This window comes from Octopus bimaculoides, chromosome 4 (genome assembly GCF_046866305.1).
Source record: "Octopus bimaculoides isolate indiv1 chromosome 4, ASM4686630v1, whole genome shotgun sequence".
Lineage (NCBI taxonomy): Eukaryota > Metazoa > Mollusca > Cephalopoda > Octopoda > Octopodidae > Octopus > Octopus bimaculoides.
In genome coordinates, this window is record NC_142931.1 from 24462152 (window position 1) to 24534240 (window position 72089).

A 72089-nucleotide genomic window follows, 5' to 3' on the forward strand; every position below is an offset into this window, starting at 1 on the left:
TCTGGGGAGAATTTATCCACCATTAGCAGAAACGAAGTTGGCTTGCTAAGCATTATGCCAGCAGTCCATACACCCAGTCATTGGTACTGTACTTGGTGGCAAAGAGCACTAACACCTAAAAGCCAGTCACTTTAAATATATATCATGTAGTATAGTGTCTCTACTGCAGACAACAGTATAGGAAATACATATCCAACAAGTGTATTTTTTAGCTTATAGTGCTAGATTCAAATCTCTCTCTTGGGCAAAATCTTCAATAGACTGACATTCAAATCTGATGAAAGAAGTATCTTACTCCCTCTTTCTCTCTCTAGATTGCAATGCAATTCAAAATTCAAAATATCTCCTTACTATGTAGGGTACCTCACAGAGGCAGACAAAATATTTTAGAATCTCTTGTAATAGATTCCTCTCAAATTATGCTCAATCAACTTTCGCTCCTTCCAATATCTCAGAGACATCTCTGTCCCTTCCATAACCTTAAATAAATATCGACTGAAGCATTAAAAGTGAAAGATGACTACACAAACATCAAGTTATTAGTTGGTCACAAGAGTTAGATCTTAATTATTTCCTAAGCATCTACCTTTACTTCATGTAATGAGATAGAATTCACTGCTGAACAACCAAGAGATGTTCTCTTTCTCTCTCAGAGTGGTGACATCTAAATTCGGCAGTGTTATAGCAAAGGTGACATTGGAAGTTGTGATGTTCATACTTCCCACACTGTCCTGAAGTAGTAAATGAAAGCATTCCCTGAAAATCTACCACCATATCGTTAGTTGGTTAACAATTTCTTACATGAAGGAAACGAGATGTTGTGATACTGAAACACCTCTCAAAGGACATTAAGAAATAAATAACTTCAATTTGTAAACAGGTTAAGAGAAAAAGTTGCTGGGAACTTGCCAACATCATCACCACAATAATGATACAGCATACAGAGAAAAGGAAAAGGGGATCTGTGGCATTCATGCCTATTCTAAAGATAATGTAAGATAAGCAGTTCTAAATGGGAATAAGAGCAGATTAGTTTAATTAATACAATAATACTATAATACCTAACACAATGGCTTCTTTCCACTAAGCAAAAGGTTACAAATTGAACATTAAATATATTCATTATCTTTTATTTAATGACCTTAGAAATATGACAGATAAAGTGGATCCTAATGGACTGAAAGCAAAAAAGAACCCCATCTACATTAAAAATTAAATTCTAAAAAATTAGAATAAAAAGCTAAAAATTTAGATTTAAAAAAATTAAATTCTAAAAATGATGTTTAACAGTAAGCAAAATTATATTATCAAGTGTTCTAATTTAATAAATAATACTTTTGTTGTTACAGTATTAAGTTTAAGATCTATATTTGATAAAAACTACAACAGCATATCTCTTTTTAACTGAGATTTCTTAGTGTAGGTTTTATCAAAAATAGTCAATGAATTTAATACCAAAAGATACTTCATATTTATTCCCATTTTATGATTATTGGCACCTAAACATGAAATTAATTATATCTTTTTTTTATTTAAAATAAAAAAAAAAAGCTAACAGTAGCTAACAATATCTTAGTTGAGACTATCATCCTTTTCAATTTACCTCTTTAACAAATTATCTGCTATACTAACAGATAGTGAAATCTTGATTAAGCAGCAGTTAATATAGTTGAGAACAAGTGAAATGTTAAATATAAAGATGATAAAATGAAAATAAGCATGTAAAGATTATTATCCCTCATTAATTGGAAGAGAAAAAGACTATATATATATATATATTATATATATATATATATATATATATATATATATATATATATATATATATATATACATATATATAAATGAGAGAGAGAGAGAGAGCACACAGAAGACAATGTTATTAAAGATGGCACTATTCTGACAGCAGACTATTTCCCTTACTAATCATTTATAAAATCATTATTCCAGAATATATAAAAACAGAAGTGCCCTAATAACTCAATTTACCATATACTGAAAAAGAACATTCCGCATACTTAATAATCACATGTATATTTTTTTTACACTCTGTAAAACATCTCATTCATACTACAAAGACATTTACAGAATACAAAAAAAAAAAAATTGGCAAGAACAAAATAAAAAAATATATGTTGTTTTTCAAGGTAATATATATATATATATATATATATATATATGTATATATATGTATATATATATATATATATATATATATATATATATATATGTATATATATATATATGTTGCCATCCGGTTTCACCAGTCCTCAGTCAAATCGTCCAACCCATGCTAGCATGGAAAGCGGACGTTAAACGATGATGATGATATATATATATATATATATATATATATATATATGTATATATATATATATATATATATATATATATATATATATATATGTATATATATGTATATATATGTATATATATATATATATATATATATATGTATATATATATATATATATTTATATATATATTTATATATATATATATATATATATATATATATATATATATATATATATTTATATATATATATATATATATATATACTTATGTTAAAAACCAATGGTTTTAAAAAAAAATTTTTGAAACTTTTTTTTATATTTTTAATTATTTTTTTTTGTGGGTCATTTTTTTTTTTGTATAATCAGGCAGGGAATTTACAGTCAATGTTAAATTTGATTAATCCATTAACATGATAAGGATAAACCCCACCCTTCTCTTCAGTTCAATATTGGAATTTCCTCTCAAATTAGATTCCAAAACAGATGGGATATGACTTGCCATTCTTTAGTGGGGGTGAAAAGAACAAAAATAAAAGAGAAAGAAGAGAAGAGGGGTGGAAAGAAAAAAAAAAGATAAATTATTTATGAATTTTTATCTTCATCATATCCTTTTCCAATAGTGTTATGCAACATTTATAAAAGACAGCAACAGCTGTGTTTTATCCAAGCAGTGTGATAGAAAGAAAGAAAAAAAAAAAAACAGAGCAATGTATAAGCCTGGAAGAATAAAATAAAAACAAAAAAAAATAAAAAGCAGAGAGGAAAAAAAAAAGAGAGAGAAAAAAAAAAAGAGGGGTTGGAAAGAGATAGGGGCAACAGAAAAAGGAAAAGTACACCACATTATTGCTCGGGCCTTGTTGCAAAGTGATTATCAGCATGAACATTTCAGCTGTGGTTTATCTTATCCAAGATCTTTCAGCAATACCTTGTAAATGTCGTTATTGTTGTCAGCAAATACTGCAATAGATCAAAGAGAAAGTAATAAACAACAGAAACAATAGGGTAGTGGTGATGGTAATAACAATAAAGATGATGACGATGAGAATGGTAGTAACAATGTTGGTGGGGGGGGGGGTAGTAAGACAAGTTTTGTGTGTGCATTATAAGAGATAAAAAGAAGTAATGATGACTGCTTTATATAAAATAATATAATATATTATATTATATTGTATTATGTTATATTAATCAATGGGTTGAAGCAGCAGGTCTTATTTATTTTGTTCTTGCACATCAAGCAAGACACTGGCAAGGAGAGAAAGAAAGAGATAAGATTAGAGGGGGTGGGGGAAAAGGGAGACACAGTGATAGAGAGAAGGTCCCAGGTAAAAAGAAAGAGGAAACGAGCAGAAAGAGAAATGGAGAGAAATGAGCAATGGACAGCAGAACATTACTTAATATAATTGATATGGGAGAATAAAAAGGGAAGATATAGAAGTAAAAATCTTGTGTTACCTTTAATAGCAGATATAAGAAATCTTGACTGGTCTTGGAAATTTCGAACAACCTGAAAATTATAAAATTTTTTTTTAAAACCATGGGTGAATTTCATTTTTACTCTTGAAGCTTCATCAGCCAACATCAATCAATGGATGCCTTTTTCTTTTCTTACAAATACCTTCTATCTTTTCTTTTCCCTCAATACTCATCTCTTTTTTATTTCTTCTTTTTAAGATAATGTTTTTTTGTTCTTTACATTCTATATTTAACTCCATATTCTCCCTACTGTTATCTCCACATCTCACTATTTTTTTTTTTACTATATTCAATATTACTTCTTTTCACATTCCAGCTTGACCTCTCTTTTCCTATTCAAAGGTCAATTCAAAGAGGATATAAAATGTATAAGCTGGATGTAATGAAATAGAAACAACAGAGCACTTAATGTGTAAAAAAAAAAAAAGATCAAGAAAATGGTGGAGCATAACATCACAGAAGAAAGAATACAAAAGGATATTAAAGATCTAGAATGGCGCAGGAGTGGCTGTATGGTAAGTAGCTTGCTTACCAACCGCATGGTTCCGGGTTCAGTCCCACTGCGTGGCACCTTGGGCAAGTGTCTTCTACTATGGCCTCGGGCCAACCAAAGCCTTGTGAGTGGATTTGGTAGACGGAAACTGAAAGAAGCCTGTCGTATATATGTGTATGTATATATGTATTTATGTGTGTTTGTGTCTGTGTTTGTCCCCCCACCATCGCTTGACAACCGATGCTGGTGTGTTTACATCCCCATAACTTAGCAGTTCGGCAAAAAGAGGCCGATAGAATAAGTACTAGGCTTACAAAGAATAAGTCCTGGGGTCGATTTGTTCGACTAAAGGCGGTGCTCCAGCATGGCCGCAGTCAAATGACTGAAACAAGTAAAAGAGTAAAGAGTAAAGAGTAATGGCCTAGAAGAATAGCAAAAATCAAATGAATTGATAAAAAATATATGTAAAATTGAAGGGGAGTAAAAAAAAGCAGTGTCAAAATGTCTTGCATTCGCATAATGTGCTCACCAAAGATAGTAAAGTAAGCAATGACAGAACCATTATTCTTCTCCCTTCTCTCTATTTGCTATTTCCTTCCACTTTTATGTCCCTTTCTAGATCTACTCCCTTATATTAACACATGCTATTTTACTTCGTTTTACAGATCACTACTTTTCATTCCCAGAAATGTTAGGATTTTCTTCTTCACTTGGCATGTAAATTCATTCCATTTTGTGAATTTGGAAGAATGCAACTTGCCTCAGTCAACCTGATTACAGTAGGAAATCACGATAGAAATTCAGAATGTTTACCTCATCATTTAAAACTATATGGATTCCTGAAGGTCCTTGCCAAAGTATTTCTGAAATTTTATGGAATTCTAAAGTGAAGAGATCAGCTAACTTCTGTTTGATTTCCCTTGAAGTTAGATTATCAAGGAATACTGCATGATAAACTGAAAAAGATTAAAAAATTTTATACAAGAGTTATTTCTACATTTCTGTATACTGCATGATACAGAGTTAGCTATTATGAAAAGATGGCTGGAGATATATATATATATATATATATATATATATATATGGCAAATGAAAGACAGAAGATGGAATATACGAGAATTTATTATTAATCACGACAATTGTTTCAACACATCTAGCATCGATCCCTCATGGGTGGGACACTCAGCAACTGGTTCAGGAGCATCTGGTGGTGCAGATGTATCTCATCCAGAGATAAATAGACACAACTCGTTAAAATAACAGCTCCATTTTACAGAGCACACTGGGTGCTTTTTACATGGGACCAGCACTGAAAGAGGTCACCAAGTACCTTCTAAGACAAAATCCCCTTAACTGGGAGTGGTGAGTAATACTGAGTGGGTGTGGCTTTGCACCAGTTGAGACATTTAAAGTATAGAGTGACGATATAGGTATCTTACTATAAAGTAGTTCCAGTTGGCAAAGAAAGGAGAGTGAGTTAGTAAGATAAAGAGGGTGTTAGTGAGAGAGACATCTTGCTATTGCCCTCAATGCCTTCACATAAACACAACAAACCCCATCACCAAACCTCCCCTATATTTCTCTCCATCATTTGCTAGTCACTTCATCCTGCCTATTCATCCAGCCCAAGTGTCTATATCACCTCACTTTTTCTCGCCACTCCCAATGTCTCTCGAGGGCATGTCCCAACACACGTTCACCATTATCTCTCTCTATCTCTCTTTATCCTACTAACTCACTCTTTCTTTTCCAACTGGGGTATCCATGTAACTACTCTACAACAAGACAGCTATATCGTCCCTCTATACTTCAAATGTCTCAACTGGTGCAAAAGCCACACCCACTCAATACTACTCACCACTCCCAGTTAAGGGGATTTTGTCTTAGAAGGTACTTGGTGACTCCTGTCGGTGCTGGTGCCATGTAGAAAACACTGGTGCTGGTGCCACATAAAAAGTACTGGAATTGGTGCCATATAAAAAGCATCCAGCGCACTCTATAAAATAGTTAGCATTAGGAAAGGTATCGAACTGTAAAAGAAAAAAAAAAAACAGACTATGAAAACTGATATGGCCCCTGACCTTACCAGCTCCTGTCAAAACATCCAATCCATGCTAGCATGGAAAGTAGACATTAAATAATGATGATCATCATCATTATCATCATGGGAGATACAGACATCATTAAAAACAAAGCATGCTTTTTGAGAAACTCTGAGAAACTTGTTCTGCATTGAGTTAGATACTCCTTTGTTACTCTTACCATGAGGAATGCAATAAACTAGGGACTGACCTCGTGGAAACCTATAAACCAATGACACAACTGCCACAAAGCATGATACGAAATAAATAAATAAGCCACAATCTAGCACCATAAAAATTAGGACACTCATTGGCTTATGTAATTAATCTGAGGTTTACTAGGCTAGGAATATATAGTGTGACCATAGCTGGAATGCATCTGATCATAGGTCTACTAAGGTCAGTACTGATACCAGGTTAAACAACAAAATATACTTACCATGGTCCCCCTCCTGACAAACATATATCGTTAATCTAGGCCTGACACATCTGAAAGAGAAAGAACAACAAGGACAATTATTCAATAAAAAGATGAATGAAACTGAAATAAGCAGAACTTATATTAGTTTACAGATCATACAGAATTAAGTACTCTTCTGTACTATATTGCTTTTTCATAGCAATCAATACATTGAGAATGATAAACCAAAAAAGGAGCCACTACATCAGAGCTGGGCCAACCTGAGGTCATGGGCCACATGCGGCCCACAGACTTTTATCTTGCAGCCCTCTTGATACTTTCTTGAAGTGGGTTTATTTAAACAAACATTTAAAAAATTTAATCAAAAATTAAAGATTGTAATGAAAAGTAAAAAAGAAAGATAATACTGTTTTTGCAACAATAATATTTCATGTCTCCTCCATCGGACACAAAACTCAGCTTGCGAAGACCTGTTGGGGCAAGCGAAAGCGAAATCGTGATGGCACCTGTGCCCAGCGTCGCCTTCCTGGCACTTGTGCCGGTGGTACATGTAAAGACATTCGAGCGAGATCGTTGCCAGTGCCACTGGACTGGCTCCTGTGCAGGTGGCATGTAACATACACCATTTTGAGCATGGCCGTTGCCAGTACCGCCTGACTGGCCTTTGTGCCGGTGGCACGTAAAAGCACCCACTACACTCTCGGAGTGGTTGGTATTAGGAAGGGCATCCAGCTGTAGAAACTCTGCCAAATCAGATTGGAGCCTGGTGTAGACATCTGGTTCACCAGTCCTCAGTCAAATCGTCCAACCCACGCTAGCATGGAAAGCGGACGTTAAATGATGATGATGATGTTGAATCAACAATCATTCATTCATTATTATAATGATAGCATGAGAAAGCAAAATGTTTTTAATTCTGTCAGTATACAAGCGGCCCTCAAAAAACTTTGTGATTAAAGTAGCTTGCAATGTAATTCAAGTTGACCAAGACTGCTCTACATGACCACTTTACCTGCTAGAAATAATAGTTAAATCTCATACAAATCATATTCTATCACTTTAAAAAAGGAAGATCTGGTTAATTAGGACTAAGCTAGAGGTAATCAATATCTGAAATCATTTTAGTCAAACTTTGCGATACCTAGAAATCTATGTAAGTGCTTATAAGAACAGGGCTCAGGGAAAAGGAAACTGACATCCAAAATGATAGTATATTACAAAGGGACCTTTCATTACTAAAACAACAGAACTATTTATTCATTAATGAAGCACTGCCATTCCTGAACAGAGATTTTTCTGTTGTTACAAAAGATATTGTATGACTGATTATGTAGCAGACATAAGTTCAGAAATGAAAGTTAGAGTTTGTGTTACTTAGAAGAAGAAAATGTATAATGTGAAGACAAGCCAAGCACTAAGTAAAAAGAACTGCTGCAACTGTTATAGTTAGACAGTTGGGGAAATATCTAAATCAAGGAATGTCTAGGTAGAGTAATGAAAACAAAATTACAAGGGAAGATATAGTTGATTACACTGATCATGGTATTTCATTCAGATTCTGGAAACTGTGTAATAACATCGCTTATGACAATAGTAGTAATGATGGAGGTGATGTTGAGATAAATAAATATGCAAAATTAAACAAAATCTTGTCATACTTGGCTTGTAATGCATTATTCAATCTAATGCCATCTGCCAGGCCACATATCTGTATAAGATCGTCCCTTGATAAGCGAAGAAGATCAGCACCTGTAAAATAAAACAGAAAAGGATCTTTGAGGTACTTTAATACACAATTGTCTTTTGTTATTCAGAAGTAAAATACAATAAACACCCACAAGTAACTATTACATAATTTTAAAAAAAGTAAAAAATTAAGATACTGAGTCTCTTGATGATCTCACTAGTACCAACATGATGTACAAAGCATAGGTTGGACGGTTTAACTGAGGACTGGCGAGCCAGATGGCTGCACCAAGCTCCAATCTGATCTGGCATAGTTTCTACAGCTGGATGCCCTTCCTAACGCCAACCACTCCGAGAGTGTAGTGGGTGCTTTTACATGCCCCTGGCACGAAGGCCAGTCAGGCGGTACTGGCAACAGCCACACTCAAGTGGTGCTTTTTACGTGCCACCTGCACAGGAGCCAGTCCAGCAGCACTAGCAACGACCTTGCTCGAATGTTGTTTTTCACGTGCCACCAGCACAAGTGCCGGATGCATGCATAGTTGTGTAGTTACAAGGAAACAGTCCATGATGGTGAATTGTAGATGTAACTTTTTGATATTGTCTTGTGTGTGTATGGCTTACTAAACATAATCATAAAGAAAGTTCAAGAATAAAAGCCTTTTTTTTTTACCTGAAAAATTTTGGAATAAGCGCACATAACTGACAAATCTATTCTGATGTAACCATGTCGTGACATCTTGAGCAGTTGCTTCCCCTGTAAGAGCCTATGGAAGAAAGGAAATTGATCAAGTAAGAAATATTTAGCATATATACAACTTGCTTTTAATGACAAACTACAAATCAACTCTTAAAAAACACAGTCAAAATAGTGAAAATTATCAAACTGGTAATGGTATTTTACTCAGACGTGGAAGCAAGTTCTGAAAGAGCCTTTAAGTAAACTTAACCAAGAGTTAACCCTCTCAGACCTGAGCCCCTGTGTCTAACTTTACCCTCCGTCTGGATTCCTGAGCAAAAAAAAAATAATAAATTGCTGCATTTACAACACAAGAGTAACAATTACAGGCAAACTAATGGACAGAATTAGTTACATCTGTTTCTATGCATGTTGTTCATTACTGCTTTATCAGGAATCTGGCAGAGATAATGTTTAACCTATTCCCACTATAGCAGGAATATGGCATGAATATGGGTTAAGTTATGCTAAATGGGAAAGAAGATAAGAATTTGCTGCCATTGAAGAAACGATTGTGCTCAATAGGCTGAGAAAGAAAAGGCAGAAATACCAGTGTGCATAGTGTAAACAGTGGACATACAAGAGATGTAGAGGAATCATTGGTAGGTTAGCAGCAAAAGGTTGCCTACATATGGGACAGGTCTACAGTATGAAAAGCAAATAGGAAATAGATTCTTTCAACAGCTTAGAAGGCTTCCTAGAAGAAGTCAATAATTTCTGCTATGTAGGTGGTCTGATTCGTATTGGGAGTTGTTGCTCTAGAAGCAGAACAGGTTGGAAAATGTTCAGAGCGTTATGACTTCTGCTGGCAATAAAGGGCTTTTCCATCAAGGTGAAGAGCACTGATGATGGTTGTAGGTGAAATGAAATGCTACATGTGAGTGAGACATGGCCCTTAAGTACAAAGGGTTTACAAAGACTAGAATAATACTATGGGCAGGGAGAAGGGAAAAAATTGACAGTAAATTTCATGAATATATATATATATATAAAAGAAGTACAAACTAACTTGAAATACAGGTTCAGATGTTTCTGACGGTGGTTTCTGGTTAATGGATGGTGAAGGAACAGTCACAGATGTAGGAGAATTGAGACTGCTAGCAGATGACCTGAAAGAAAACAACTCTTAAATAGAAAAGGCTACCCCAAGCATATATTTATGGTTGTAGCTTAAGAACAAGACAGATTCGGTTTCTTTTAATATGACGAAAGTTAGCTTTTAGTAAATTACATAGGCTAGGAAGGTAGGAATATTGAACATTCACTGTACCACTACAATATCTAATCAATTTATATATAAAAAAAAAACTCTTTGCAGTCATGTGACTTGTTTGAAATAGGAGCCACAACTCCAAATAGTGTGAACCCTGCTTACATAAAAAGAATGGGTGGTCACAGTTTGAATGCTTTTGATCAAAACATTCAATTGTTTGGACAACTGATGACGTTAGTAAAGCTGTGTTGTTTTGTGAAAGATAAACCATGTTCACAATAACTCTCCAACGGTCAGCTATAATGATTGACTATATGATTATCTTTCCTAATAGGATATTGGACATGTAGCCCCAGCTTAGCCCTAGTAACCAACCTATCTTTTTAAGAATGTGTCAAGAAGTACATTATCCAACATGTCTTTTCCATATTTAAGATGGTAGAGTGTGATTCATGAGATTTGGTTGCTATTTCTAGTAAGTCATGCAACCCTGTAAAGGCTCTCATGTTGTAATATAGTGAACAATACCACTGAGAATGTGATGTTTCTGCCACATATACTCTAGTGTTAGCAATGGAATATAAAACATTTACTCTATGAACATTAGACTAATCTATTGTAGACTTCAACAGCTGTAGATATCATAACATGTTTCTTTCTATATCCAGTTTTTTTTTTTATGGATAAAATTAGATTGAAAGATTGGAAATATTGTTGGACTTGGTCTAATCAAGGACACCAAAGTGAAACGGAATAAAATATTGAATCCACTTTCTGTGACTGTGGAACTGTCCAAACCACAGATCATCTGCTGGTTTACCCATTATTGGAATCTCCTTTTTTTTGCCAGATGTGACTGATAGAGAAAGATAGTTGAAATAGAGGTTGCATTGTATACACAATTTGGGATGGAACATCACACACACACATACAAACAAACATATTGGAAAACATAACCGTGTTCTTACACTGAGGTATTTGAAGTTCCAATTTTAGGAGTACTAGTTTGAATGATGGCTGAATCTACTGTACATACTTGTGGTTGGCCCATGCCAAGTGGAGTCCTAGAAATACAAAGAGAAACAACAACATTAGTAACAGTCGTAGTATAAGTTACAATTGTAAAAATATTTTCCTAACTTAAGGTTTTCTTTTTTTCAATGAATTGTTTGCAAATAAGGAAATGAACACTGCAAAAAGGATCTTGCTGGTTAAGTCCATCAAAAGATAATTTCCTACATGCAGGCATGGCCATGTGGTTAAGAAGTTCAGTCCCACTGTGTGAGTGGCATTAGGTACTGATGGCCAGTACTTCATGAGTGAAATTGGTAGGCAGAAACTGAAGAAGCCTATCAGATACAAATACACCTAATATCATCAGTTAACATCCACGTTTCATGCTGGCACAGGCAGTGCATGTTTGTAGGAGTGAGTTTCTCCTAAACAAAAACAACAGCTTCACTATCCAATAAAGGTGGTGTTGTACGCTTCCAGTCAACCACAAAAGCATATCTGAGTTTCTTGATATATCTTGAAATATTGTGCAATCTTTGTAAGCAAAAAGGCTTCTAAATATGTCCAGGCTGTTTGTTGTTTGACAGACAAGGGGATTATGACTTTGCTTGGAATGGAAACAGGAAGGGCATCTGGCCATACAAAATCTACCTTCAATCTGACCCAAACAAGTATGGAAATGTGGATGATGATGATAGTGATGATAAAGATTCTCAGTAAATATTTCCTAGACAGTTGTATGTGTGGAATTCATGTTAAAACCAAAGGCAGATGTAATAAAGTAAGCAATGGTGGATGTTTTATGCTTTTAGCATGAGTCAACTTGGCATTTCATCCAAAGTTTGACTATAAAATACATACTAGTATATTAAGATTAACTCAACCAACTATGTTTCCTCCCACATGAGTTTAACATGTATCAAATGAAAAACAAAAATCATTAGTGCTAATATTAATCTCCACATTTCACTTTTTCTTAATATATATATATATATATATTCTCAATAGATTTTGTTAATATATTTTTACTTTCACAAACATATATCACTTACATATATTACTAAACTAGAGATGAATGATGAAAACTTTGCCTTTGGCAACCTATTTATATCTTCAGTTAAACTGTTTTCATTGCTCCAGCTTGGCTAGAAAATAGATATACTTCTCACCTTGCCATGAAGTGAAGTGTTGGAGTTAAGAATGGAGTCTAATCATGAAGAATAAGCTATAAAATTCATGAAAATATCTGAATCTTTAGAAACCTCTAACCCATGCCTGCACGTTAAAATATATCGTATTTACTCATGTCACCATCATCATCATTTAACATTCATTTTCTATGCTCACATGGGTTGAACAGTTTAACAAAAGTTGGCAAGCCGGAGGGCTACACCAAGCTCCAATTGTCTGATTTGGCACAGTTTCTATGGCTAGATGCCCTTCCTAATGCCAACCACTTTATAGAGTATACTGGTTACTTTTTACATGGCATCAGCAGGTGTGTATACCATATATGCTCTGTAATTACTCATATAAATTGCTCTCCTAATTTGGTGTTAGATCTTGGAACAAAACTTTTTCCTTTCATATTTAAAAAAAAAAAAATAAATTCATTATCTTCAATTTGGTTTTTGTGCCTATCCTCACCTATGATGGTCATGAATGTAGAGTAATGAACAAAAGAGTACAATTGCGAATACAAGCGGCCAAATGAGATTCCTCTCAAGGGTCACAGGAGTAACATTAAGTCAATGAGGTGTGTAGCTTGGAGACCAGGGAGTCTTTCCAAGTCAAGCCACAACTTCTTCACACTGAGAGGTCACAGCTCCAATACTACAGGCATGTGATTAGAAAGTCACAGGAAAAAAACTGCAAGACAGATTCTTCAAATCAAGCAGGAAATCTAAGAGCAGACAAAAAACAAGACAGTTGGACTATATATATATATATATATATATATATATATATAAATATATATATATACATATATATATATATATAGTCTCGGTTGGTCATGTTTGGAAATCCAGCTGAGAGGACTCTGTGGAGGAGGTACCTTAAGACTCTCCCAGGAATAATGGATGGAGAAGATGAATGGATTCACAGTTTCAGTTTTGTTCCATGTATAAGTTGCACCCCAGTCTTTTCAGTTAAAATCAAGTATAAAATAGTGTGATATGGTAGAAATTATCCAGAGCTGAATATACTATAAGATATTGGTATAGCCAAAAACATTAATTACATAACATATTTGAAAACACTGTGCTTTAAAATATATTTACCAACAGAATCAATGGAAGTTAGTACAATGTGCAGAAGTTAAAAAACAATGCCAGGCTTACAGCAATTATACCAAATGACTAACCTCACTTCTGACAAGGTGCTACTGTTGGCTAGACTACTGAATGAAGCATCAGGACTTAAGGCAAAACTGCTGAGTTGGGCATTGATGATTTGCTCCAAAGAAATCTGTTAAGAGATAGAAAAAATTTGAAAGGTTAGTAAAGACAAGCATCAACGGATTAATGCAATACATATAAATACGTTAATGAAGATTCCTTACTGAGGCACAAGGCCTTAATATTATCAAAGAAGAAAATAAAAATCTGATGTTCATGATTTTCCACATGATATTAGCAATGTAAGGTAAGGGAAACAGCTATAACTGGAAACTAAAACCAGATTGTAAACTTGGCTTGCCAAACTTTATGTCTAATCAAACACATATGCATGCACATTAAATATTCTCTCATGTACCAGATACTAAAGCAACACAAAGAACTAGCCTTTGAGATATTAATAAGAGATTGTAACTGAATAAATTCATATATTATCATGTTATCTTGTGAATGAAATTTTAGTATTCAATAAAACAGACTATATTCATATATATTGGCTGAAATTTTGAATGATAAATCCTTTGTAAATGGAAATTTAGTTTCCAATAAAACAGAATACCTAGAACCTCTTAATTGCATTATGAATAATCAAGAAGAATGGCTACAATATATCCTGTTACAATATAGATTGAAATTAGATAGAAACTGAAGCATCTTCACTTTTTGATAGTATTTCTCAGTATTACCAAAGATTGGATGACTTTACTTCCCTATGATATAGGCCACATTATCATAATGTGGAAATGGTAATTAATTTCCAGTTATGAAAACAAAGAACATAAGTAGGAGAGAGACTAAATTTGTTGAACACAATTTAACACACAGCTGTATATAGACTAAATGCTTATCTGAAAACTTTTCAACAATTATTCAATACAAAATTATTATTCCACAGCAACACAATATAACCATGTCTTCATTTAAAGTCTGATTAGTAGAGCAGATTGATTAGCTTGGTATCAGATATTATAGCAACTGATTAGAGGTTTAATATCATTTCTAAAACAGGATACGTAATTGGAGCAAAGACTCTTAGAGCAGGTCTGCTTCTCTAATGTCAGTCACATTATATGCTAATAGATCTGATTTCAAATTTAAACCAGCCCATTAAACAAAAATTAATCTGGCATATGAAAGATTTTAACATGCCTTAGTATCTTATTTTTCTGATTTTCATTCTTTATTTCACCATTTTTCAAATATTTCATACACTATACTACTCATCAAAATTAATAGTACATGTAGAGTGGTAAATTAAATTGAATAAATTTGTATTCAATTAGTGAATTAAAAGTTAATGAGAAAAGTGGCTGTGTGCCAAAAAAAATAAGTCAAAATAAGTAGAAGACTTATCAAAGGCTGGTTAAAATCGACAGTGTGTAAAGTTCTAAAAATGGAAAGGGTGCTAACAGGTTTAATTTTTATTAGCTGAAGATTTTAAATGTCAATATATAAATATCACAAAGCTAAAATATTTGTTTTACTCTATAGCTTCAAGTTCTAGAAGTTGAATATATAAAGTGAAATCTAAATCAGAACTATTATTGACATTTTTAATGTCTCTTTACAGTCTTAGAGCTGGTGCTGCAATAAAATACTGCCAGAACATTGTACAGAGGTTGGCAAATGAATGGAGATGACACCGGGTTGAGAGGACCCTTTAGTCTTGTCGAAGACATGGCAACTTCTGTAGCACTAGTGCTACAATAAAATGCACTCAGTAGACACTGTAAAGTGGATGGTGATAAGAAGGGCATCCAGCTATAGAAAATAAGCTAAAAATGAAACACGAGCAAGATGTGATCATTTAACCTATCTAGGAAAGCAGAAACTCTAAATAAGAACTGACTTGGAACATGACAACACACCCAGCTCATGACAGCATGGAAAGTAGACATAAATTGGTCATGATAATGATTAAAGAAGGAGTTGCAAATCTTTTCATATTGTTTACTCTCTCTAAATCTTGTCTACTTCTTGTAAATCCATCTCTCTAAAGTGACCCTAGAATTTTTTTCCAGCAAGCTCTTATTTACAAGCAAGATCTCATCACATCTCCATTGCACTTATGAACATTTTAACCAGCTACTTTAGCTCAATTTAAATTAGCATCTTTAATTCATATAACATATTTGATGGATATCACCATTCTCTTGTTGTACAGTATAATATATAAAAGATAATTCCTGGATTGGCAATATAGCAAACATTCAATAAAAGACATTGTCATCATCAAATTTTTCATGCTGGAATGGTTAAACGTACACTTCAAATAAAGCCATCACACTTTAAATACAGCCATTTCACGATCAATCACACCCTTTCATCCATCAGCCTTGAGTAAATATTTAAATAAAAGATGATGCTGATCAATCTCCCAGCCCCAACAAAAGACATGTTACTGCTAATGCCAGCCCCAGATATTTTATATAAGATTTGATCCCAATAGAGGACAGCTAGCTAACATGTTAAGAAAATAATCCAGGAGTGGACTTAATAACATTTACATAACTATGAAACATTTAAAATGAATGAAGGTAAACTGATTACAATAAAGTTGAAGAGTTAACAGGAAATTTATTTTAAAGATTTTAAAAGAAAAAGACATGTCTAAAATGGTATCTTCAATGCAAAATAAAGGAACTAATTTCAACCATTTTGGAAATAAAGTTTTGTTCTTAGAAACAAAATAATTTGCTTCAATTTCCAACTTTCAATGACTAAAATGACAAACATTTATCAAAATATCATTAAAATCAACAAAATCTTCATCGTTCTAATAATGTTCCAAGATAATGTCAGGAAACACAAATACCCTATCCAACCTACATTATTAATTTTATTTATTTATAAATACACTGATTTTTTAATTTAAAAAAAACTGCACATCTAGCAAGATCCTCTCAGGAATAGAATGCTTTTATAGTGCTTCCATTGGAATTTCATGATATGTAACAAACAACCAAAATGATATAGATGTATGCTTTAATGAAAGCTTTCAAAATAAATCTACAATGTATTAATAAACAGAATAAAGCCATATATGTTTCTTTGATCTTTTATATTTATACAATAATGCAAATATATTCTTTGAGAAATCTATACTTCAATTAAGAATTAGACCGTGAAACTAATATCATCAGTACAATTTTGTTGGCATACAGATTTTTCTAGAGATTATAAAAATGCATAGTAATTAAAGTTTTTCATGGGTGAGAATAAATTATATATGGGTCAGAAAACATAATCCACACAAAGTTGTACATTGCATCAAGTTCATTGTGAGACAGTTAAATGATGACAGCAAATTGTAAGGTCTTTAATCTTCTGAATCACAAATATCTATAAATTACTATTCTATGTAATGCAAGTATTAAAAAAAAATGGAACTATTTTATTTTTCCATAATCATAAATATTTGCTAATTATTGATTAGTAATATAGAGATAAAGGAGCTGTTTTTTTCCTCAAACATTAGTGACATGAGTGAATTAGTTTCAATCAAGAATGGAGATTAGGCTGTAAACCTGACTGCTCATTATCTGCTATGTAAGGATTCATCATATGAAATACAAATGACAAAGCCATGTTTAAATAGTGACAAAATAGGAAAGTGTTGGTTGAAGGAGAGAGGAACAGCAAAAAAAATTTAAAAAAAAAAAAAAAAAAAAAAAACTCAAGTGAGGCCAGACCCATTTGGATTTTAGTATTCTCTAAGTAGATTTTAAACTGAATGAACCCTTCTTGGCTGATATATGCAATATATAATAATGGGAAATAGAGGAAAACAGCTAGTTAGGTTGGAAATACAATTGATGAATGTGTAATGCATGAAAGGAAAGGAAACAGAGGTAAGCTAACTCATTCAAAAAGAAATATCTCAAATAAATTTGATGGTCATTATAATAATTATATATTATAGTGAGTTACAAAATTTGCTTACCTCCCCCCCATTCTCAGAGCTGTTCATATCTGTATACAAATATTCTTTTTTGACGTGAACCCTCCGAGAGGGGACCTACAAGAAATTTCCAAAGTTCAACTTTGACGCATATTTAAAAAAAGCAAACAAACAAACAAACATATTTTGAAGTAGACTGTGTATGTGCATGTGTATATAGATATAAATATATATTATATAAAATATATTGGATTAAACATATTATATAAAAATATATATTATATTCTATGTTACACAAAATATTTGTTATATAATATGCAATGTAAATTATATTATTAAATTATCAATGAATTTTAACTTTTTAATATGTATTTCCACATTCAAGGTAATCTAATAATATGTATTAAGATTAAAATAAAATATCACAACGGAAAGGACAAAAAGTACTAAGGCTGCCTAAAGAAAAAAACCCGTTTTGTAAGGGATATAGAAGTGATATGGGTGCTTATATCAAAATCAATAGATTTCTGGTATGTATCTTATTAACCCCAGGAAGACAAAAGCCAGTCAAACCTAACAGTGCTTAAACACAGAACAATAAACAACTAAAATACAACAAAACATGCTTGGATTAGGTATAGTCATTGCAATCGCTCATGTCCAAAATATTATAGTCCAATATAATTACTGTATAACAGTGCTTATTAACCTTGTAAGGATGAGAGGAAGAGTCAGTTCCAGTAAGGTTTTAATTCAGAACCATATAGTACCACATAAGGACACTAAATTAACAATTTCAACAATCAACTGAACTGATTTTTTTGACCATTAATATTTAAAAAAGAAAAATCTTTCTTGAATCGACATGGCACAAAGATTGATGCTTTTAGGCAGAGGCGCACAACTGAGAAAACAGTATCCCAGTCTTCCATAAGGATATATATATATTACTCCATCTTTGAATTGAGAAGATATAGGCACTTACCACATGTTCAAAGACTATAACATTATTCTGCTCTTGAATTAAAACTGTAAACTACTGATGATGAGGGCATTCTGAGAGCTTCTAATTTCAACCTAGGCCCCCTCAACAATTTTCAGAAACACAAACAAATACACCATAAACTAGTTAGATCAGTACTAATGCTCAGCACCAAAGTTTTTAGAAGTAATAATTATTAAAATTATAATTAATTCTTAATGTATATTTTATGAACACAAAACAAAGTTTATATACAAAGTTTATATACAAAATATTTTATTGTAAGCTACAATATAATTTCATTGTATGACTTGGTGGACTTAGCTCCAATATTGGTTCTATTTTTAGTCACATGGAAAACTGTTCACTTGCTAAAATACATATTCCAAAAGAAAAAAAATTCATCTAATTCTACTAATATTAAGCAAAAAGAAAAGATAAGAAAACAGCAGTATGTGCAGGAAGGACAAAAGAGTGTTTGTGTGTGTAATGTTTTCCTCAAAGGAAATAAGATTACCCCAAGGAAATAGTCAAGTTTCCTCAAAAGATTTTGTTTGACACACAACCATACAGAAACTATGTAAAACATATCTATTACACATTATACAAATTCATACAAGTTTAATGTATTGTTAACTAAGTTAATAAAGTTCTTAGAATCTTATTTTTAAAGGCTTTAAGAACCTTTATAAAACATTAGGATTATATAGGATAATCATTAAAGGATTATATAGTCAGGCTTCAATGAATTCTATCATTAATAATTAATTACATAGACACAAGATGTATAAAGTATTCTATATTGTATCTTATGATGCACATTCTTTTGCCAAGAATATTCTAATTTTGGCAGAAGGCACACAACTGGGGGTGGGAGTTTATATTAACCCCAGAGCTCAACCAGTATTTCTTTTATTGACCCCAAAAGGATGAAAGGCAAAGTCAACCTCAACAGCATATGAACATAAAGAACCAGATGAAATGCCAGTAAGGATTTTGTCTGGCATGGTAATGGTTCTGCCAGCTTGCCATCTTTCATCTGAGATGAATATTAGCAAATGGAATGGCTCCAATGAGAAACCTAAAGTGGATAACCATTTTGGTATACTAATATTTTTATGCCAATGTCATTATTGAATATTTTAATAATGTTACAGAGGAGCCTTTAGCTTCCATTGCTATAAAATTTCTAGTAATTCCATTCATTACCCAATGAAGAGAAAATTTATTATCAGAAAAACCATTATATATATATATATATATATATATTGATAATAAAACAAGCCACTCATGGGATTTACAATTGTAATTTTGGACTGAAATGAGAATAATAAAAGGGCTGTGTCTCTGTTGTATGATTAACTGTCAATTTAAACTTTATCAACAGCAGAAAAATACAAAATAGTGTTGGCAAAAACTTGAGAAAAGTTGCCTCACTAGAAACAAAACCTGTCAAAAATGTATTAAAATACAAACCAATAATGGAATAATTTCAAGTCTATTACTAAACACCTTTGAAGTAGTTGTCTTGCATTATATCAGAATAAATTGAAATATATAACAAAGAAAGAAGATAGGACAGCAAGAATATTACATGTAAAATTTCTTCACAAATTCTAGAATTTTTATGAACCAAATATGCAAGGAAAAAAAAACATCTATTTTATACTTATTAGGTATCAAAAACAGGCACGGAAATTAAATAAAGAAATGATGCCCAAGTACCTTTCTTTCTTGAAAACTTTTTTTTTTTTTAATTAAAGACATAACAATTGGCTTGTAACACAAACAGCTATGCACCCAATTCAATAATTGCTAAATTAAAATATTATGGAGTAAACATTAAAAGAAAAGAACTTTATTTATAGAAAAAATTAATTTTATCCCAAATAGAGTCAAGGTGAATTATGTTGCATTCAAAGTAGATTTTATAAAAAAGGACATTTTTAGAGACTGGTTAAAAAAAATATTTAATGCTAACCTCTGTGAGTACTGTACATTCATAGGAAGGCTGGTATTTTTCCTGCAATCAAATCAAAAGAAACAATTAACTTTGAAATATATTAGTTGCCAATTAAGTGAAAATACTATTGAAGAAAACCATAAAGATTTCCATATCCCCTCACACTCACATACAACTACCCACCTTCTCTCCACCCCCAATCCATTATCTGGATCCCTTCTTATGCTCACCTTGTACTGACAGTTTACTCTGGTACCTTAGTAGAAGATAGTACCCTCTAGTACCATCATCTTCCAAACTACTCCCATCCACCCCTAGTGATGTGAAGTGGTCATGTATCTCTATAGCAAGACACCTGTGCTGGTCCTTATATCATATTTTAACCTTTCAAAACCTGGCATAAGACCACTTCCTCCTATCAAATACTCCTCTCCACTTAGTAGCAGGAGTTTTCTTTCTTTTCCCTTTATCCCCATTCTTCCATCTTGCAAGTTACTCAGCAATGTCTCTAGAGCTAGTGGTACCCAGTACACACTAAATTGGTTAACATTATGAAGGGCATCAAGTTATAGAAAACTTGCCAAAGCTGACACAGAAGCTCAGCACAGCTCTGCAGTTTACCAGATCTTGTCAGTCCAACCCATACCAGCATGGAAAACAAACATTAAAAAGAGATTTTAAAAAAGATATTACACAATGGAACACAAGTAAATGTGGAGTTTTATGTGGTTGCCCAAACTGCCTAGAAATAGAAAGCTAAATCACGCAAACATCATAGCCAACCAACTTAAAAAGGGAAGGACAAGTTAGATAATGTCAGTCTAGATATTCCTAAAAGAGACAATATCATCATAACTACAATGCTTTTAATCATAAGTCTAACCAATCAGGCCTTAGCTGGGATTAAACAACAATGTGATAAAATCTTGACATTGCAACAACTACTGGTACTTAATGAATAACAAAAACAAAGCTTTAATGATTGTAATATATTGATCTTAAATTTTGGCACAAGGCCAGCAATTTAGGGGAGAGTATAAGTCACTTAAATCAAACCTAGCGCTCAACTGGTATGTATTTTATTGACCTCAAAAGGATGAAAGACAAAATCAACCTCAGCAGAATCTGAACTCAGAACACAAATTCAGGTGAAATGTCACTAAGCATTTTGCCCGGTGAGCTAATGATTCTGCCAGTTCATTACCTTTTTATTGATTGTAAGCATCATCATCATCATCATCATTGTTTAACGTCCACTTTCCATGCTAGCATGGGGTGGACGGTTTAACATGGATCTGGCCAGCTGGAAGCTGTCCAGACTCCAGTTGTTTGTTGTGGCATGGTTTCTATGGTTGGATGCCCTTCCAAATGCCAACAACTTAAAAGAATGCCACTGTAAATATATTCTTTTCTACTCTAGGCACAAGGCCTGAAATTTTTGGGGGGGTGGGGGGTGGCAGTCGATTGGATCAACCCCAGTGGGCAACTGGTACTTAATTTACCGACTGAAAGGATGAAAGGCAAAGTCGACCCCAGCTGTATTTGAACTCAGAACATAAAGACAGACAAAATACCACAAAGTATTTCGCCCGACATGCTAACGTGTCTGCCAGATCACTACCTTGCCACTGTAAACATATTAGCATATTAATATATTAGTCTAATGAAGTCATACTAGACTTCTTAAAATCTACACACGTTAATTCCTTTCTACAGGTGGTAGTATACCATCGGCTATAAGAAAGTCAGTCACATATTCATTAAGATATGATTTATATCTAATATATACACATGAAACCTTTATACCATTTTTTACACAAATGAATCACAAATGACTGTCCAACCCATGTCAGCATGGAAAACTGGACATTAAAGGATGATGATGATGATGATGATGAATCACAATAAAATAAAATTGTTATTAGTAACAATCTACATTTAAAATTTGCAAAAGTTAAAAGAAACTAAAAACTAATCAAATACTTCACTCACATTTAAATGTTATATCACAAACATATTGCTACTAAAGTAACTATTAATTAAAATAAGGTAAATACAAAGCAAACTAGTAAAGTTTAAGAATGAAAATAACAAAAGAATCTTACTTTTTCTGCTTCTGATCGTTTCTCCATTTTCTCTCGGTCTGTTTTGTGTTTTCTGTCAGCACCTTTGGGCTAAAGATAACAACAATAACAATAATAATAACAATCCTGTCTACTATAGGCACAAGGCCTGAAATTTGGGGGAGGGGCTTGTAGATTATGTCAACCCCAGTGTTCCACTGGTATTTATTTCATTGACCCCCGAAAGGATAAAAATGCAAAGTTGACCTCAGCGGAATTTGAACTCAGAACGTTAGCGACAGACGAAATACCGCTGAGCATTTCACCCGGTATGCTAATGATTCTGCCAGCTCACTGCCTTAATAATAATAATAATAATAATAATAATCCTCTCTACTAAAGACACAAGGCCTGAAATTTGGGGGCAAGGACTAGTCGATTACATTGACCCCAATGTTTCACTGGTACTTAATTTATTAACCCCAAAAGGATGAAAGGCAAAGTTGACCTCTGAATAATAATAATAATAATAATGATTTCAAATTCTAGCACAAGGCCAGCAATTTCAGGGAAGTGGGTAAGTTGATCACATCAACTCCAGTACTCAACTGGTATATACCTTATCAACTCCAAAAGGATAAAAAGCAAAGTAGACCTAAGTAGAATTTCAATTAAGAATATAATGCCACTAATCATTTCACTCAGAGTGCTAATGATTCTGCCAGCTCAACACTTTCTATAATAGTAATAATAATTATTATATATATATATACTGTTGAGTATCTATGCGTTGAATAAAATTTATCTTTCTACTTGTTCTACAATACATTTCAACGCTTCGAAAACAAATTTATTTGTTTACATACGGCGTAACCTATACGACATCTAGCGTAATTGGATGATTCTATAACTTCTTAAATTGCAGAAGAATTTGGCGGTCAGGCAGTTTAGCTTAAATGGTAAAGCATTGCAACTGGATATTGGAGGGATGTGTGTTCAATGCCGACAAATTTTCTGCTTTTAAAAAAGAGAAAAGGATTTTATCCTTTATATGTATACTGTTCAGTATCTATGCGTTGAATAAAATTTATCTTTCTACTTGTTCTACAGTAATAATAATAATAATAATAATAATAAAACAACTATTTTAATCAAATGTGTCAATAAATTACACATTTACTTTAAAGAACTTTAAATTCTTGGATTTACAAATTCCATCATACCCATGCGAGCATGGAAAAGTAGATGCTAATGCAGTGATGATGAGGAAGAAGATGATAAATAAAGTCAGTAAATACAATATTGTGTATATAAACTAACAAACCTATTAGCTGGTATCAAGTCTTGATATTCTGAATAACACTAACTTCTACATATGAAAAGACTTATCATAACCATACAAAAATAGCAACATAAGTTATGTTTGTATTCGAGGTTAGAAAAAAAATTTCTATTAAGAAAATTATTTAACTCTTACCTTAAACACTTTAACTTGACATGAAGCAGTATGAAGTAATTTGCTTTCACCATCCTCTGATGTATGAGATTCCACTTGAATTCGAAATGGAACCCCCTTTTCACCACCATGCTTTTTGGGGGTGAATTCTGTGCTAATACAATGAACTCTGATATATATTCCAGTTTCTTTTGTAGGATCCCAAATAAACTCAGCTGCATTTAACTTATTAGGATCTAAGCGAACATCTATTAAACCATATGATAAGGGGATATCTAGAAATAAAACAGAAAAAAGATATTTTTAAAAATATGGTCCCATATTTTCATTTCTTTTTTTTAATGTTGGCATGGGTGATATAGTTCTGCAAATTCAAATATTTGAAAATGAACTGTTGGAGCATGGTGGGGTTAGAGTTGGTTACAATAAAAAAATTGAACTATCAACCAAAATGGTGATTCGCACCTTGTTCAAAAACCAAGGTACTACTGTAATTTCAAGCAATAGGTCTCAAGGAAGTAAAATAATGTCCTTTGCCAAATAATTGTGACAATAACAGTATAGCAAAATAACTTACATGTCTTTAAGATCAGAAACAAATAAAAATTAAAAAGTTAATTTTATGTATTTGTCTAGCAAAAGTCTTATTTCTTTATTGCCCACAAGGGGCTAAACGTTCAGGACAAACAAGGACAGACAAAGGGATTAAGTCAATTACATCGACCCCAATGCGTAACTAGTACTTAATTTATTAACCCTGAAAGTTTGAAAGGCAAAGTCGACCTCGGTGGAATTTGAACTCAGAACATAATGGCAAACGAAATACTGCTAAGCATTTCGCCCGGCACACTAATGTTTCTAGCAAAAGTCTTGGTTTAAGACTGTATGTAGAAACTGAAGTTAAAATAACATAGAAGAGCTATTAAATGAAACTTAAAACTTGAGTTCACTTAAAATTTATTTCATGGTGTTTCAAATTTTCCTTATACAACTGCTACTTGATCACTGACACTGTGTTGCATTATGTCAGTTGTGCAATAAAATTTTGACACCTCATGAAATAAATTTAAATTTCAAGTGAATTTTCACAGCTTTGTGTGTTAGCAAATGGTTCCTCCAAAATGTGACAAATATGGAAGTGTTGAAGAAGATGAAAGTGAAGAGACAGTTGATGGATACTATCAGAGAGAGACAGTGAAGATTTGTTGGTCATTTTCTCAGATAGAATGACAGAATGGAGTGTTACATGGTGGGAAGGAGAGCGAGAGGAAGACAGAGAATGAAGATGTTTGACTGGATGAAGAAGAGATTGGACATACAGAGCAAGAAAGACCTGTGTGATGTTGTGAGAGATAGAAATAAATGGAGGAGGAACAAGCCATGATTCGTCAAAGGCATGAATATGGCATGACACAAGCGAGAGAGAGAGACAATGTAGTCATTTGTACAAAATTTGTAATAAATGAACTCACCAATATCTAATAAACGTTCACCTGGTCGGGTTAAGCGCCATAATTCTAATTGTTCTTTTTCCATGTACTGTAAACGACGTTCATGGAAGCAGACTTTTACAACGCTCTGCCAAAAAAAAAATCATCCAATTATTGGAAAAATATTTCAACAAAAGAACTATTTAGTCAACTTAGTTAATCTTGTGATGAAACAAAACTTATTGCAAAGACTTTGATAAAAGATAAAAATAAAACAATCAAAATCAAAAAACCAATGCAAAACTAAGATGCAGTTTTGAAATCATAACTTTTGGATTGATAGTTCAGCACCTTAATTGCAATTATAATTTTAAATGGCTTAGAAAAAGAAAGCAATTATAATTTTAGATGGCTTAGAAAAAGGCTGAAACAAATGATTTCATTTGTTTCAGACTTGAAGAATCTTAGTCAAATGAATCAACTCCAGGATTCTTTTTTTTAAGAGCTTGGTACTTATTCTATCAAACTCGTTTGATGAACTGCTAAGTTACAGGGATATAAATACACCACACCAACAGTTGTCAAGCAGTGGTGGGAGACAAACACAGACACAAAGCGCTTCTTTCAGTTTCCATCTCCCAAATCCACTTACAAGGCTTTGGTCAGCCCAAGACTAGAACAGAAGAGACTTGCCCAAGATGCCACACAGTGGGACTGAACCCAGACCCATGTGGTTACGAAGCAAATTTCTTATCTACACAACCACATCTATTCAACTCTAAAAGCAATGCCAACAAATCTAAACAACAAATATAATAAAAAGTCTAAGTATCTTCACACACAATACTGGCTCATAAAGCAAGTGATTAGACAGGATTCAGTAGTATTAACTCAGTTTAGTTTACAACAACAAAATATAAATAAACTATAGCTTAAGTTTTGATAACAGTTAATGCACATCAAATAACAAAAATAACATACACAAGATCATAAATAAATTAGAGGCTTTTAATGATTTAAGAATAAATATGACACAAACATGTCCATACATATCTAAAGTATAATCAACATGAGAGCACAGCATTCAATAGTGCATAAAACCTTAACCACTGCTTTAATTTTTGTTTCCCTAACAGTCAACCCTGTGAATCTCCTCCTCCTCCTACCACTGGAACATGATTTTCATGCAGGTGCTAACCTTACATGAAAAACTGAACATCTGTAATATCAATCCTAAAAGTCTTGGAAACTCTACAAAGATCATGGGTACTGATCTATCCTCTGGATTAAGTCTGGATTAATAACTACAACATAACTGAAACCTGAAGGGCAGGGGACTCTCTGGTCAAAGTAAGTGAAAACAGATTTCAATTCCAGTTTGTTGTCTACTATAATGTGTGTGTGTGTATATCTTTTAGTCAAGAGGAAAGGCAATGCCCAGGACCATCTACATGGCCTCCACAACTGGGGAAAGAGAGAGAAGTTATTTTCAGACTAGAGATATAGTCCAAATGTTTGCAACAGTAAGTGGGTTTGCTAAAGCTACCCAATGTGAAAGAAGGAGGTGTTAGAGTAAGTGACAGATTCCATCTCCCACTCAAGAAGGTCATCGCAAGATTTGAACTCAGAATGCAAAGAGTTGGAACAAATACTGCAAGTCATATTGTTTTCTTACAGTTCCATGGCTCCAGGAGTACCTTTTTTTTATCAAGCTTAAAATAACAAAAGACAAGTTGACCCTGGCAACATTTGAATTCAGAGCATATAGAAATGGAACAAACATCAGGAGATGTTTTACCCAATGTTTTAATAACTCAACCAATTCATATATATATATATATATATATATATATATATATATATATATATATATATATATATATATATATATATATATATATATATATATATATATATATATATATATATATATATATATATATATATAAGTGGAGGCGCAATGGCCCAGTAGTTAGGGCAGTGGACTCGCGGTCATAGGATTGCGGTTTCGATTCCCAGACCTGGCGTTGTGAATGTTTATTGAGCGAAAACACCTAAAGCTCCACGAGGCTCCGGCAGGGGATGGTGGCGAACCCTGCTGTACTCTTCCACCACAACTTTCTCTCACTCTTACTTCCTGTTTCTGTTGTGCCTGTAATTCAAAGGGTCAGACTGTCACACTGTGTCACGCTGAATATCCCTGAGAACTACGTTAAGGGTACACGTTTCTGTGGTGTGCTCAGCCACTTGTACATTAATTTCACGAGCAGGCTGTTCCGTTGATCAGATCAACTGGAACCCTCGACGTCGTAAGCGACGGAGTGCCAACAACATATCATATATATATATATAATAAATAAAAAGAGTACAATGAACTTGCCATGAGGAGTGGGAAATCCAATGTTTTGGACAGTGTCCATTTTCTGGGAAAATTTGAAAGGAGAGAAGTTAATAATAGCCAGCAGAGTTTTACATCCTCTGAGTAAAAAAGACGGGCTGCAACTGAGAAGTAATGCAGGATTATGCGAGTTTCATACATGAACAAGAAGTGGTAGGAGAATCAATATAAAAAAGGAAAAAGTAATGGAATGAGGAGAAGCAGGCTATGTAGAGAGTGAGATGAAGGGAAAATGATGAGGAGGGAGAGGAGTTGAAGGATAGGAAAAGGTTTAATGAACTAAGAAGTGAAAGAGTAGAAGGGAAAATAAATGTTCATTTAAACCTGTTGGTAATATGGTGTCAAGTTCAAATATGAAATGTTCTCACCATTTCTTTGGTAATGTGGATATATGGTGTGTGACAATGTTGCATACTAATAAGTGAGTGATGGAATGGGCTATATAGTGTCGAAGTAAGTACAACTGGTTGGCCGTATATAATAATGTGCTTCAAATACACTCCCAAATGCGGTTAGCAAAGCATTGGCCTATTTCCCCAATATCAAGAACACTGCAAAGTTTGCATATGATATGCAAGAGTAGATGCGTAATATGATATTGTTTCTAAGGCCCAGTGAGGGTAGTAGTATTGTTAATGTAGGTACAGGTATTACATAATCAGCAAGTGCATTTAAATTGCCCGGTTGTGTGGGGCTGGGGGGCTGTGGCGCTTCTTACTAGATTTCCATGGTTTTTATCATGACTAATGAATAAAAATTGACACCTAGTATCATTGTTTCTTGATATATATTCCTGTATGCAAATGTCTCAATCTGAAAGAGGTATTATTTTTTTAATATGAAACTGATAACAGATAAATCTTCCCGAGAAGTAACAACTAAATCTTCTTTAAATCACACCACAGCATCTTAAATAGGAAAGGATATATAAGATAATACCTAAAAACAGATGGGATGTTCAGTTAAAATACCTTCAATCATAAATCTGCTTGGGGAGCAGGGTTAAACAAATATATTTTTGTAGTGAAATATGAGTTCTCAACCTGAGAGCTGTTATTTCAATACTTCACTCAATTGGCTATTACAAAAATTATAAATCAGACACCAAATTGTGAGAGTAAATATTGAAGACAAGGCAAGGTAGTATAATTCCATAAGAAATAATATCAAACTTTATATATACATACCTGGAGATATTTGCCTTTCAAATTTGATAAATCTCCAAGCTTTTTCAATTTAATTTCATATGACTGACCTAGAAAAACACAAGAAGCAAATATCAAAATATTTCTTTCAAATCTTTTAATCTCTAAGACTTACTTCACACATTTGTTTGTTGCAGGATATTTTGAGATTAGGAGTTTTGAGCTACTTTTGGGGTTACAAAAAAATTGTTATTTCAGTGTCAAATATTTCAACAATTTGCAAATCCAACCAATGAGAAAACCTTCATGTGGTTGCCTGAACTGCTATAAATAGCAACTAAATCTCCCTTAAATCATAATAAAGGAAGGACACAATGAGTAATATGACCCTAGATAAATAAATACATCTGAGAAGAAAGATGGCCAAAATGCCTTCACCCACAAGTCTGCTTAACAGAGCTGACTTGGAACTAATCGACATCAACAATCCCCAATTACAAAAATGTGTATTTGGTTTTCTTCATTTCTTTCATCACCACTGTTTTCCATATTGGCATACGAAAAACAGGGATGTTAAATTTACAGCACAAACCCTTTTTTCTTGTACAAATATTTCTTTTAGTGAAAAGTTAAATTATTTAAATCATGCATTGTTGTCTCTCAAATATTTAAAATCTACAATTAAGAGCCCTCTCTACTCGCTGGCGGTAACCCGCCCTCCCACCCCCTCCACCGGAAGTTCATTCCTCTGTCATCCCACCCCCTCCACCGGAAGTTCATTCCTCTGTCATCCCACCCCCTCCACCGGAAGTTCATTCCTCTGCCATCCCACCCCCTCCACCGGAAGTTCATTTCTCTGTCATCCCGCCCCCTCCACCGGAAGTCCATTCCTCTGTCATCCCACCCCCTCCACCGGAAGTTCATTCCTCTGTCATCCCACCCCTCCACCGGAAGTACATTCCTCTGTCATCCCACCCCCTCCACCGGAAGTTCATTCCTCTGTCATCCCACCCCTCCACCGGAAGTTCATTCCTCTGTCATCCCACCCCTCCACCAGAAGTTCATTCCTCTGTCATCCCACCCCCTCCACCGGAAGTTCATTCCTCTGTCATCCCACCCCCTCCACCGGAAGTTCATTCCTCTGTCATCCCGCCCCCTCCACCGGAAGTTCATCCCTTTGTCATCCTGTCAACCTCGGCTGTCTCCCGGAACCCATCTAGTGGCCTTGGCCATCCTCTCCCCTACCTTTGGGTAGCGCATTAAGGTTGAGAAATGTTTGCAGGTTGTAGGTAATGTTTTGCTTATGAATTCTTCCAATTGCAAGTTTTCTTTTCAGGTACACGACACTGCTTTTCCTCTTCCCAGGCTACAGGCCCACACCCCCAACACCCATACTGTTAGGATTGGCACTCTCAACGTCGGCACGCTGAAAGGTAGATCTGGTGAAATTGTTGAGATGCTTGAACGGAGATGCGTAGATATGTGCTGCATCCAGGAAGTAAGATGGAGAGGAGGTTCTGCAAGGTTCCTCACAGGCAAAGAACACAGGTACAAGATTTTCTGGGCAGGGAACACTGACGGGGTCGGGGGCATAGGAATACTTCTAGCGGAGAAATGGGTGGATAAGGTAATCGAGGTCGTTAGAGTAAGTGACAGAGTACTTAAGATCAGACTAGTGCTTCATCATAGATTAGCTACTGTCATCTCAGCCTATGCACCTCAACCTGGGCTACCAGATGGTCTGAAAGACCAATTCTATGACACCCTCTTGCAAACTACCTCGTCGACGAGTGACAGGGACCTTCTCTTTGTGGCTGGAGACTTCAACGGTCATGTCGGACGTCGTGCTGGGGGCTTCCATGGCATACATGGAGGCTATGGCTTCGGTTCCCGCAACGAGGAGGGAACCAGACTGCTGGAGTTCTGTGATGCAACCAATCTTATGGTCTGCAATACCAACTTCAGGAAACCTGCCAGTCACCTAGTCACCTACCGCTCCGGCAGACACTCTAGCCAAATCGACTACATCCTCGCCAGAAATAGGGAAAGAGGGCGGCTTATAAATGCCAAAACCTACCCTGGCGAAGAATGTACCCCACAACATAGATTAGTAGTTAGCGACTTTGGGATCAAGGCAAAATGGGTGCCCAGAATTAGACAGGCTTGGAGAAGAAGGGTGTGGAAGCTTAAAGACCCTGCAAACGGACAGAGACTTAGAGACAAGTTACTTGAAGCATTTAACGAAATAGAAGGGGATATAGCATCATACAACGTGGAAGACAATTGGAGATTTCTGCGGGACAACCTGTTGAAAGCCACCGACCAGATTTGTGGGTGGTGTAAGGTCCCCTCCCAACCCAGAGTAACGTGGTGGTGGAACAAGGAGGTAGACAGGGCTATTAGACAAAAGAAACAAGCTTGGAAGGACTGGAAGAACGGTGGTAGCAGGGAATTGTACCAATGTGCCAGAAGGGAGGCTAGGCGACAGGTTTATTTAGCCAGAGGGGAAGCAGATAAGGAAAGATTTGCCAATGTTCTGCGCCGTGAGGACCAAAGACTCGAGGTATTTCGGGTTGCAAGACAGTGTAGGAGAGAGAATAGTGATGTTGTAGGAGAGAAATGTGTTCGCATGGATGATGGTACGCTTGCATTAAATGAGGATGCAAAGAAAGAGGTCTGGAGATGCCACTACGATAGATTGCTTAATAAAGAGAATGAATGGGAGAAAGAGAGCCTGCCTTATGTCGACCCAATAGAGGGACCAGCTATCCGAGTTGATAGTACCAGGGTAGATAAAGCAATTAAGAGTATGAAGACCGGGAAAGCCCCCGGCCCATCAGGAATCACTGCAGAGATGCTCAAAATATCTGGCAGTGTTGGCTATAGCCTAGTCACCCGTATTACGAACCAGGTGATACACGAAGGAGTCATACCCTATGACTGGTGTAGCAGCATCATAGTCAACTGCTACAAAGGTAAAGGGGACACTTTAGATACAAATAATTACAGAGGCATCAAGCTGTTAGATCAGGTTATGAAAGTTACAGAGAGGGTCATAGCCCAACTAATTAGGGAGCGAATCAATTTAGATGAGATGCAGTTTGGGTTCGTGCCAGGTAAAAGCACTACTGATGCCTTATTTCTAGTGAGACAGTTGCAAGAGAAATACCTAGCCAAGGATAAACCTCTGTACCTGGCTTTCGTTGACATGGAGAAAGCTTTTGACAGGGTCCCCCGATCCCTTATCTGGTGGTCAATGAGGAAACTTAGGATAGAAGAATGGCTAGTGAGAGCTGTGCGAGCCATGTACAGAGATGCGGCCAGTAAGGTGAGGGTTGGAAATGAGTACAGCAATGAATTCCGGGTAGAGGTAGGGGTCCACCAAGGTTCCGTCCTCAGCCCCCTATTATTTACCATAGTCCTCCAGGCAATCACAGAGGAGTTCAAGACAGGTTGCCCCTGGGAGCTCCTCTATGCTGATGACCTTGCCCTAATTGCGGAGTCACTATCAGAACTAGAGGAGAAGTTTCAGGTGTGGAAGCAAGGTCTAGAATTGAAGGGCCTTAGAGTCAACCTAGCTAAAACCAAAATCCTAATAAGTAGGAAGGTAGATAAAACACAAACCCCTTCAGGTAGATGGCCCTGCTCAGTATGTAGAAAAGGAGTAGGTAGTAACTCTATAAGATGTACCCGGTGCAAGCTATGGACACATAAGAGGTGCAGCAACATCAAAGGCAGGTTAACTAGCAAGTTAGTTTTTGTTTGTGGCAGATGTTCAGGTGCAATAAAGACTGCAAACAAACAGGAAACAACTTCTATCTCATTCCAGGGTGAAAAACTAGAGGTAGTCGATAGCTTCCGCTATCTGGGCGACCAAGTTAGTAGTGGGGGTGGGTGCACTGAAAGTGTAGCTGCTAGAATAAGAATAGCCTGGGCAAAGTTTAGAGAGCTCTTACCCCTGCTGGCGACAAAGGGACTCTCACTCAGAGTAAAAGGCAGACTGTATGACGCATGCGTACGAACAACCATGCTACATGGCAGTGAAACATGGGCTGTAACTGCTGAGGACATACGTAAGCTCGCAAGGAATGAAGCCAGTATGCTCCGTTGGATGTGTAATGTCAATGTGAATACCCGTCAGAGTGTAAGTATCTTGAGAGAAAAGCTGAACATTAGAAGCATCAGTTGTGGCGTGCAAGAGAGACGATTGCGCTGGTATGGACATGTGGTGAGAATGGAGGAGGATAGCTGCGTGAAAAAGTGCCACACCCTAACAGTTGAGGGAACCCGTGGAAGAGGTAGGCCCAGGAAGACCTGGGCTGAGGTGGTGAGGCAAGACCTTCGTACATTGGGCCTCACCGAGGCGATGACTACGGACCGAGACCTTTGGAAATGGGCTGTGCGTGAGAAGACCCGGCAAGCCAAGTAAGATCGTTGCCAGTGCCCCTGGACTGGTTCTTGTGCGGGTGGCACATGAGATGCACCATTTTGAGCGTGGCCGTTGCCAGTACCGCCTGACTGGCTCCTGTAGGATTTTCGAGCGAGATCGTTGCCAGTGCCCCTGGACTGGCTTGTGCGGGTGGCACATAAAAGACACCATTTCGAGCGTGGCCGTTTTCGTGCGTGTGACACGTAAAAGCACCCACTACACTCTCTGAGTGGTTGGCGTTAGGAAGGGCATCCAGCTGTAGAAACTCTGCCAAATCAGACTGGAGCCTGGTGTTGCCATCCGGTTTCACCAGTCCTCAGTCAAATCGTCCAACCCATGCTAGCATGGAAAGCGGACGTTAAACGATGATGATGATGATGATGATGATGAAGTACTTTGGTCTACTTTCATTTTTGATTTCTCAAGAAATGAGTATATCATCTTTTCAGTTCATTGCTATATTTCTAATTAAATACATGCATTTCTTTATATTTAAAATATTATCAAGATTTCATACTGATTTCATAAAATGGTTTATTTATCGATATATTGAACTGGTGTTTCATCATGCACAGGAGAAAGTTCTTCCATAAACTTATTATGGAATTAATCTCAAAATTACTTTAGTTACAGTTAAGTACAAGTAAAATGTGAAATACAAAATTATGTGTATGAAATACAAAATTATGTGTATGAAATAAAAATGTAACCATGGGTGGTCTCAGTTGGGTTTGTATAAAAAGGGTAAAACTAATGTAATGTATATCAGGTGAAGCTAAATGGTTTTTTGACTGGTAAACATGTAAACTAGCACAACATATTTATAAGCAGGTTGTTTGTTAGTGGAAACCTGCAAAACTGGAAACAAGAAGGCAAAGGTCAGGCAAATTGCTTGTGGGCTAATGGCCAGCTGTAAACATTAATATGCTATAGGCCAACATGGCATGATTTTGAGTCATTTTAATCTATACAAATTACTACCAATCTAGAAATAGAAATACAAGCATCGTCCCACCCATGCTAGCAGGGAACAGGGACGTTAAATGATGATGATGATGAAACAAAATATGCTAAAGACCTATGTTCTGAAAGTAGATAAATAATCAAATTTGTCATTGCAAGATGATGAAATTCTCAAAATATGCTTTGTCGAAGAACATGATATAAATAAAACCAGTAAAAAGGGACCTCAATATGGTTGTTTGGTCTGTTATAAATATCCAAGACTCTTTCATCTCCCTCAAGTCACATTCTCCTGTTTTAAAAAAAATGAAGAACACCTTGGATAAAAAAAAAAAATGAAGAACATCTTGGAGGGTCATGGCTGGAATGTTTCTGATTTGTAGGTCTGCTTGGTGCTAAACAACTGCAACCACATAATCTTACTAACCAATGAACTACTCCCTAGTAGTCAGGAAACATTATATATCAATATTATATTTTAATCAATTAAACATTTTACAGTGCGTCACTTAAAAGCATCCAGTCCACACTGTAAAGTGGTTGGCATTTGGAAGGGCATCCAGCTGTAAAAACCTTGCCAAAACAGTCACAGAAGTCTGGTGCAGGTTTCTGCCTGGCCAGCTCCTGCCAAACCATCCTTTGGGTACAAAGGCTCAATCAAAAAGCCTCATTTGGTATGTATACAGGGTAAATCAGACTGGTAGCTTCCAACTCCAATCAGGTTGGAACTTCCCAGTCTCATTAATTCTACATATACATCTAATGTTATGAGTAGTAAATGGTGTTAGATCAGCTAGAAATAGATCTTGCATAGCTGGCTTAGCTTGCAAAGAAGAAATAGTAGAAAATGACTGAGGCAATATAGAGCCATACAGCATTCAGAAAGAGACGGATGGTTACAGTTTCAATACTTTTGGCCACCAGTTTTCTTGATCAGAGTTGACTTGGACCTGAATGACAACAACAACTTTTGAGCTTGCTATCAATTGAAATATAATAATAGTGTTGATAGTTTATCAACCCCACCCATCTTTCATGGCTGCAATTCCACTAAACTAGTCTGCTTAGTATGTCACTTGACCCTAAAAATCTTAATCACTACAACCTACATAGCTGTGTTTCCTAGGAGATACTAAAAAATATCAATTATTCAAAATCCATAACTTATCAAGGTCATTCTGTACTCCTTTTTACCATATTTGATAGACAGACATACAGTATCATGATATTGGATTACATGATGAAGCACCCCATATTCTACCTTCTGACAATTAAGAGAAGTGTGTAGTAGTTTGCAACTGTCCAAATAGCTTCTTTCCTAATGCTTGCTAGTTTGTTCTGTATATGGAAAACAAAATACCTTTCTATGACATTTCATGATCTCTTTCTCACATTCAGCATCCAACATCCATAATTTTCACCCATAAAGTACAATTGGAATTGTTAAGAAAATTCCAAACTATAATTTTCTTTTGTTCTTGTTATCAATGATGATGTAAATATTCTTCTTTATATTTACCTTGATTCAAATAAGTAAGGGTTTCCTCGTTTCTTTTAACAGCAGGTGAGGTTGCAGCTCCAAGAACATACTGGAAACTGAAAAAATAAATAAATAAATAACTTTAAAACTATTTGTTTATCCACAATGTTTGTCATTTACATCATTACCAGTAAAATGAGTTTTTCCTCTTGGAATTTTCAAGAAAAATATTTTTAATATATTAAACAGTTAGCCCAGAATTAGACAGGCTTGGAGAAGAAGGGTGTGGAAGCTTAAAGACCCTGCAAACGGACAGAGACTTAGAGACAAGTTACTTGAAGCATTTAACGAAATAGAAGGGGATATAGCATCATACAACGTGGAAGACAATTGGAGATTTCTGCGGGACAACCTGTTGAAAGCCACCGACCAGATTTGTGGGTGGTGTAAGGTCCCCTCCCAACCCAGAGTAACGTGGTGGTGGAACAAGGAGGTAGACAGGGCTATTAGACAAAAGAAACAGGCTTGGAAGGACTGGAAGAACGGTGGTAGCAGGGAATTGTACCAATGTGCCAGAAGGGAGGCTAGGCGACAGGTTTATTTAGCCAGAGGGGAAGCAGATAAGGAAAGATTTGCCAATGTTCTGCGCCGTGAGGACCAAAGACTCGAGGTATTTCGTGTTGCAAGACAGTGTTGGAGAGAGAATAGTGATGTTGTAGGAGAGAAATGTGTTCGCATGGATGATGGTACGCTTGCATTAAATGAGGATGCAAAGAAAGAGGTCTGGAGATGCCACTACGATAGATTGCTTAATAAAGAGAATGAATGGGAGAAAGAGAGCCTGCCTTATGTCGACCCAATAGAGGGACCAGCTATCCGAGTTGATAGTACCAGGGTAGATAAAGCAATTAAGAGTATGAAGACCGGGAAAGCCCCCGGCCCATCAGGAATCACTGCAGAGATGCTCAAAATATCTGGCAGTGTTGGCTATAGCCTAGTCACCCGTATTACGAACCAGGTGATACACGAAGGAGTCATACCCTATGACTGGTGTAGCAGCATCATAGTCAACTGCTACAAAGGTAAAGGGGACGCTTTAGATACAAATAATTACAGAGGCATCAAGCTGTTAGATCAGGTTATGAAAGTTACAGAGAGGGTCATAGCCCAACTAATTAGGGAGCGAATCAATTTAGATGAGATGCAGTTTGGGTTCGTGCCAGGTAAAAGCACTACTGATGCCTTATTTCTAGTGAGACAGTTGCAGGAGAAATACCTAGCTAAGGATAAACCTCTGTACCTGGCTTTCGTTGACATGGAGAAAGCCTTTGACAGGGTCCCCCGATCCCTTATCTGGTGGTCAATGAGGAAACTTGGGATAGAAGAATGGTTAGTGAGAGCTGTGCGAGCCATGTACAGAGATGCTGCCAGTAAGGTGAGGGTTGGAAATGAGTACAGCAATGAATTCCGGGTAGAGGTAGGGGTCCACCAAGGTTCCGTCCTCAGCCCCCTATTATTTACCATAGTCCTCCAGGCAATCACAGAGGAGTTCAAGACAGGTTGCCCCTGGGAGCTCCTCTATGCTGATGACCTTGCCCTAATTGCGGAGTCACTATCAGAACTAGAGGAGAAGTTTCAGGTGTGGAAGCAAGGTCTAGAATTGAAGGGCCTTAGAGTCAACCTAGCTAAAACCAAAATCCTAATAAGTAGGAAGGTAGATAAAACACAAACCCCTTCAGGTAGATGGCCCTGCTCAGTATGTAGAAAAGGAGTAGGTAGTAACTCTATAAGATGTACCCGGTGCAAGCTATGGACACATAAGAGGTGCAGCAACATCAAAGGCAGGTTAACTAGCAAGTTAGTTTTTGTTTGTGGCAGATGTTCAGGTGCAATAAAGACTGCAAACAAACAGGAAACAACTTCTATCTCATTCCAGGGTGAAAAACTAGAGGTAGTCGATAGCTTCCGCTATCTGGGCGACCAAGTTAGTAGTGGGGGTGGGTGCGCTGAAAGTGTAGCTGCTAGAATAAGAATAGCCTGGGCAAAGTTTAGAGAGCTCTTACCCCTGCTGGCGACAAAGGGACTCTCACTCAGAGTAAAAGGCAGACTGTATGACGCATGCGTACGAACAACCATGCTACATGGCAGTGAAACATGGGCTGTAACTGCTGAGGACATACGTAAGCTCGCAAGGAATGAAGCCAGTATGCTCCGTTGGATGTGTAATGTCAATGTGAATACCCGTCAGAGTGTAAGTATCTTGAGAGAAAAGCTGAACATTAGAAGCATCAGTTGTGGCGTGCAAGAGAGACGATTGCGCTGGTATGGACATGTGGTGAGAATGGAGGAGGATAGCTGCGTGAAAAAGTGCCACACCCTAACAGTTGAGGGAACCCGTGGAAGAGGTAGGCCCAGGAAGACCTGGGCTGAGGTGGTGAGGCAAGACCTTCGTACATTGGGCCTCACCGAGGCGATGACTACGGACCGAGACCTTTGGAAATGGGCTGTGCGTGAGAAGACCCGGCAAGCCAAGTAAGATCGTTGCCAGTGCCCCTGGACTGGTTCTTGTGCGGGTGGCACATGAGATGCACCATTTTGAGCGTGGCCGTTGCCAGTACCGCCTGACTGGCTCCTGTAGGATTTTCGAGCGAGATCGTTGCCAGTGCCCCTGGACTGGCTTGTGCGGGTGGCACATAAAAGACACCATTTCGAGCGTGGCCGTTTTCGTGCGGGTGACACGTAAAAGCACCCACTACACTCTCTGAGTGGTTGGCGTTAGGAAGGGCATCCAGCTGTAGAAACTCTGCCAAATCGGACTGGAGCCTGGTGTTGCCATCCGGTTTCACCAGTCCTCAGTCAAATCGTCCAACCCATGCTAGCATGGAAAGCGGACGTTAAACGATGATGATGATGATGATGATGAGTTAAGCACTTGTGCAAGTACCACATAAAAAGCACCCAGTACACATTGTAAAGTGGATGGCATTAGAATGGGCAAATTTTCAGTGTATTGTGTTTTTTTCTAATTTTTCGTTACGTTTTTTCTAGTTTTCCATTTGTTGTTTTCATCTAATTTTTTCCTTGGTTGTGTTCTATCCCTTTACCCATTTACTTTAGTTAACACTATTATTATATTTCAATCCAGTTCACATGGCCAAAGAAATTCAACACCATACAATCATACAACCTTCAAGAAGTAGAAGCCAAATCCCCTACAAATCTAATCTAATCATCAACCTTTTAGCATTTAAACTGGCAATATCCAGCTAGAATATTCTACCTGTTTTAAGTTCAAACCAGCCAGATTTGACCTCCCACACCTACTCTACAGTATTATTTTAAAAGCAAACAAGCACATCATTTGAAATCATGAAGCTACAAGATAATGGAAGATTAATTCAAAAGAATGTGAATAAATAAGCATACAGTAATCTGAATGCTAAAGGGTTAAGACAAAGACACACTGACTATTGTAGTATGAGGTACACTATGCTAAAAAACAAATGATAAGATATCTGCAGTAGGAATACTTTTGATTATAAGTCTGCTCAATTTGGAAGAAAACAAAAACTGCTAATGCAGCTCACACAATCGCTGGAATAAACACTACACATCATCCATTTTCTAGAATAAACATTATACATCCTGTTTCTTTTTGACTGGGGACTGGACATAGATTTCAAGAGAGAATAACTAGTTTCTAAAAGCATTACAGATATGAGAAAACTTCAACACAATAGTATATCAATTGACCATGTGAAAGTTTTATAAAATTTCATTTTTATTCTTACAACAAAATTGATGTCAGAAGTGGAAAACTGAACTTAAGATTTTAATATTTTTATATTTGAAAATTATATATTGTTATTTCATCATAATTTTTACTGCTGTCTGTTTTCCTTTTTTCCTATTTGTTCTTCATAATTTAATCAAACTTTCTTATAATAATATTCAGAAAATTTAAGCAAAAACAACCCTAGTCAAAATTCATTAAAATGGCATGCTCACAAATCTTGTTAATACTCCACCAAACAGATCAACTGATCAACAATTAAAGTAGCTGACTAATAATTCTAATTTTGGCACAAAGCCAGCAACTTTTAGAGGAGAGGTCAATACCATCGACAGTTACTTATTTTATTGATTCTCAAAAGGATGGAGAACAAACATAGTTTTTCTTCTGTTGTTTTTAATAAGTCTCTCAAAAAAATTTCTAATTTCATCATACTAAAGTATTATAATTTTAAATGTACTTACAAAAAATTTTTTTCCTAAAATCAATCGTGTTTTATGTATTGCATCGATATTTGTCTATTTATATATATTTATGTATTCTGAAATTTTATTTCCATTTTATAGAAAATATATGTATTTATATAAGTTTCAAATGTGTATTTTAATTATGTTCTTTTCGACTTCGCCTGTGTTGCTTCCATAAAAATATTATTTTGTATATATATATATATATATATATATATATATAATTAACATAATAGGGTAAAAATTCGATATTAATTAATATCAATTTAATACCAGGAAACTAGCACATTAAAAGAATCAGAAGGTTCAGAAAAAATTTTCCGAGATCCTAATAGGATTATTGTATTTGTTTATTTCTTTGAGAATTTTTTAAGTGATCTTTTTCTAGCATATTGACAAACCAGTTACTGGTCGTTTTTATATACACAAGTATATATATATATATATATATATATATAAACACTGTAAACAAACAGGAAACAACTTCTATCTCATTCCAGGGAGAAAAACTCGAGGTAGTTGATAGCTTCCGCTATCTGGGTGACCAAGTTAGTAGTGGGGGTGGGTGCGCTGAAAGTGTAACTGCTAGAATAAGAATAGCCTGGGCCAAGTTTAGAGAGCTCTTACCTCTGCTGGCGACAAAGGGACTCTCACTCAGAGTAAAAGGCAGACTGTATGACGCATGTGTACGAACAGCCATGCTACATGGCAGTGAAACATGGGCTGTGACTGCTGAGGACATGCGTAAGCTCGCAAGGAATGAAGCCAGTATGCTCCGCTGGATGTGTAATGTAAATGTGCATACCCGTCAGAGTGTAAGTATCTTGAGAGAAAAGCTGAACATAAGAAGCGTCAGTAGTGGTGTGCAAGAGAGACGATTGCGCTGGTTTGGACATGTGGTGAGAATGAATGAGGATAGCTGCGTGAAAAAGTGCCACTCCCTAACAGTTGAGGGAACCCGTGGAAGAGGTAGGCCCAGGAAGACCTGGGCTGAGGTGGTGAGGCAAGACCTTCGAACATTGGGCCTCACCGAGGCGATGACTACTGACCGAGACCTTTGGAAATGTGCTGTGCATGAGAAGACCCGGCAAGCCAAGTGAGATCATTGCCAGTGCCCCTGGACTGGCTCTTGTGCGGGTGGCACATAAGATGTACCATCCTGAGCGTGACCGTTGCCAGTACCGCCTGACTGGCCTTGTAGGGTTTTCGAGCGAGATCGTTGCCAGTGCCCCTGGACTGGCTCTTGTGCGGGTGGCACATAAAAGACACCATTTCGAGCGTGGCCGTTTTCGTGCGGGTGACACGTAAAAGCACCCACTACACTCTCTGAGTGGTTGGCGTTAGGAAGGGCATCCAGCTGTAGAAACTCTGCCAAATTAGATTGGAGCCTGGTGTAGCCATCCGGTTGCACCAGTCCTCAGTCAAATCGTCCAACCCATGCTAGCATGGAAAGCGGACGTTAAACGATGATGATGATGATGATATATATATATATTTATATATTTACACACATACACATGCAACTTTTACTTGTTTCAGCCATTCAACTGAACCCTTCCACCCCATCCAGGATTTACTTTTTAAGTCTGATACTTATTCTATTGGTCTCTTTTGCTGCTGTGGTGGGGTCAAACACAACACAAAGACACACATATACACATGCACACACATGATGGGCTTCTACCATATCCCCTCACAAAGCTTTGATTGATCCGGGAATATAGTAGACAAAACTTGCCCAAGGTTCAACACGGAAGCAGAACATCAGACTACATTTTTTATATTTTAGAAAGTATCTTTGGATGTCTGTTTGAACAGCAGATTACCTTTTCACAAAAAGCAAAAGAAAAATTCATCAAATGACTGTTTTGAATCTTGTTCCTTCTCTGTTTAATCCTAAACTCTAAAGCTTAACCTTGCCCTCAAATACTAATTCATAATCTCCCTGACCTTAATGTGTGACCTATTTTTTAAGAATCATAAGCTTCAATGCTTAAAACTGAATTCTGAAAAGAATTTTTAAGAAAAGCAATTTTAAAATAAAAATGTTATAGCCAGCTGTTTTCTCTCCAACAGAGGAGTAAGGACAGAATGGAAAGAGAAATCAAAATTTTGAAAAAAAAAAAAAAAAAAAAAAAAAAAAAAAACCGGTTTGTAGATCATCATAATCACTGATACTTAAAGCCTAGAAATTCACACACACACACACACGTGTGTGTGTGTGTTACAAGGGCTACTAACTCCAAAATTCACCAAGGCAGATCACAGTTTCTGTGGAATTGAAAACAGATGCTGCAGACACAATTTCATCATAATGCAACTGTTGAGTTACTGTGACATTAATCCTCTGGGCTTTCACTCCAGTCAGCACAAGGTATTTCAGTACATGCATGCATGTGTGTGTGTGTGTGTGTGTGTGTGTGTGAGACAAAGGGAAGGGCAGGAGAACAAACTGTGGATCAGATGTCGTTACTTGACCCACGTCTGGGGCAAGTTACCACTCATGCTCAAGAACTCAAAATATAAAGAACCAGAATGATAAAGTAGTTTCTTAGACACACTGTATTTACTCTGTGTCCGTGTGTGCAAACGTATGCATGTGAATAAGTATCGATTTATATGCATACCTATATATGTGAACATCCTATGTATAAAAACGTGTGTATGCATATATATGTGCATCACTGTTCACACAGAGACATGTACAAGGCTTGTCGGTCAAATGACTGTTTAGAGCAACTGTTTCTGCACCTCCTTTCACCACTCCTCCTCAAATCTTGGAGTTTCTCTATTTACTTTAACATCATTCTCTACTCTCACTTTGAAGCTTCAACTACCTCATACTAACATTCCTGCAGCCTTCCTGCAATACTCATGGCACATAGGTCTAGTCCAAAGGTAACAGATACATACATGCATATACACTCACAACAAAAAATACTGACATGAAGAGTAGCCTCTCCTAGACCTGTGGTAGATGTATCACAGCTAACTTAGAAAGCTGAGTGTTTCTTGTTCAAGAACAGGAAATAGCTACTAAATACTTCATCAATAAGAAAGATAAGGACACTTCTAAGCATCCGCTTTGTGATACCAAATGAATGTTAATTGAACCAATGTAATAGATATCAGCCACATTTCTAGTAACTGTCCCAAAATGCCCATAAGTTACTTATGAGACAAAGCACTGTTGCTAAAACCATTTTTAGTAATATCTGCAAGATTTGTACTGAAGTTCATACCAAAAGTACACCAGAACCTAAATGTCTCCATTCATTTAAAAAAATAAGGAATACTGGTTGAACATTCCAATAAAAACAGCAACCAGGTGCAAACACAAAAGGGCTGATAGTATTCTGTTGGACAGGAAAAAGTTCAAGCACAATTGTAAAGGTGAGCTGTCAAATGCTAGTAAAAGTCTTATCTAAACTGAGTAAAGATTAACACCTAAAGAGCAATAACAAGAAACTTACAGAACTTATTATACCCAGGTAAGAGACATTTGTTTGTACTGGGTCTATAAGACATGAATACAGATAGTATATTGGTCTGGGATCAGAGAGATGAGGAAGCACCTGTGAATCTCTGGCTTTCATGATGTATTGTATCTAATGACATAAAATACATGGACATACAGATGTAATCTAATTTTAGCAGAGTATATCCATGAAAAACTGTTTTTAATGCATTTAAATATGTAATATTTAAAGCAATCCAAGTCTAACTTGTCCTGGGGCAATTTTTCTTTAGCCATTTTTTAGGGAAAAAGGTGGAAAAAGGTGCATTATATATGCCAAATATAGTAATTGTTATACACACACACACACACACACATAAATAACATCATTTTAATGTCTACTTTTCCATATTTGCAGGGGTTGGATGACATTCCTTGTCACCAACTCTCAGCTATTTCCAAGCAAGATATCTTCCCAAGTTCTTCAAATACAAACAGATAAACTATTATTATTTAGATTTAATTTCAGTCTCACAAAAACAAAAATGTCTTCTAGCCATTAAGAGTTTCTCTGTCATTCATCATGGCTAAAATTTCTCTTAGTATTTCACTCTCTCTGTGTCTCCTTGGATATGTAATATATCTTCTCATAACTTTCGTCTACCAAATTTTCTTTGGTTTATCTGAGAACTTGTGCTAATGAATGACTGTGCATATTATATAAAATTAATTTGTCATAACTTGTATTATAAGGAAACCTCTTCTTGCCTTGGTTATGATTCTGTCTGCTTTCCAGTCATCATTAAAAAAGAATTTAACATTTCTATTTAACATATATCTCTCTTTTACTCTACTCTTTTACTTGTTTCAGTCATTTGACTGCGGCCATGCTGGAGCACCGCCTTTAGTCGAGCAAATCAACCCCAGGACTTATTCTTTGGAAGCCTAGTACTTATTCTATCGGTCTCTTTTGCCAAACCGCTAAGTTACGGGGACGTAAACACACCCACATCGGTTGTCAAGCGATGTTGGGGGGACAAACACAGACACACAAACACATACATATATACGACGGGCTTCTTTCAGTTTCCGTCTACGAAATCCACTCACAAGGCTTTGGTCGGCTCGAGGCTATAGTAGAAGACACTTGCCCAAGGTGCCATGCAGTGGGACTGAACCCGGAACCATGTGGTTGGTAAGCAAGCTACTTACCACACAGCCACTCCTGCGCCTATCTACTCATAAATTTTTATTCATTAACGACTATTCATATTGTACATATTTAATTTCTGCCTTAAGAAAAACCATCTAGATTTCTTCAAGAATTTCTCTGCCTTCAACCTTTTAAATATCTCTATTAATCCAAAGATCCCAACAATACTTTCACCCTCCTCCTCCTCCTCTCTCTATACCCATTCTATTTAACATACATCTTCTCCAACATTTGTTTACTAAATTTCTACTTCTGTAGAAAATCCATCTGGAGTCAGTAAGTTGAACATGACATGCTTCTCTTCTCCATAAGCCTTTCATGATGCACTCCTTTGGAAAATACTGTCATCTCCTCAACCTCACACTGGAAATTCCATTAGAAACCCCTATCTCAATGTACAACTTACAACTGTTCCACACTTCTGTATAATCATAATATATATTATATGCTGATGTATCAACTTCACTTACACACACAATATATATATATATATATATATATATATATATATATATATATATATATGTCACAACATATTAAGGTCAATATTTGTATACATGTTGGTGCCAACAGCAGTCTGCTCTTCATAACACCATATACCTGGCAATTAGGACACCACATACCATGTTCAATAATGATGATGATTGCTCATAGTAATTATGTTGAGGTGTGGGAGATCTACCAGAAAACAAAAACATCTATTTGTGAACACTTTTCAGTTGTAGCAAAGTGATTGCATAAGCTTTCTTTATTTCAAGTACAGAAGATAGCAAGCAGAGAAACCATCTTTCAATAAACCTTGTTTTCAACTTCAGAGCAGCTACCATCAATGATGGCAGAATGAAAGGTAGGTCAGGAGAGATTACAGAGATGCTGGAACGGGAGAGTAAATATGTGTTGTGTGCAAGAGGATGAACAAGAGCACCAGCCAGACCTTCTCCCAAGCATTAATCATCATCATCATCATCCTCATCCTTTTATGTAGTCTTTACAAGCTGACAAATGTTGGATAGAGCATCATAATTCAAGTCAGTTCTTATTTAGAAATACTGCTCTTCTAGACAGGCCAGATTACCACATCTCACTTATACATTTCATTTTTGGCTTGATTTCTAGTCAGATTCCCTTCCTAACATCATACCACTTTTACTGGATGCATTTTTCTGAAAGACCACACTGTATGGTGTGTACTTGGTACATTTTATCATGGAACCAACACTAGAGGTTGTCATGTACTCAACGAGGCTAAAGGATCCCCTTAACCCCAGGTCTCCACTTACTCACCAACCACTTGATAGACAAATACCTTTAATGCAAAGTCTCAAGCGGAATCAGCAAGACACAGCTCAACAAAACTGCAACTTTGAATTACAGACAATCCCTAGAAAAGGCTTCTATACAGTTTCTGTCAACTCAATTGTACTCACAAAGAATGGGTGGACCTGGAACTATAGAAAATTACGTCTGCTCCTCAGAGCAAGCTGGTTTGTACAACCTAAACTCACTTTCTTTTTTCATTGTCTGTCTTATGTCCAGTAAAGGTCCACACTAATCATCATATTGAGTCTTTTTCTTTTCCCAAAGTGTCAGCCATCTGGAATTCCTTTTCTGCAGTCAAGTTTTAGCAACAATTTCAGGAAGGGTATTAACAGCATCTATCTCAACAGTCACAGAAGGCTTGCAAAGGTCCATTGGCTCAGATCATTGACACTAAACCAATACTTAAAAAAAAGCACCACATAAACAAAATATTTACATATCTACCAGATATATTCACTTATTACCAAACACCTCTCAAGTGCCTACATTTACAGACCTATATTACAGAATGAGAAAATGTCTCTTAGATTAGCCTGGATATGGATTCCTCAGATTGTCACCTAACTGATTTTATATCATTAAGCAAATTTTTTTATTGATTTCACTCACCCAAGGTTACAGTAGAAACACTTGCTGAAAGAGAGGCAAAACATGAACCCATATGATTCCAAAGTGAACTTTTAAACCAAATAGATATACCTGTAACATTATCACCTTTTAACATCCATCTTTCATGCTGGTATAGATTAGATGTTTTGATAGGATCCAACAGATCCTAGGACAGCATTGTGCTCCAATGTCAACAGGGTTTCTATGGCCAGACTTCCTTCATAATGCCAACCACTTTATAGAGTGTACTGAATACTTTTCCATGGAACTGGCACTAATGAGGTCTCCATGCAGCTCCCAAGACTAAAATTCCCTTTGACTGAGTGAAACTACATTATATAGAAAGGCAATCTTGTGTCAGAGGTAAATATTCTGGATAAGACGACAAACAGTCTAAAAGACTGCTAAAAGATCTGATATCCATATCCATTTCCAACATCAAAGTGAGTTGAAACACATGGACATATCTGGAGCAAATCTAAATTTAGGATCTGTGAAATGGTACTCCAATACCTTAAACACTTATCTATTCCACATCTATAAGGCTTAAGAAATGGCTATCAACTGGATCTCAAAATCAACAAATTTTAATTCATTCACTTCTAATGGAAAGCACAGTCATTTCAGGCTTATTTGTGTTTAATACATATTAATGCATAAAGCACACGTTTTTTGGGTGGAGAGCAATGGAATAACAGGAAAAAATCTCATTTATGATATACACTAACTTTTTTTTGGAGTGATTTTGAAGAAAGCAGCAAAATTTAAAATAAAACCAGCAATAATAGGAAATGCAAAAACTAACTTGCCTTTTCCTAAAGATCCCTGTACCCTCACCAACTTTTTAAATTTCATTTTATTTTTAAATGATCTTTGAAATTCTATCTTTTGAACATCGGATATACTGTGTTGAACATCACTAAATCATGTAATATATTGTTATCTTGTTTGACTTTTGTTGTATGACATCCTTATATCTCCAATTATAAATTTCTCTTCTGAAAACTTTCAAATAATTAATATTTTTCTTAATGAGTCCTTTTTTTTTTATGTCTTACTTTCAGCAATACAAGCTTAACAACATATTAACACTTTAAATCCTATAATGCTTTCTCTACATCACATGACCAACCAGACTATCTGGTATTGTTATACACTGCTGGTCACAATGTGCTTTGCATTGTTTTAGCCTTCAAACGATGTCGACCTGCTGGCTAGGAGAGCAGGTCAACATTATCCCCTGACCAAAAGGAGGACTGGAGCAACATGAAATGAAGCGTTTTGCTCAAGAATACAATGCACTTCCAGGTCTCGGAATCAAACTCTCCTTCTACTGATCATAAGTGCAGCAGCCTAACCACTAGGCCACGTGCCTTCACATTTTCTCTATATAAATCTCTAAACTCTGTTAGAGACTAGAGATTTTGAAGCAATCCAGTCAGTCCAGTATAAAACTCATAAAAATATAACTATTGTATGAATTTGGATGAAATTTGCTGATATAAGATTTACTCTTTTACTGGTTTCAGTCATTTGACTGTGGCCATGCTGGAGCACCACCTTTAGTCGAGTAAATCGACCCCAGGACTTATTTTTTGTAAGCTAGTACTTATTCTATCATTCTCTTTTGCCGAACCGCTAAGTTACGGGGACGTAAATACACCAGCATCGGCTGTCAAGCGATGTTGGGGGGACAAACAGACAAACATATATATATATATATATATATATATACATACATATATACGACGGGCTTCTTTCAGTTTCCGTCTACCAAATCCACTCACAATGCGTTGGTCGGCCCGAGGCTATAGTAGAAGACACTTGCCCAAGGTGCCACGCAGTGGGACTGCACCTGGAACCATGTGGTTTGTAAGCAAGCTACTTACCACACAGCCACTCCTACGCCTACTGTTGGTGTATTTTGTGAATGTGATTTTTACCAGTTGTCATGTCACCTTCCACTACCTACCTGTAACCCTGAACCAACCAAAGCATGGTACCTATATTTAGGCTATAAACAGTTTTGCAAAGTAAGGCAAAATTAATAGAACAATGAAAAGAAGAAAAAAAAGAGTTAAATCAGGTAAATATCTTCAAAGCAACAGCTGTTTAGTCTCAGATCAGCCATAACTTATTAGGCTTATGATCAAATACATTCTAGTCTTGACCATCCTGCCTTTTATTCATATCTACAACTTTATTATCCAATATATCCTTCCTTTTCCAAGACAGTAGAATGTGATTTATGAGATTCTGTTACTATTTCAAATGGATTCAGTAAACGCATAAAAGTTCCCACAATGTTTTAAACCTTCAACCACAATGACAGCTCATATTTTGTTTCAGTCTTTAAACTATGGCCAAGCTGGGGCACCACCTTAAAGAATTTCAGTCAAACAACTCAACCTCCAAACCTTTTTTTAGTTGACTTTATATTTGTTGTAAATCATCATCACCATCATTTAATATCCATTGTCCATGCTGGCATGGATTAGATGGTTTGACATGAGCTGTTAAGCTGAGGGGCTGCACCAGACTCATCTGATTTGGTACAGGTGCCAGTTACGTGACACCAGCATCAGCCACATTGCCTCCATGTGGCCCAATGCTCAAATGATGCTTTTTACATGCCACCAGGCGTGGGTGCCAATTATGTGACACCGGCATCGGTCATATTACCTCCGTGTATTTAAGATTCATCTTATTGTATGCAAACCAGCAAGGGAACTTCTACATAGATTTTCAATCTGCTAGCAGGTAAATCCACTTCAAACTCTTATCTTTAAAATGGAGTGGCAGGGTACATGTAAATTCTTAGTTCAAGTGCAATGGGCCTATTATAAAGACAGAGCAATAACACTGATCAAAGAATATAAAAAATTATTTTCATACATACCCAGACCAGTATGGAAAAACAGATTTAAACCAAACCAACAACAACAACTGACTTAGATATCAATGGTAGACTATTACACTTTTTGTATACCCAATAACTATATCATTCAATAATGTGATTCCAATTACACTTTTTCTACAAATAGAGCAAGGCCATCTTCCTGAGGTCAAGGTCTTACCAAGGTAAAAAAAAACTATCTAAAAATATTCTACTTTAACCCTCTTGTCACCATATTCTTTGTTTCAATTAATTTTGAAAATAATGAAGAATGTTGTAAAATAACTGTCATTATTAAGTTGGTGCATGGAACTTAAATTAATATGAAATTTTGATGGAAGGTCTTAATTTAGATCACTTTAAAATGGGAAATTTGTATCAAAGAACCAAGAGCAGTCTTAAGTGGGTTGGCATCAAAAGGGTTAATATCTGTCTAACATCATTCCCATTCAAAAACTGTTTATTCCATATGTCTATTAGAGTTCTTTGAGATATGCTGCAATGAGGACAGTATTCTTAAATTTCATATCAAACACCAAATCAGGAGTCAAAACTTAAATCTAAATGAGAAAACTGGTACCAGAATATTTCAAAAGTTATAAGAATGCTGTATATTAGAGAAAGAAAACAAGAGTCTGTTTAGCTCTGGAAACTTTCTATGAAGTGCTACCTTCAAGTAGCAATGTCAGGCCAAAACTTGCCTACCATTACATCATCATCATCATCATCATCATCATCATCGTTTAACGTCCGCTTTCCATGCTAGCATGGGTTGGACGATTTGACTGAGGACTGGTGAAACCGGATGGCAACACCAGGCTCCAGTCTGATTTGGCAGAGTTTCTACAGCTGGATGCCCTTCCTATCGCCAACCACTCAGAGAGTGTAGTGGGTGCTTTTACGTGTCACCCGCACGAAAACGGCCACGCTCGAAATGGTGTCTTTTATGTGCCACCCGCACAAGCCAGTCCAGGGACACTGGCAACGATCTCGCTCGAAAATCCTACAGGAGCCAGTCAGGCGGTACTGGCAACGGCCACGCTCAAAATGGTGCATCTCATGTGCCACCCGCACAAGAACCAGTCCAGGGGCACTGGCAACGATCTTACTTGGCTTGCCGGGTCTTCTCACGCACAGCCCATTTCCAAAGGTCTCGGTCCGTAGTCATCGCCTCGGTGAGGCCCAGGAGATTTGAAATTTTCTTTTTCATCAACTAAGATCAATTTTGAATTTGAATAAAGAGAAAAAAAGGGAATGCATTCTTTAAATGTAATGATAATTGCTCAGTAAAAACTTTAATTTTCACTCTATCTTATAAATCTATGTAAAATTTGTTGGGTGTAAAAACTTTTAATGAAGTCAGAAGTTCGTGTACGCATTATAGAGTGGTTATCTTAACACTATTTAATAGCCAGCAGAAATTAAAGAAAATACACTTACCCATTCTCAAGATTCTCTTGCTTAAATACAGGAAGAGCCAAAAGAGCTTCACTGAAGAAGAAAGGTTAAAAACTACACTTTAGTTTTGATTCAGAAAAAAATGTGAGAAGTAAGAGTATTTTAAATAACATTACAGAAATTAGTGACTAAATTAACAATATGGGATTACAGAACAAGGATTTCAAAAAAATGAGTAAATCGTACAGAAAGTTTGAATGTAGTTTCAGTTAAAGAAAAACAAATTCTGAAATATATTTGCGAATCAAAGTTTTATTTTAATTTTTTTCTTATATTCAAGAGAGGTAAAGTAAATGGAAAATAATATTGTAGAATGACATGCAAAACCATTTACTTGAAGTCCTAATACTTTTTGCATTTGAAATCATTAGTACGCACAGGTTGGCAGCATGTAGTTCAAAACGAAATCGAAATTTTGCAAAAGCTATCATATAACAAAAATTGTCGTAGCTCACCTCATATTGTAAGTTCCTGAACCAAGTTCAGACCCGAGTCCGGACAGCGAACCATCGAAGTCTGCAGCAAGTCCTCCATCAATATCCCAGTTAGTCACCTGAGAGAGACTGTGAATAATTTTTGACCGTTTTCCGGCCGTAGAAGAATCATCTGACCAGTTGACGGACATAGTACAAACTGAACGGTAACAATTTCACACGAAGTAACACACATATACGACACAAGGGGACAAAACACACGCCTGAGACTGATCCCGCTCAGGCGGTGAACAGTACAAAACAGGGTGAAGGAGGAGACATAGGGTCAGCTATATGGTATATATCTAAATGTATGTGATTCGATATTATAGCTAAAAAAGGAAAAAAAAATTTAAATTAGACTAAAAACAATAACAACACCTCCAAATTCAATTGTTAACAATAAATGCGAGTGCTTGCCTATGGCAGTATGTGGAAAGCAGGTTGAAGGAAAGAATGCATGAAAAGAAAATAGTTTTAGATTTCAAACGAATTTAAATTAGACAATTATGTTTTTGGTGATAAATCAAGTCATATTACAGAGAGTCGACACGGTAATATGTTCAGAAAACTGCCATGCTCACAAATCAGGTGCGTCAGAAAGCAAGCAATAATGATGGTCAAAGAGAACACAGAAAAAAGTAAACATCTTTCAAGGAGGGTCCTTCAAAAACTGTTCCCTGTTACAGAAATTCTGAAAGGGACCGTAATTCAAAACTTCGACCACTGCCCAGTAGAATAAAAACGTAATACATAAATAGAAGAGTTGTCCCAATTACATTGCTACACTTTTATGTATATTTAAAAAGAGTTTATATATTTTATAAATATATTCAGATATAACAACAAAGTTCAACTGCAACGTACAAACCAGGCAAAAGTAATAGATAATGTTAATACATCCAAGTTATAAAAAGTTATATTGTCGATAAAAATACATCGTTAAATTTGGAATAATTAACGATTCTTATAAGAAAACAATAAGATTAAAATAACAGATTAAAGGTAGATATACACGGAAAAGGGTTAAACCTGGATGGTTTTGCTAAAACCCATCCAGGCACCAAATGTTTATGGTTTCTTCAGTGTGACAGATTTTCAATTATTTACACTACGTAATCAATTTTCATTTGCGATATTCCTTAGGCAAAAAATATTTTACTCCATATTAAGTGCATAAATCAAATTTCTAAGGTTTTCCAATCGGATATAAGTAGACGTTTCAACGAAAGACGATTTTTCAACTCCCACATAAAAAATAAATATATAGAGTTATCGGCCGTAGAAAGTCTGAATCATGGCGGTCAATTATAGCATTCTATGGCAGTTATCGACAATTAATTCGTTTGTCGTGAAAAATAATTGTTTTAGCATGTCAAATTTATTTAGCTCGCTTTACATTAAATTTTTCTTTTAATTTTTTTTGTCAATAGGAAATAAAAAGTTAATAAGTTACAGATATTATATTTTTTCTTTAACAGTAAAAATACATGGAACTATGACGTCACACAAAAACGACCTTAACTCACTTTCGCGCGCACACACACACATTGGCCTTGTAGTTAATGGCAAGGGAGACAACACTATCATGGCTTTTAATTCAAAATGAAAATTATATAAAAAAAACAAATCAAATTTACAGAGGAAATAAATAAATATTGCAATGATGTAACTAATGATTTTATCTATCAGACATATACTTGTCTATGTCTGATATCTGCACGTATATTTATGGATGCATGTAGGTGAGTATAAATAAGACCAATGAAAGCCAAATTGCTCTTTTCCATTCTTAACAGACTTAAAAATTCAGAGACACCCCACCCCATCTCATTCACAGCATTAACTGCTTAATTATTAAATTAAAAATTAACTGGGATGGGATAGCAAGTATATAATTGAAGGTATGTACATTTATATAGGCATAAAATGTGGGAGTATATGTATATGCACATAACTCTAAAATCACATACACCAGTAGAAATAATATATCTGAATAGATATACAGTTGATAGATTAATTTCAGTCAGAAGTGACTGTATCAAAAGATAACACTGATTTAGGAATGTACCAATAAGCTGAGACAGTAATGTTTCCTTCATGTGTACAAACTCAATGTTCATCAGTACCATATATATGTCCAATGTCTTGAAAACCTTTAAGCAGTATATAACATACATACATATATATATATATATATATATATATGAGGGGGTGTTTAAAAGTTCCTTTCTCACTACGCTTAAGGCCTCCATATGCTCTAAATTTTGATAAAAGTAGAAGGAAAATGATCACCAAAAATTCTAATAATTATCCTAATTATAACAACCCTCTTCTCTCTACTCACACACCTTTGGCAATACTCTACCGTTTATATTCTGACCGCCATACCTTGAGGGTATGCCCAGGCACTTTGCCACCATTTATCTCTCTCTTGTTTTATTCTACCATCTCATTTATATTCTGATTCCCATTCCTTGTGAGTATGCCCTGGCACTTCACCACCATCTCTCTCCTGTTCTCTCTTGCACTCTTGATCTCTTCCACTCTCTCTCTCTCTTTTGCTCTTCTCTCTGACTGAGTAACCATGTATCTCCTCGACAGCAACACACCAGTTTCTGTCCTCATTCTCTCTCTCTCTCTCTCTCTCTCTCTCTGGCCAGGTAACCATATACCTCCTCTACAGCAACACACTTGTATCTGTCACTTTGTCACACTCTAACTTTTCATCATCTGGCACAAGATCACCTCCACCCCCCACCCCGCCTCTCAAAGAATCTTTGTCTTGCAAGTTACTTGGTGACCCTGCCAGTGTTGGTACCACATAAAAAACATCCAGTCTACACTGTAAAGTCGTTGGCATTTGGAAGGGCATCAGGCTGTACAAACCATGTCAAAGCTGACCTCACCTGTGCTGGTGCCATGTAAAAAGCATTCAGTTCAATCTGCAGGGGTATTGGTGTTAGGAAGGACATCCAGCTATAAAAAAAACTATGCCAAAATAGATACAGAAGTCTGGTGCAGTCTTCTGCCTAACCAGCTCCTATCAAACACTCCAACCCATGGCAGCATGGAAAGTGGACGTTAAATGATGATGATGATGATGATGATATTAATTAACCACCCCCTTTTCACCATCATCATTTAACATCCATTCTCCATACTGGCATGGGTTGGACAGCTTGAGAGGAACTGGCAAGGCCAGGAACCACATCAGGTCCCATAGTATGTTTTAGTTTAGTTTCTACAGCTGGATGTCTTTTCTAATACCAACCACTTTACAGAATGTATTGGATACTTTTTACATAGCACCATCACCGGTGATTTTTATGTGACACCAGCACCAAAGAAGAGGACCACTCTTTACTTTTCCCCCAAGACTAATAGTTGGAAGTTATCCTTATAATTAGCTCAAATACTCGAAACACAATAAGCTGCACTTTAGACAACCGATGACCAAGTGGTGACATGAAATTGGACAACAGATTGAGTCTATCACTCCAAGAATAGGAACAATCCCTCTAAATGAGCCTCCATATGATGTCCAAAATTCACTTACAAAGCTTTGTCTGTTTCAGATCTATGGTTAGAATTTTTCAACCTGTGATATTTGAGACATTCATAGGGAGCTGCGCCACTGACAAAGATGTTTTTGTTATCACTGGCTCTCTGTCCCATCTAAGAATCATATGATGCTCACAGATTACACTTGTAATGTATGAATTAGCTGGTCAATTTCTCTTTATGAAAATCCCAGTTTATCCAGATTCTCCTAACAAAACCTAGTGATCCAATTATTATTGGTATGAACTTGAATTCATAGTCTGAATATAGAAGCTGGAGCTTTCAAAGCAATTGTCCGTAGATGTATTCTTTTTCTTCAGATCACTCCTGCTCATCCATAGCCACCGGTCTTCAGTATTTGTCTTGGCATTCATGTCTCTTGCAAACTGTCCATACGCTTTTTTTCCTTTCTATGCTGTTTCTTTTAATTTCTCCTCCGGTGAGAGGTTCCCCTTTTTTGTCAACAATCTGGACAAGAAGCATCAGTGATGTAGCACCAAACATTCACATAATTGTATTGATTACAATGCTGTATCCAGTCAGTCAACCGAAGAATCAGCAAAGAAGGTTTGCAGTTTCTACTCAGATTATCTCATCTTGGGTAAATTATCAAAATAGGTATAGATTAAGGTAACTCTCAGGCAATGTCAGCCTTCAACATCTGAATTGTTTCTGTGACGTTATGATTGTCAAAAGGCATGCATACAAGCTAGTTTAGATCAAATAACGTTGTGATTGCCATCTTGTGAATGTTATCTAGTTCTACTGGAACCAGGTGGTTGTTGAAGCCAATAATATAGAAAACAAGGTTTGCCTTGCAGAAGACTTTTGCACCATCGAAGGTGGAAGAAAAATTTGTAAATATGGTATCAGGTAACCCTCTAGAGTGGTACTTGTACTGAGAGCATGAAAGTCACTGTAAAGGTGCTCAGTGATTTCTTGGAAACTGTATGTAAGGTAGGCAGCCAATTGATGTTGAACAGTCAAATTATGTCAGACTGAAGTATGTTCGACTCCAACTTAACAATTTTCAAATAGTCTGAAGCAAGGTTTCGAGATTTTGCTGACACTTGTAGTCTTCGCGTAGGCAAATAGTTAGTAACCATATACATTGCTCCACTATCCTTTCACATAGGATATGCGAACAAACATGAAGATATGCACAAGAAGTATTTTAGCTTATGACCATATCACGTTGAAAGCACAGGTTCTTGTACGATCACCGAAGTTAAGCAACATCGGGCCAAGTGAATACTTAGATGGGTGACCGCTTGGGAAACCTAGGTGCTGTAAGCATCTCACACTTTGGCGCAGGAGTGGCTGTGTGGTAAGTAGCTTGCATATGAACCACATGGTTCCGGGTTCATTCCTACTGCGTGGCACCTTGGGCAAGTGTCTTCTAAAATAGCCACAGGCCGACCAAAGGAATCTCATGCCCTTAGCTTAGTTTTCCTTGGGACTGGCCAGATTAGAGCAATCTCAAGTATAATCAGCTGAAATTGCAAAGATAATCTGGAACTCAACTGAGGAAAGAAAACTCCAAATGACCCGTCCTTGTTTTCTTTGTATCATTTATCTGGGTGTTTTGTTGTCCTTTTTTGTATCACCTAACTGTCTGGATGTTTTGCGTTCTTGTCCCATTTTGTATTATATATATATATATATATATATATATATATATATATGCAGAGTACGTAGACTTTGTTCTCTTATATGTAAGTATATATTTATCTAAATCTTGTACGACTCTATTCGTTCTTTCTATCGACCCTTTCATGCTTATTCGATTAACCTTACGAGACCTATAGATAGTGTACAGTTTAGAATGCAAATGCCTACTAAATTAGTTACTTGAGTGGAGTCATTGGACCCATAGTAATGTGAAAATAATCAGGTCTATCAGTCCTAGTCTAATACTTTCCATCGACTGCCGTTATATTTTTTCCTAGCCGTTAATATTATATCAACTTCACGTTTGGATAAATTTGAATTCTTCATCACGAAAATTGAGGCTTTAAACAGAATAGGGTTGATGGATGAGCAATAATTTGATATATCCACCTGAATAAATTTAGTACGTATTTTTTATGAACTTTTTTTGCGAACAATGAAAGAAACAAATGGAAAGCAAGACAAACAACACAAAGAACGACCCTTCATCTGTTGTCGACTGTTTTTCGTATTTCGAGCAATTCACGACAAGATACACCTTCGATAAAACAGTTGCTCCCGCAAAGCAAATTAAATAAAGTTGGTGACAAAAACAGGACAGTGAAAACAAGCCGGAAAGGCTGCTAAGCCTAAACGAGGTTGTGGTGGCGAACGCGAAGAAACAAGCTTGGACAGGAAGACAGACAAGAATACGTCTTCCTTGTCTAGCAGCAACAGGAAGAAAGAATGAAACACAAGTTAGGAGAAGAAAGAAAAATGGCCAACGGTCATGTGGGAGCCACGTGAGCAAAGGAGGATGAGTGAGGGAGAGAGAGAGTGACAGACAGAAAACTGTGAAGAGGAGAGGAAAAGATTTGGAGATAGAATAAGAGAGAAGGGGAGATAAAAGAATAAGAGAAAGAAAGGGAGAAAACGAAAGAGTAAAAAGATAGAATAGGGGGAGAAGAGGAGGTAAAAAATGACAAAGAAAGGGAGAGAAAACGAAAGAGTAATAGGAAGAATAGAGAGTCGCATCAGAATTATTAAAATAAAACTTACTTGGAAAAGGATGCGTGGCGTTCAATCATATAATAATAATAATAATAATAATATATATATATATATATATATATATATATATATATATGCATGTATACATACGTATACGTACATACTTACATGTATACGTATATACATATGCATATGTGGGCACAGGACATCACTAAATGTAAACAACAAAAAATACAAAGTACGAAGATATGGAATATGAACATTTTTGCGAACAACGAAAGAAACAAATGGAAAACAAGACAAATAACACAAAGAACGACCCTTCATCAATTGTCGACTGTTTTTCTAATCCGTATTTGGTATGCATTGGCAATTGCTGGTCTTCCACAAACAACCTTGTCTGAACTTGTGCATCGGAGGAGAAGTTTCTAGGTGCAATCCCATAGTCAGTCGTGATCTTTGTCCTTATATATATATGATCTTCACCTTATATATTATTACATAAAATCCCCACTGCCCCCCCCCCCGCCAAAAAAAAAGAGTTATCTAGCAGTTTTGATGGTGAACTAAATGGAGACGACACGATTTTTGGCCGGATCGATTTGTGCAGATATGTTATATACAAGGTGGTATCAAAATGTTGCCGGACTAGTGCCGTACCGCGCCAACAGATGGCAGCACATGATTGCGAGCGCAGTGAGAACTAGCAATGAGCTTCATGAACCAGTGTACCAAGCGACACCGTTGTGTTTGCTTCGCAAGTTGTGAAATTTGTGTTTTTGTGACCACGTGTATGCTGTAGTCTGCGATTATTGTCATGGACAGGAAGTTGGAACAAAGAGCCAACGTGAAATTTTGCATTAAATTTGGGAGGTCTGCTATAGAGTCATTGAGCATGCTTCGGCAAGCTTACGGCGACGTAGCTATGGGTCGTACGCAATATTTCAAGCGGCACGGGCGCTTCAAAAGCGGGAAAATATCCCTGGAAGACAATGAGCGATCTGGAAGATCTGCTACGAGCATCATCGCCTGAAATGTGGAAAAAATTAATCAGCTTGTGCATGAGGATTATGAGAGGACAATCAACGCCATTGCTGATGTTGTTGGTCTGTAGTGTAGGTCTGCGCAGGTAATCTTAACGTCTGGATTCTTCACGACGACAATGCACCCTGTCACCTAGCACTCGTAAGTTTCTCGTCAAAAACATTGTAGTGGCGCGTGTGGCTGCCATCTTGGGAAGTGCCATTGCGCATGTGCAAGGGACTTGCCATCAGCGGAAGTACCCGAGCACGTATGCGCAATGCAACAGGTGGAGAGAGAGCAATAGCTTTCGATCTCTTCTCTATCTAGTAGCTGTCGCGACAACACGTTCTTCCAGTGCTCTCTCAACTCGATACCGACATGTGGTCGAAGCTTCCTTTGGTATTCTAGCGGCATGCCTGTTCACCCAGGAACGAAACGGCTCTACGCCAACCTAGAATAAATTATTGATCTGTTGTTACCGTTATCCCTCGTGTTGTTGTATTTCCGGATTTTAATGATTAATATAAGAACTGGGGAGAGATGGCCGGGCCGTCATATCTCATCCAATTCTTATAACATCATGGTCACTTCCGCACCTGCCCTATTCGTCAGATTTAGCGCCTGCAGACTTTCATCTCTTCTCCAAGATGAAAATCCAGCTCAAAGGTCGCCGTTTTAACACCGTTGTCGAGATTAAGAATGGATCAGAGAAGGTCTTCGACTCACTTACGGAAAACGACTTCCAAGCTGGATTCCAAAAGTCACAGGAACGCTGGGACCGGTGTATTGCTGAGCAAGGTGACTATTTCTAAGGAGATGATGTTAAAACTTGTGTAAATAAGTTATTCTTTTTGATACCATCTCGTATATGCATTCACTCATTACTACTTGAGGGGCGCCATATCAGTTGCGGTTTACATTTCATTATCAACTATGAAGAAGGCTAATGTAAAATTATCTCGCATTAAAGTGAACTTAGATTTAGGAGTCTTTAGATCGAAGTTCCATCACCTGTATGATCACATATTTCATTTCATTATAAACTAAGGAATATCGTGACTTGGTCGTCCATTTTCTTTTCTAAGCATTGTAACAGACTGTCATAATCGAATTACTTAACAAGCATTTTATTACAACCTGTAGTAAAAAAAAAAAGCAAAAAAAACAACCTATTTCACCAAATTGCTTCTACGAGTCTTTTTTGAATTCTATAATTTTTGGCCTACAGAGCATCCAATGTTAATAACTATAGTTTCTAACGTCTTCCCAGTTAGCAACTAACTTTCTATTGGTAAGGGAAAATCATATTTTCATAGCTTCATCTACATCTAATGTTTCGTAAGAGGGTGTAATGGATTAACTTCTCATTTTCTTCTTCAGGCAGGCCAGAACATAGACAGAAGGGAGTGTGGCCCTGCTATTTTGATGAGGGCCTACACTCTGTTAGAGGCAAAGTGGGGATCCTTTAATAAAGTATTACTTTTTTATGAATTATTTCGTTTTTTTAAATTTTGTTCTGTAATTTGTATTATATGTCAGTACATCACACACACTTATACGCAAGTATTTTGCAGTAATCCATACTTATATCATATCTGTTTAACAAGGATTATTAAAATACTTAAAGAACACTTTGAATTGGAACCTGCATTTCATATCTGCCTGACCTGTTACTAGTTGAAATAGAGCATGTGTCTTACATCCCACCTCAGCCTGTTAATGCTTGCACAAGCCTGTTTTCAAGTTGATTTTAGTATTAAAGTTTAATATTAAAAGCTAGCAAATCAACTATAAATTTTATAGCGTGCTTATGTAATACGAATTTATCTTTCAAATGAAGTACAATTGTTCAGGAGACAATGCTGAAGTGGTAATGATAGTTCATTTTTGACTCTTTAAGACATCATCTTATCAACTTACTCGGATATAAATCTCAGGACGTTAATGTATGTTTCATTGTAAATAACACATTGTACAACTCTTTAATAACATCGTTCACAATTTTAATAGCCATATTTAATCTGTTCTTTTCTTCATTAATGGCTTAGTAAACAAAAAGAAAAAAATGTTACATATTCTTGGAACACATGTCTTCTAATTTGTTTATTCATTCATTTGATCTAGAGGAAGGAGCTGCATGCCTATAGTCTTCACAGACCCTCTGAAACTATTCTCTTTCATTCATATCAAATTAATATTTCATTTCGTCAATTTTTTTTATGTCTAGAATTTCTAGAATATCATCCCAGTATAAAATGTAGGACTTTAGCTACTGACATAGTTGTGTCCCTTGATATGATTCAAGCCGATGGGATCATTTAAAAAGTTGTCTCCCTCAAATAATATTCTAAAACAAGTCGACGGCTATTTTAGTTACCTCCCTTACACTTAAATATGACAATTTTCGATGAACACAACACGTTTTTAAAAATTGCTATGGTGTTTTGTTGCCTTTACCATATTTTGATGTTTGTACGTATCATGTCATTTAAGATAGAAGCTCTCTCTCACACACACATACGTAAATGTCGAACGACGAGAATGAGTGCTCAACACCGCATTGATGGATAAAATTTCTTTATTTGTGGATTAAGGTTACCATTGGTTTCATGTCAAAAAAGCATCTTAATATCTCAACAATTTTTCAAGCTGGATCACATGGAGGAATGGTGTCCGTTTCCATTTTGAATGAAAATAACACTTTTTATCACTTACTCAGCCCATGGGCTGTGGATTAGATAACTCTTGTTCTTTTCAGCATAGCTCAACGTCTTTCATACATACATGCATTGTATGTATGTATGTGCGTACGTGCGTGCGTTCTCTTCTCTTTGTAATTATTTAAATTCTTTCTCTGACGAAGCAGTTAGTTCCTTACAAAGATCCAAAGACCCATCGTTGGAATGCAGATAGCAAAAACAATGTCGCATTTTAAACTTGAGAAAAGTAATATTTTTACAGTTCCACTTATTGCTTGTTTTTGTTATGTGCGAGTTAGTTGACTGATTTCTGTTCTTAAAACTCTAATTTCTTTAGATTGCCACTCAGGCATTTACTCATTACAAAGCCAATTGGATTAAATGGGAATTTATAATCTAGATATAGAAGCTGGCAGTTTCGAAGCAGCTGTACATTGTTCTCCTCTTTCTCTTTGTTTTCATTAACGTCATCAGAACTGCTAAACTCTATGATGGCACATACTTTCTCTTGTCCCAAACAACAATATCCATTCTGTTATGCTTACATTTGACAGATGTTCTGACGAGAATGTTCACCAGTACTCCCTGTGTTGATGTTTGTGTATGTATTCAATAATAGGAAGATTCTCTGTATTTATTTCAGGACAGTCTTTTCCCGAATGGCCTTGTATATTGTTTTTGCGACAACGTCATGCTGTATAGGTAAGTGGTATCTTGATGACATGTTTGGGCAACTGCTAATCACTGGTGTAATGTCTGCTACAAAAATATGACATAATCTACATTTTCAGTCTCTTGTTTATTAGGTACTTACTAGCAATCTCCTGTACTTGTATCGTAAATGCATAGCTTTTGAAGTGTGATGTGATGTTGTGGTCACGAGTCCAAGAGAGGCTTCGCTTCATATCACTATTACCGTCTTCTTTGACTAGACATTCCGAGTTTAAATTCCGCCGAGATCGACTTTGCCTTTCATCCTTTCAGGATCGATAACATAATTATCAGTCAAGCACTGGGATCGATATAATCGACTTATCCCATCCCCGGAAGTTACTGTCCTTGTGCCAAAATTTGAAACTAATATTACTGTTCTTTTTCCAAGTGTTAGTGAAACATACCCAAGCATGGTCTTATTTTGGGATGCTGAGCGTTTCACATCCGGGTCTTCTTTGAGGTATGTTAGTCCAGCTGTTTTGGGGTCGTATGGGAGATCATCAGGAAGGGAGACTTTCTGCTGATGCGTTGCATATAGTTGTTCTCTTCACTTTTCAACAAAATGTTAATGTATTTTAATATTACTGCAGTTTAGCAAGTGCTGTATGGATGAATGGATGGAGTTTGGGCAATATAAATGTATGTACACATTTGTGTGTGCGCGCGCGCCTATGTTTTTGGTCCTACCATCGTTTGACAACCGGTAGTGGGTTGTCTATACCTTCGTTAAATTAGCAGTTCGACAAACGGGAACAATTAAATAAATATGAGAACTTGGATCGATTTCAACTAAATCCTTCAAGGTGGTGCTCCAGCATGACCACAGTCAAATGACCGAAACAAATAACAAATATTTACAAAACTCTGGTGTTTAGACTGTTTAATCTGCCTCCACCATTATCTTGATGAAGTGTCGAACTCAGCAAAGATTTAATACAGTTATTTTCCAATGACATACACAACAACAGCAATCAGCATGTTTTGCGTCCGACTCTGCCTGGACGTATTAAGAATGAATACGCAAATAATCGTATCAGATCTTGCTGTATACGGTGCAAAATAACGGTTGTTTATATTTTCATCCAATATTAATGAAAGAGTTATCTCCCTTGAACACCATCGTTCAGTATAGAAGAAAAATTAAATATTGTTTCCTGCAGAAAATTTCTCTCATGAAGCGAGAGCCATAAAACAAACTTCCTCTTCTCTTCATAGCATACTAACTTATCTAAATTAATCAACTGTATATTATATGACCAGAAGCAGGGCATGTCTGTTGGAAATAGCAGCCCGATATCTTTCGAATCACACCCTACCACCTTAATTAAGGAAAGGATACATTATATAATGTAAAACTATTTGCTTTAAAAAAACTGGATGGTTATATCTAGAATGCTTTGATTATAGATTAGCTCAATCAGGGCTGACCTGGAGGCGATGACTACTGACCGAGACCTTTGGAAATGTGCTGTGCGTGAGAAGACCCGGCAAGCCAAGTAAGATCGTTGCCAGTGCCCCTGGACTGGCTCTTGTGCGGGTGGCACATGAGATGCACCATTTTGAGCGTGGCCGTTGCCAGTACTGCCTGACTGGCTCCCGTAGGATTTTCGAGCGAGATCGTTGCCAGTGCCCCTGGACTGGCTTGTGCGGGTGGCACATAAAAGACACCATTTCGAGCGTGGCCGTTTTCGTGCGGGTGACACGTAAAAGCACCCACTACACTCTCTGAGTGGTTGGTGTTAGGAAGGGCATCCAGCTGTAGAAACTCTGCCAAATTAGACTGGAGCCTGGTGTTGCCATCCGGTTTCACCAGTCCTCAGTCAAATCGTCCAACCCATGCTAACATGGAAAGCGGACGTTAAACGATGATGATGATGAAGTGAAACAGTCTGGTCCTTAGGCTGTTGGAGTCTTTGTCATTTAATTCCAAGTTGGCCTTGATCAAGCAGGGACACGATCAAAGGTATTTGAGCTGTAAAACATCAAATCTTTTTGTATATCTAGGATTAGATTGTCCAATGTTTTCTTCCTGCTTTAAGAAAACAGAATGAGGGAGTTTTAGTGTAGATAATCAAATGATGGCATAGTAACTCCTGCGCTGGCCCATATATTCCCTCTAAGGCAATATAACAGATGATAGAAGACAATCTTCATAACAACCTTCATATAAGAATTTGGTTGTGATTTCATAATACATGAAAATATTTCTTATCCTCCATGTAAAATACTAAATAATCCACTAGGAGATGATACAATGCAAGATAAAGATCACTAATATAACAGCCAATAAGAAACCCCCTGCTCAGTTGCTTAAACTGCTAGAAATAGTAGCTAAAGTCATACCACGTATTACCATCTTGAGAATAAGAAAGGATGTATGAGATGATGATGTCAGATGTACAAAAATATAAGTTAGTCACAGTTAGAAAACCATTCTATAACAGGTCTGCTTGATCAGGGGTGGCCCAGGGCCACATAAGAACAACCACTACTATAGTCAGAAATATCTGAAGCTGATTGGGGCAAATATATTGTCAACGAATACTCATCATTTTCCATTCTGGCATTTGTTGGGCAGTTTGACTGTAGCTGGCAAGCTAGAAGACGGTGCCAAGCTCCAATTCCTGCTTTAGCATGGTTTCTACAACTGGATTCCTTTCTTAATGCCAACCACTTTACAGAGTTTACAGGGTGCTTTCTATATGGCACTGGCACTAGTGACATGAGGGGGTACAAAGATGAGATTTATAAATTATGGAAAAGTATTCAATCTCTTTTACTCTTTTACTTGTTTCAGTCATTTGACTGTGGCCATGCTGGAGCACCACCTTTAGACGAGCAAATCGACCCCGGGACTTATTCTTTGTAAGCCTAGTACTTATTCTATCAGTCTCTTTTTGCCGAACCGCTAAGTGACGGGGACATAAACATACCAGCATTGGTTGTCAAGCAATGCTAGGGGGACAAACACAGACACACAAACACACACATATATATATGACGGGCTTCTTTCAGTTTCCGTCTACCAAATCCACTCACAAGGCTTTGGTCGGCCCGAGGCTATAGTAGAAGACACTTGCCCAAGATGCCACGCAGTGGGACTGAACCCGGAACCATGTGGTTGGAAAGCAAGCTACTTACCACACAGCCACTCCTTTCTTTAACATTTTAATTTACTTTTTTTTCTAGTTCAGAAAAAACAACAAAAACTTTTTTGTTTCTCAACAACTTTAATTTTTACAACTTCTACAAAAATTTGACACAAAAATAATTTCTGCCTCCTCTTTTCATACAGATATCTGAGGGTTGGGGGGAAAATGTTTTACTTCATCCTTCATTTTCTTAGTTTTCTTCAGTCAACACATTTTTATTACCTGAGCAAGTTACTTGCTAAAATAAACATCAGCAGAGGGCAAATAAAATCATGGAATTGAAAGACAAAAATTTTTTTTCAGGGGGGGGAAAAAAAAAATAAAGAAATTTGTTAATCAACGTGACTTGCTGTTGTTTTAGCATAGTTACATATCATGCTGCAAAGACATTTTGGTAAGAGCAGAAAAGCTACGAGAATTCACTTCAGGAAGTCTTTCCTTGCATTATTCTACAAACGTTTCAAGGTGGGTGAGTGGGAAAATTCTCTAATTATTCCATCAACTAATTTTCTGTGAATATCATTTCATACACAAATAATTTAGCTAATTAAAAGTTTTGACAGTTTATCTTTGTCTAAAAGAATTAGACATTGATTTTCTTTCTAATTTTTTTTTTGGGGGGGGGGGGGAGGATTTTTTTGTTGTTTTATTTTCCAATTTCATCAGAGTTTAGGATACTTATCAGAAAATCAAGTTGAGAGAATGTTTTGTTTTCTTTGTATTTTATTTTTATTCTATTTTTGTTTATTTATCTATTTTTATTTTCTGAGTTTGAAAAAAAAAAGGTAAAAAAAAAAAGAAAAGAAAGAAAAGGAAGCATTGGCCAGTTTTGTCAACCTTTACACCTTGTTTCTCAGACTCAGCAAACTACGGATGGTACAAGCAAGAATTTAGGACACTTTGTACTGGAATTGCTACCAGTTTAACGAAACTCCACCATTTGGAAAAATATAATTTGAACAAATCATAAAAAATAAAGTGGAGTGAACTGTTATAAACCAATATTGAAACACATAAGAAGACTGCAAATCAGTGTATTAGATTTCAACATTCAAAATATATAACTTAATACATGAATAAGCATTTAGAATCTATAGTTATTAAATTAATGGCATTGTCTGCTGTTAATATGACAATCTGAAAGTATTATCAATTGATAATATTTTCATTTGGTTATCAGAATACATGTGTGCATGTGTGTTTGCATGGAACTTGCAATAAGCCCTTTTCTTTTTCTGATATGGATTCCATTCCTGGCTAGAGTTCTCAGATTTCAGTTACGCCGTAATGCCTGTATATTTTTCCATTTTTCTCTTTTTTTGGCAGAGGAGGGGGTGGGGGCTTTAGCCAATAGCTTTGAGAGAGATGGACAATGCTAAACTGACTCACCCATAATGAATTACTTGAAAAGAAAGCCTTCGGTGATGTTCTTATAACTGGTGGTGGGTTTATGGGACATCTTAAGACTTACACATTCACAAGCAGACTTACATACACATTCCTGCATACATAGATATAAACACAGGTTTTATGTAAGAAATGTGTGTTTTGTGTTAATGCACATTTTGTACAGAAAAACACAAGAAGCAAAAAAATTATTAAAGGCATATACATTATGAGTATACATACATTTACTCAGAAATATATTCTCTACCATACTTTTACACAAAGCAAAAATACAGATATGCATTGGTGTGTGTGTGTGAATGGATGTTTGTTATAAATAGCCTCAATAGCTAGGAATATGTGTGTTGTAACAACTATTCATGATAATAATAAGATAAATGCCATCACAAACTACAAAAGCTGTTACATTCAGTGTTGAGCTTTAAATCCTACAGCAGTTTTGGTCAGATGTGAAATAAATCTTCAAGTGGATATGATGCTAGTATATTCCCAAAAGACAGGCTACTTATCTTTCCCAGACAGGTGAACTGAGAGTCCTCAGCTGGATATGAATGAATTGGTAATGAATACTTCATCTCTTCTTTCATTTACACACACACACACACACACACACATACTTATATGAATTTATAATCTTTTTCCAAGCACACATACAAAATTTTGTTAATCACAAAAAAATACTTGCTATTCTATTAAAATCTGTTATTAGAGGAAGGGGTTTTATAGGCAAGTATCTAATTATAGCAGTTTTGTGTGTGTGTGTGTGTGTGTGTGTGTGTGTGTGTGTGTGTGCATGTGCCAGGTGATTTCAAATATGTGTCCCAGTTGTCATATATGGAACTAATGAACCATTTTGATGTGGCAGCTGTAAGTAATTCAGGGTTCACAACTTCTAACATGTGTGATGATGAATGCAAACCATATAACCAGCAACTTAAGAGTGGTCGTAGAGATTTTTGCTTTTGAAGACCTAATAATCATAGCTTTTGAAAATTAACAAATAACTTTTTTCTAAATACCAGTTGATATGGCAGTCCTTTGAGGCAATACTGTCTTAGTGCTTAATTTACATATTTATTAATATTGTTATGATTTGGTCAGTAGTGGAAACTGTCAAAGTCAAATGTAGAATGGAACATCACTGACAAACTACTCCTACTTTGATGGTGTGGACAAAGTACCTTAACTTCTAATAGGTCCCAGTTATCATGGTGAAAACAAACTTCAAATGTTCAAGGGTATATGCCTTAAAAGGCACACAAACTCACCCCCAAAAGAGCAAGGTAGCTTTTTGAAGCCTTTTGATATTAATCAAGTTTCCATTTGGCCTGAAATAAGTGCAAGTCTGTCTTTGTCCAAAGCTCCTTGTGGATGATATGGGTGACATATTGGCATTAGATGTTGAAGAACAAGCCCCATGCCAATACATTCTCTGCATGGTTCAGGTATATGCCCACAAATAACCAACTAATTGTAGCAAGATTCTCACCAATTTAAATTTCCATCCAAATCTGAATGGAATGATAAAAAAACAAAAAAGTTCCTAAAAATTGGTGTCAAAAGTCTTGGAGAGATTGACAAAAGTCAAGAAATGATCTTGGTCTTGCTCATGACGCTGTTTCTGTAATATTCTTTATTACAGAAACAACATTGGAATTCTGTCAGAATTACTTTTGTGATGCCATGTAACAATCTCTGTAACATCATCTCACAATGGAGTTCTTTCCAGAACCAATTCAAGTGTATTGAGGTTATGATTGCTGAAAATCAGTTGTGATATTTTGGATATGCTATCATGATGCTTTGAAAGATCATGTATAATCCATTACTCCACAGATGACAGCCAGCAGCATCAAAGGAAATACTTCTTCAAGGACCAACTTAGGTAGGAGATCTAATCCATTATTGGTTAAACACCATTCCACCTATGACTAAGTTGTGAAAATAAAGTTAAATACTGTCTCAAAGAAATGCAACATTCCAGTCCCAAACCTGCAAGCTGTTCCTGTTGACATAACGTCTAGTAGTAGTTATGTCAGCATGGTGCCAGTGGCAGCAAATTTGGAGAACAACCAGAAGGTAACTAAGATGAGACAGGCTCCACACATTTAAATCCACTTCTATTAAGACTGCAAACATATATTCCACCTGCACTAACATAGTAATAGTTGTGGTTTTGATATTGATTGGGCTCAGCAGCCAGGAAAGAATACATAATAAAACATGGACAATAGCAAAATGTGTGTGTGTGTGTGTGTGTGTGTGTGCGCGCGTATTAGTGGTGGTACCACAATATGTCCACACCAAGTCTTTTAGAAGTCAGCAATTGAAAGTTAATTTATCCAGCCTAGATATGTGAGAAACAAGTAACACATTACTTTATACAGAACTGAGAGCAGGAAGAAGTAAAAGCAATGATTATATACACACACACACACACACACACACACACAATGTTATGCAATATGGAAGCTTGAAACATAAGTTATAGAGACAGCCTGAAGGCTTTATATCCCACAGAATTACAGTATTTCAATGTCCCATATATCATCATTGAAAAACCTATCTGGGTTGATTTCCTTTAAATTCACTCATTCACTCAACAGGGATAAAACAGGTACCAGTAATATACTGGAGTATTTCCTTACAAAATGTAGTTTTGTATATAGAAAATTAATGGTATAGACATAAATGTGCGTATTTTTGTGTGTGAATATGACGAGGGGGGAAAAGTAGGGAGAGTTAGGGTTAGGGCTCATGGCTATTAGTTTATATTTGTGATTGTACATATATAATGGCATCTGTAAATAAATTAGTGATTTATTTATAAATATAGCGTTTCATTCAAAAGCCTGTTACCTTTCTTCTGTTTCAAGGACCCTTTCTTTCATTAAATACATTTATACAACTTAGACACCCATGAATATTTTCAAGCATGCATAAATACATACACAAATAAATACACACGTGACCACATATACATACAAATGCACACACAGTTAGATACATTCCTATACTTTGGTGCATACATCTAATGAAAGACGTCCATAAACCTATAGAGGTGTATTACTATGTACATACATTCAGTAATATACATATACACTTCCATATATAAAATGAATAAACACATATTTTCAGACATACACACATGTACACATTACTATTCTTTAGATTTATTTATTCCTTTAAGTCTAGTAAACAGAAGCAAACATCCTTTACAAAAATACTTGCTTTTGTTTCCAATCAAAAGTACTCATTAATGGATGAATCAGAGCCATAATTTCAAAGGAGAGATGAAATGGAGATTGTAACATTCTTACTTTTCCTAAAGGATACTAAAGAAGTAAGCATAGCCAAGTGGATAGCAAGTTTGCTTTACAACTACATGGTTCCTGTTTCGATCTCACTCTACAGCACCTTGGGCAAGTGTTTTTTTTTTTTTAAACTCTTTCCTCAAGTTGAACAGTACCTTGTGAGAAAAATTTGGGAGATGGAAACTGTATGAAAACCTGCTCTGTGTGTGTGTGTGTGGCATCTCTTTATGTAGAAAAGATAACCACTTAAGAAAAAGAGATTGGTAAAATAATTACCAGCCTGGAATAACTAATGATCAACTAAAAGCCTTGAACCTGGAGCCCAGTTTGAACACAAGTCTGTTGCTTGAAACCATTAAGACTTAGTAAAATAAAGAAAAATTAAAGGTTTCCTTGATAAAATTGGTCACCAACTTGAAATCTGACACACAGGCAAAATTGTTTCTGCTTCATATATATATATATATATATATATATATATATATATATATATATATATATATATATATATATATATATATATATGATTGATTTTATGTCAAGTTATATATATGAAAACAATTTAACATTAAGCTGAAGAATTACTCAATACTTTTTAGTAGAATACATATTTATTGAACTCTTACAAAAAGAGGAGTGACAGTGACCTCAAAGTTTCACCCTGTCTACCTTTACCAGACAAGCAGGTTCAAACTTCAGTTATTGTTACCCCTCTTTTTATAAAAGTTCAATATATACATACATACATAACATCCATTTTCCACGATGGCATGGGTTGGATGGAGCTGGCAAGCTGCACCAGGTTCCAGCCGGATTTGGGTTGGTTTCTACAGCTTGATGCCCTTCCTAATGTCAACCACTTTACAGTGTGAGCTGGGTGTTTATATATATATAAGAGAAAGACAGAGAAAGACAGAGACATAGAGAAATGAATATAATGTTGCTTTACATTCATTTTCCATACTATTAGAAATACATACATATATATATATATATATATATATATATATATATATATATATATGTATGTATGTATGTATGTATGTATGTATGTATATGAGAGAAAGAGAGAGAGAGATAAATATAGAATGGTCTTTTACATTCATTTTCCACACTATTAGATTTTTGTCTGACCAGTTGTTTGTTCCTACAGCTAAAACAGTCAACCATGAAACAGCCAGTAGAACATAATGGAGTATAGAATTAAGTACCTTGATTAAGAGTAATACAGATTTATTATTTTATTAATCTTCCAATCAAGCATGCAGTACACCAGAACCTTTAACTCAAACATACTTTATAAAGAATACTAAAAATATTATCAGTAGTTATAAAATGCTACATTTTAGCTGTTTTTAAAAAGAATATTTATAACTCACTGGAATGTAACTATCATCACAAAATGTTCCAAAGCAACAGTTTGAGTTAGAAGTAAAACATGTATCTTAGTTTTTCTTGACCAAGTCCTATTTTTAAGATGTTTGATTTGTCTGTTATAGACAAAGGTTTTGAATGAATTCAACTGTTTTTGCATATTTTGATTGTTTTAAGCAAGTAAAAAAAATCAATATGATAATTCTTTCTAATTTTGGCACAAAGCCAGCAATTTTGAGGGGGGGGGGGGCAAGTCAATTATACTATCCCGTAATACTTGACAGGTACTTATTTTATCAACCTTTAAAGGATGAAAGATAGAGTTGAGTTTGGCAGAAACACTGCTAAGCATTTTGTCCGGCATTGGTTTCACCAGCTTTCTACTTTAATGCAACAACAATAATACCTTGTTGACTGTTAGATATTAATTGATGTATCACCTGTCTCCATCTGCCTCACTATAATGTAG

The 72089-nt window shown here is 36.1% G+C and overlaps 2 protein-coding genes and 1 pseudogene across 12 annotated transcripts in view; 1 reads left to right on the forward strand and 2 right to left on the reverse strand.

Annotated features, from left to right (window-relative positions):
- Positions 1 to 2873: 2873 nt before the first annotated feature.
- On the reverse strand, positions 2874 to 53044 carry LOC106883037 (transcription factor CP2). Of its 2 annotated transcripts, XM_089350511.1 has the most exons (18): positions 51695 to 53031; positions 51222 to 51272; positions 36066 to 36142; positions 29197 to 29264; positions 25654 to 25759; positions 24203 to 24456; positions 22768 to 22836; positions 20681 to 20722; positions 17760 to 17834; positions 13783 to 13886; positions 11372 to 11467; positions 10200 to 10299; positions 9125 to 9218; positions 8424 to 8514; positions 6784 to 6833; positions 5077 to 5219; positions 3750 to 3801; positions 2874 to 3254 (listed from the first exon to the last, which is right to left on the reverse strand). In XM_089350511.1, the coding sequence occupies exons 1-18, from the start codon at positions 51862 to 51864 to the stop codon at positions 3199 to 3201; spliced, it is 1698 nt and encodes a 565-aa protein (XP_089206637.1). In that variant the 5' UTR covers positions 51865 to 53031; the 3' UTR covers positions 2874 to 3198. The 2 variants fall into 2 exon arrangements, with proteins under 2 accessions (XP_089206637.1, XP_089206638.1); XM_089350512.1 differs by lacking the exon at positions 17760 to 17834 and having other exon boundaries at positions 51695 to 53044.
- Positions 53045 to 56453: 3409 nt separating this feature from the next.
- LOC128247740 (5S ribosomal RNA) lies at positions 56454 to 56572 on the forward strand (annotated as a pseudogene).
- A 9011-nt stretch (positions 56573 to 65583) lies between these two features.
- The window catches only part of LOC106883075 (uncharacterized), a 335438-nt gene continuing 328932 nt past the window's right edge, over positions 65584 to 72089 (reverse strand). For all 10 annotated transcript variants that reach the window (XM_052966955.2, XM_089350513.1, XM_014933956.3 and 7 more), the window contains one exon: positions 65584 to 72089. This exon is cut by the window's right edge and continues 3482 nt beyond it. The gene's annotated coding sequence lies outside the window, so the exon portion shown is untranslated.

Bases quoted from the DNA above. Each gene is read 5' to 3' on its own strand.
- LOC106883037 (XM_089350511.1), bottom strand. From the start codon at position 51,864: ATGTCCGTCAACTGGTCAGATGATTCTTCTACGGCCGGAAAACGGTCA. The intron at 24,457-25,653 runs GTGAGTTCATTT...TTTTATTTCTAG, and splicing joins TGAACGTTTATTAGATATTG to ATATCCCCTTATCATATGGT. The intron at 20,723-22,767 runs GTAAGATTCTTT...ATTTGATTGCAG, and splicing joins AACGATCAGAAGCAGAAAAA to GAAAAATACCAGCCTTCCTA.